Consider the following 72,089-nt stretch of genomic DNA (forward strand, 5'->3'; position numbering starts at 1 on the left):
TTGCATTTTTTTGTTTCTTTTTTCTCAGGACTTTTCCTGATGAAAAGTTTTTACTGGAAAATTCCTATGAAAATAAACATAAACTACCAGAAAAAACTATGCAGCAAAAGTTCATAAAAAAATTACATAAGCTTTTTCTAATAAAGGCCTTGGTATGAGTTATAAGAAAAAGTATAAGAAAACATAGGGGAAAATCCCCGTCATAGAGTTTCTCTAATATAATAAATTAGCCAAAAATGCGCGATACCTGACAAAAGAATAATTTTTATAGAATCAATCATGTGTGAAATTGCCCACCACCACACTCTCGTAAATTACATTCAATGGCATTACCCATTTCTACAAATATCAAAAATTTGTGTACATTGAATACTAAAATGTATAAAGATAAGCTAATTAAGCTCCTGGATCCATACCCCATTGATAAAGGTTTCACCCCTTTTCTTCATAATTATTAATATATTCAAATTATTATTTTTTCCTTTTCAATTTTTGGTGCTCTGATTGCTATTTCTACATATTCTTGATTTGGAATATGGATTGGTTTGGAAATTGATTTTCTTTCAATTATTTCCTTATTGAAATCTCCGCAAAGAATATACCCCCCTGAATCAGAAATAAAATAATTTATCACGCAAAGATTGGTATCTGTAGTTGTTTTGTTTTCAACTTTGATATTAAATAATTTAAATGAATTCATTTTCAGAAATTTCAATTTTTTTCATAAATTTAATATTGAATTCAGCCCTTCTAGTGGAAATTGGAATAGCAGAAATAGCATTTACTCGATTAACTTAGCAAAAATTGAGTCCTATAGTTATTTCAACGTATAATCTGAATACAATTAATTTTTTGTTTTCATTTCTGCTATAGTGAGAGGAATTTTAGGATTAAATCAAATTAGATTACGAAATATTTTATCTTATTCCTCTATTAGTCATATAGCTCAAATATTAGCAAGAATTTTATTTATAAAAATAATTTGATTTTGGTATTTCTGAATTTAATCTCTAATTTTAATAGACATTATTTTTAATATATTTGAAATTCTGCAAATTTTTCATTTAAAACAATTTATGTATTCAATAAATTAGTATAAATAAAGAAAATCATTTTTTATTATAATTTTTTTTATTTGGGATGTTTACCCCCTTTTCTAGGATTTTTACCTAAATGACTGATCACTGATAGTTTAATTGAAAATTGTTTTGTACTAAAACAAAATTTAATTACTTTTACATTAATTCCTATGTTCTTATATATTCTCACCTCCAAATTTGTAATTTAAAATCATTTTTGACTATAAGACTGGCATACATTTTCATTTCGTAAATAAATTTACAATTTATTGCTTATTCTCAGCCATTCCACCGAACAAATGGTTATTCTCGACTTATAAAAATATTGAAACTTTATATTTTATTTTTGGAGTATGAGTATATTAGGTACTTCATTAAGAATTTCAATTCGAGCAGAATTGACAAACCTTGGAACTTCAATCGGTAATGATCAAATTTATAATGTTATCTTAACTGCTTATGCTTTTGTTATAACCTTTTTATAGTTTATCAACTTCAACTTTTCAGACTTCAATACAAATATATGGAAATTCTGATCTGGGAGTCCCGAAGTCACGTTTAATGGGTATTACAGGGTTGCCACGACTTTTGGTCAAATAGGAGTCATTTTAATGCGTGGAGTGAAATGAAAATATACATTATGTATATAACGCTCGCGCTCCCAATCGGATTTATGATGAACTAAAAATGTATATTTACTTTCATTTTTGGCACTAACTTACTTCCATTGAATTGTCTATTACTGACATCTGGTAAGGGGAGAAGGAAAATTATCTCAACCAGAAACAAGCTATGAATATATCCGTTGGAAATCTGTAATATGGTTGGTTTCGGTCGTTTATCTAGAGAGATATTTACGATGACTATTTTGCGTCCGATATACGGACGTAAAATAGTCACGGAAGCAAAATGTAATGTACCGAGCCTATTGATGGACGCAAAATGATGCTAGGGATATAAATATATATATATATATATATATATATATATATATATATATATATGATGTGTTGTTTTTCCGGGTGTTCATCCGTTGTGTACTATTCGATAGTCGACGTTTCGCCATCATCTCAGATGGCATTATCAAGACGAGTTACTGCTTCGCTTCGAGAGGTGTAACTGATGTAAGGTTCTTCTTGTGGTAAGTTGTATGGATTTGTTACCTGTTTTTCCACCTGAGGGTTGTTGATGGATTTTGGTAGTTCTCCTACCTGTTTTTCTACCTGAAGGTTGTTAATGGCTTCTGGCGGTTCTCCTACCTGCGATGGTTCATTATCAATTTGTGGTTGTCTTTGGGGGTTGTTTTTAATTACTGTTTTCCAAATCCTTCGGATGTTTAGTGAGTCATCCCTTTTATTGATGAGGCCTTGCTTTTCGATTTCGATAGCTTCCCTGATTTGTCGAATTCTTGGGTTTTGCACCTGTGCTATCTGTTTTGTGGACTCAAAATTAATCTTGTGACCTGTTTGTAGATGGTGTTGAAAGAGGGCTGAGGAGGTTTGTTTTGTTCTTATCGAGTTTTTGTGCTCCTGGGTTCTGGCAGATATACGTCTGTTGGTCTGACCGATATATTGTTGTCCACAGTCCTCGCATGTGATGCTATATACTCCTTGGTTTTCTAGGGAAATTCTCTCTTTCGGTCTGGGCAGCCAACTGGATATCGTTTTGTGCGGTTTGTAGGTTGTCCGAATGTTTTTACGTCTTAGTATTCTCCCGATTTTGTCGGTCACACCTTTGATATAAGGTAGTGTCACAGATTGTCTGTCGTGTGGAGAGTCTTCTGTCGATCTAGTGGATGTTTTTTTGGTTCTTCTTTGTCTGTCGATGGCCTTTTGAATGATCTTTGGTCCGTAGTCATTTTGTCGCAGAGCCTTGGTTGTCTCCCCCAATTCTGTTGCCCTGTTTGTTGGTTCTGTTAGGCGAAAACTGCGGGATATTAACGTGTTGGCTACGGATTGTAGCTGGGTAGGGTGGTGGTGTGATGCTGCTTGTAGGTAGCGGTTGGTGTGTGTGGGTTTTAGGTAAACTGTATAACCCAAGTTGCCAGTTGGTTTTCGTGTTATGAGTAGGTCTAGGAAAGGTAGCTGCCTGTTCTCCTCTCTTTCGGTAGTGAACTGGATGCGGGATGGATGTTGTTCAGGTAGGTCACAAACCGGTCTAGAATTTTATATATGTAAAAAAATACTGTTGCATGGACAAACTCGAGTGCGTCAGATATTGATAGCATCAATGTCCTACGTATTTTTAATAATGTTCGTATGTTAATCTGATTGTTTGCATGATGCGGGTGGTTATACGTAAGGGTTAATAGTGAAAAGAAAAAAATTTAATCGAGCGATTCAGGTTTTCTAAGGGGGGTGTTAAGTGCAACAAAAAAAAAGTTCTCATTCAATGATCTGATGATTTCGATCTGACGCAAACTCGAGACCATTATTATAATGTGCAAAAACATTCGCCATTTTAAAATACTCAAGCGCGTCAGATTAAGATATATATGGTTCATCTTTATGTTTTAGACGTGCTGTCTCATAATTCGACGATTATCTAGAGGGATTCGCACAATCTGACAAAAACACTATTAAAAAAAAGTTTAATTCATTGAACTTAATTAATTGAAAATCTCAGGAAATGGCATGCAAATACATAAGTGTATGTTTTTAAAGTGGAATACTTGTATTTATAAGAAAATAATTTTAAAAAAATGCTCAAAAAATTAATTTTTATTATCAATTGATTAATTAATGAAGGAAAGAGAATTGAAACTTTCTATGTTTTTTACCACTTTTATTTTTAATTAACGTTACTGTCGTTTCGTTATTCTTGAATCATTTCCTTGAAAATAAAAAAAAATCTACGCTCAAAAATGTCGAAATGACGTTATTTTTTTACAACTTTGCTCCCCTCCCCTTTATTTAGTCACTCTCAAATTGTCAGATTGCTGGAATATATACTTTTTAGCAGGTAATTAAGACACCCTACCTTAATCTGACACGCTCGAGGATTTCTGGTGATCAATTTTTTTACCAATCTGATCCTTTATCCCTCACAGGCGGCCTTATATATGGGGCTCATATTTGGTGGAGGTACTTAATCGAGTTCAAGGTATCCCCCTGTATATTAATCTGCCGCGCTTTAGTAAATCCCGAAATCCTCGCTTGGACTCCCCTATTATTAATTATGATGAACTCAACTACAGAACTTCATTATTCCAAAGATAAATTAATCATTTCATTGTAGTATGGCTCACACATAGGTCGGGTCACATTTTTTTAATCAGTTTTTCTTTATTTATGTCTGCATACGAAAATCCCCCTTTTAATAATTATATTACAGAGGATGAAATGTCTCTGTTGTATTTATGTTCGATTTATTTTATGTTATGATATTCATGTTATGAAATGCTGATGATGCTACTACCTATATGTGAGCGATTCTAGAATGAAATAATAAATCAATTTTCGAAGCATGATTAGTTGTTAAGTTTGTTATAATCAACAAATTTCACCCTCTTGACACTAACACTACGAAGGACTGGATTACGGATGTGATTCGGCCGTTATTCTGCTTGGTGACTCCGATACAGTAGTTGGTAAAGGCGCCTATCTAGAGAACAAAAGAGCCAGATTGGAATACTAGTCGAGACACATTTCAATTCGATTTTTCTAAAATATAGTATCTAATTTCTGTTTGAATTCCACTAGATATATGTCAACATTTTAATAACATTTTTCAATGCTAAGTTGGTCGCCTTGATATATAGTGAATTCGAATCCAGGTTTTTGCTCTCAAACATTCATTAAGGCGAAGGCCAATTGATCTCAAAGAGTTGTTAACTTAACCTACCCAAAAACCAGAGGCTAACACCCCAGTCTTCGATTCCGTAAACTAAACCCCTTGCCAAGATTCCGGATCCGCCTTTGAGTTGGGCACATGAACGTACCTGACCTAATTATCACGATAATATTTGCCTCATTCACGGTCTACAACCAAATGAAATAAAAATATTGAAATGTTGGTTTTTTGACAATAAAAAAACCCCACCCACCAAATGAAACATTTCGCATGGCAACCACAATTTATTCGATTATATGTTTTATCCCTATACATTTACATTCAGAATTTGGGGTGTTTCTCTTTCCGTCAGCGCCACCCAGGATCGAAGTGAGCCCTCCGTAAATTACAGAGCATCAGCCATCCGGGAGTCTGGATGTGAAGTCTGGAACAAAATCTCACGCACACAACACACATTCGTATACAAAAATTTGTAGAGATTCCGCGGGGTGAAACTGACTCTCTGAAAACTCATTATTTTGGAATAGTGAAAGTGTCAATTGACGAGGTGTTCAAAATGTAATTTTGTTTTGTGACAAAATTTGACTCATGGAATATCGCATTTGAAAGGTTAGTGTTTGTTTCTGGGTTTTAGAACAATTGAGTTCAAGCGGATAAGTATTTTGAGATTTGATTGGCAAAATGTAATATGTTTATCCTGTCAAGTGCGTTTATCCAACATTTGAAATGTTTGTTTTTAATTCAGACCAAATTAACTCTGAAGGTATTCGTCGAAAAAATCTTGAATATATCTCAATGAATGTTATTTTTCACACTTGATGAAACCTGTTGATGTAATATCCGTTGTTAATTTATATAGGTAGATAAATTGAAAGGTTAAATTCTAAATCTATTTTTTTGTTAATTAACCATCAAAAATAGAAATGGGTCATTTACAAAAAATAAGCTTTTTTGTTGCTTTTTTGTGTTTGATAACAGTTACAGTAATTCAATTAGTTGAAAAAATGTTTTGAAAACTGGTGGGTATCCTGAGGTTAGACATAAAAGGATGCTGATCCTGTTGATAAAATTGAAAGAAAATATCTATTATTCACTTTCTTGTAAACTTTTCGACTTCAAATTCAATCAGGACCAAACCAATTAGACTTGTTACTGAATTTACGTAACATTTTATTGTTGATATGTGCCGAGCTGACTTTTTTGTTAGATAAAATATTTTGATAATTTTTAAAGTATTATTTTATTATCATTTAGGTGAATTCTATCAAGTATCTAGTGTGAAAAAACCAGTGAAATATTTTGATTGAAATATGCAAGAATATCATATAATATCAAAATGACCAGTTCAAGTCTTTTTATAGAATTTTATTTACACGTAGGTGATCATACAAATGTAAGTTAATAAAAATCACAATATATTGAGTAATAAGAAAATAACGAGTGATAAAATCTGATAATTCCTCTTCCATATTCTCCGTTTCACTATCACTGTCGTCATTTAAATAAATAATGAATTTATTTCCACCATTGATATGGAAAGTGTCCAATCTCCATATAGTATTTTCAACTCAAATTACTTTGTATTTCATCTTTCCTCGAATTTTTATTCGGTACTTTGATGAGCTGTCGCGAATGATAGGAAGCGTTGTCAAGAACTATTACACTATTCGCATTCAAATTTGGGGTCAATGTGTTTTCAAACCATTCCTCAAAAGTATTAGCTTCCATGTTCTTATGATAGTCAACATTGCAATCCTCAAGTTTTTTTCCACCTAATTTCAAAGAATTCGGAACCCATCCTTTACTTCTTCCGCGATGCACAATGATTAGTCGCGATCCTTTGTTTGCAGACATGATAGGCGTACACATTCTCGAACCAGTCGAAACATCAGTCCACCCTTTCGTAACTGTGTCGTGAGTGTCATACCAAGTTTTATTCAAATAGAAAATTTGCCGTTGTTCTTGTCTATATTTAGTTATTTGTTCTAAGTATTTGTTACGCAATTCCACTATTCTTCTGCTTTCCATAACTGCTTCACGTTATGGAAAGAGTCGCAACAGTCGTATATTGTTTTTTTTTAATGATTTTATTAGATAAACATCTAAAGGTTTTGGTAATCAAGCATCAAATCGCGTCTTGCGTTCATAAGGTTTGTTTTTGATTATTTTACGTACAGTTGAGAAAGGAATTTCGGTCAAATTTGATGTTGCTTGTAATAGTTTTTTTCCCTCGAAACCAAACTTGATATGTAGATTCTTATATACATTGTGAAACATACTCTCTGTGTTTCAACATTCCAATGCATCCGAATCTTATTCACTGGTATCTCTTTTTCGCATTGTTCACCAGCGCTATTGGAATCACTACACAGGAAAAAGTATGCGTTGTTATCACACTCGTTATTACTATTAGTACTTGTCCAAGGACGCCACATTTTAAACAAATAACAGAAATTTTAAGTAATTATAACTTATAACACCAATATCAAATTTCATCACTCAAATCGCGATCAGTTCCTGAACTGAACATTGACAACACGACTCTTCTAACCATCCTCACATTCTATTGGTCACCGTGACATGACTTCAAATTTAATTTTATGACTCTTCAGCCAATCATAAAACTCGGTTAGTAAAAATTGTCCAATACGAACCGCCAATTCTTCAGTCCACGTGGACTAATTCGTAGCGGCATTATTCCTTTGTATTGGTTTTTTTGGCCTTTGAGTTCTCCGAAGCTTTAAGAATTACTATATCGGTTACTTCGACTATACCAATACTCTGATAGATATCAAAACTTGTCTGAAGACTATATCAAAGAGAGGTACATACCGCCGGCAGGTATTTACCAGAACCTACGGTTTCCATAATACCGGATGTTTTCTTTGTAATGCTTCTCGCAAGCGGCGTATAACTTCAAGATAATAATCTTTATTGTCCGTACAACCATTTAGCAATAACTCCTGATGCACTACGTCACAGTATTCGAAGAAAACAGTGAGTGATTGAACTTTGCGTGCTTTTTTGGTCTTGGCTTTCCTGGGCTCTTTCATTGGGACGATTTGACTTTGATTTCGATGTCATAACCATATAAGTACTCATGATTCGTCACCAGTTATAACCTTTTTAGGCAAATCTGGATCGCCGTTGACGTCATTCAACAATTACTGAGCGATGGTCATACGACGGTTTTCTGGTCAAAACTCGGCAATTTTGGAATGAACTTCGCTGCCATATGCTTCATGGCCAAAATTTTAGAAAAAATAGTGATTCAATGATTCTCCTTAACAATTTTCTTCGCTTTCTCAACATTTTCATCGGTTGTTGATGTGCTGGGGCGTCTAGGATGAGCGTCGTCATTCACATCTTCTCGACCTTGTGTGAAAAGCTTGTACCACTTGTGAACATGTTTCTGATTCGGAGTACAATCACCGTATGCCACTGTCAACATTTCAAGTTTACACAAAATTTGATGCTAATTCTTTGATACATTTTTTCGATGGCAAAAATCGCCGAACACGCAAAACATTTCCAACATTTATGCCTCTAACCAACAAAACGAACATGCTATACAGCTGAAACCGTGAACATATAAACGAGACGAATGCACCGATATAAAAAATTACAAAAAAAATCGCTAATCGAATGTACGCGAAACATTCATCTTATTTTTTGAACAACTCACTTTTTGAAACGAAAATGACTACTCATTTCGTATTGTTTTCTTGACTTCCCAAGTAATAAGTTTAATGATGCTGCATTTGCTAATTCAGTGACTCGTATCTTTCAATGATTTCGAGATATCAGGTACATTCAGTGCAATTAAATCATTTATTTCCAGAAGTATCCACTAAGAATCAAAGTGTCGTCTTCCTTCTGTTTTGGATACGCAACATGTTATTTAATTCCTCAAACTCCACATCCAGTAGTTTTATCTCACCGCTGAAATTCATTGAGAGATTTTTACTGAATTAATATAAACTGTTTTCTCTGTATGTTTAGTTTTTGGCCAATATTAACAGTTAAATATAATAGATGTGTGCACCTCATTAATTTCAGTCGATATACAGTCCATCGCTCGTCAATTTGATAGTAACAACCAATTTGGTCAGTAGTAGTCAAAATAAATAAACTAGGTACGTCGATACATTTGCCACACAGTTACCAAATCGATTCGAATAATTTTTCTCTGTTAAACTTGATAGATAGAATCTATCTTTGGACCTTTGGCGTAAAATAAATCTATTTAAAATACTTTTCCCACACCGAAACAAAATATTATTAATTTCACTTTTTCAATATTCTCACGTGCACATAAAAATTTACCGCAAATGCTTGATCCCCATTGTAAAAATATCTTTTTATTATCTTTTACTTGATGAAGATCCATAGTAATTTCAAAAACTACACCTCACGATTTGATCTCCACAAAATTTATTTAAAAAATATATCACAACATGTTTCTCTAGCACAGTAGCTTTCTCAAGTGTATGAGAAAGCTACTCTGCTAGCGAAACATGTTGTGATTATATTTTTCAAATAAAGTTTGTGGAGATCAAATCTTGAGTTGTAGTTTTTGAAAAAAAAAATGAAAAATATGAGACCTGTATACATAATTTTTATTCATGGAAGGTGACAATACCCAAAAAAGTCAATAAAAAACTGATTTTCCTCCACGAAAAATGACTTTCGTTCATTAGCTTTTTGTATAAGTACCCAGGATTAAATCTTGTTAGCAGGAGTTCCCGTCTCTTAAAACGGGGGCTGCCGGTCAGAAAGGTCGACATGTTTTATAACATACATGGAAAAATGGGGTTTATTTCAATTGAAACGGGTATATTCGTAGAAGAGATTAGTTTTTGGCAATGTCTATATTATGAAAGTATTTTTCGTTCATGTAACTCAATGTTCATGTGAAAGTAGTTATTGCGGAAGGGCTTTTTCTTCTAGTTCGTATCTGAAAGTCTATGCACGATCTACACATCTTTGTGGAGAGTTAATGAACCTAATTGCTTTCTTCCTTCCTTTGGACATTTCACATCCTATCTTTGTAGGAAGATAGAGAAGTGAAAGCTAAAAACTTTCCCCAGAAACTTATCTTTCCTAAAAATATACCCCCTTCAATCCAAACAAGATTGCCTGTGACTGGGATTAAATCAAATAGGCAAAGTAAGTAAATGTGGGTCATCCGTGACATGAACAAGTGCTTCATCTTGTAATATTATCCAGAACGGTGCTGATGAAGTAAAAGTAATGAGACAAGTGTCTCATTCCCAAACATCGAAGTCCTTCATTTAGCATTAGATAATTCCATGTAAGTTAAATTGCATATCGTAACTCTTTCATATATTATATTATGTAGCATTTCCATGAATGTTTGGAGTACAATCCGAATATGAAAACTGAATTTTCGTTCATATGTTTATTTGAAAGTAGTTGTTCCGAAAGAACTTTTAATTCCAATTTGTTTGTGAAGGTAACCTCTATGCATGATCTTCCCACTATTGTGAAGAGTTAATGTTGAACTTAATTCCATTTGAAATCGGGGTAACTACTAATTTATTCTGCAACTATTTTAATATTTATTTTCCTGTCCTATCTGCTGCTTAACTTGCAGCCATCTGAGTGATATGGTAACAAAGGCACTAAATTTTGGTGACGTTAAAATTTCAATCACACTGGAAAACACTTTTTTCTAGAGAACATAAAAGTAGCAAAAACATTTAATTATTGCAATACATTTACAATTTCTGTACTACGTTTCAGAAAAGTGCCCTACAAAAGTATTCTGCTGCCAAAACAGTATCGATTCCAGTAAAAAATATGTGATTAATCCGCAATCGAAACTGACGATTTTATTGCAGCTATCTAGCAATTTATCAATTTGAAAAAGATGCAGTCACGATCAAAAATATGTTTCATTAACCGATTGCAATTATTAGAAACGTTCTATTTTCGAACATAATAAAAAATCAGTGGAGTACGAATTCTTAACACAGCCTGTGTATCAAATTGAGAGAATAGTTGTGTGAGCTAATAATTTACGAAGCTCTAGAATAGTCTAGAATAAATTCATGATGTACGTTGTCAGGGTGAGAGAAATGGGTAAACGCTCACAGGTAACATGGCACTCATGGCAGGAGAGTGGGTCAAACTCGTCATAAGATCGATATTTATTTTCCGGTCCTGAAGAACACTTCTTGGCTTCCCCCACTGTGACTGTGAGGGAATATACAGTGCATTTCTTTAATGCTCCCCCCCCTTTTATTTTTTGAACGAGTCAACTAAAAACTAGAAATTTGGGATAATGAAATTAATGCTGGAATACTTTATTTTGAAGTGAAATTGCCAGATGAAACTCTCAAGATGGCGACTGAACGCCATCTGGGAAAAAAATAAATAGAAAGGGGGGGTCTTGTGACACACCATTTTGAAGCTCCTGTCGAATACTTCACAACCGTAGAATATGAAGTCAATATTTTCACCTAATACAAAATAACGAAACATTTAATAATTTTTTGGAGACAAACCCATTAATATCGATATTTCTAGAAATATTCCTTTTTGCCATATGGCGGATATATGGCAATTCCAACAACCCGATAAGGTTTGTTAAGTTATTTTTTGTTTATAAAAACGGCAAAAAATGTCAGTTCGACAACGAACATCATTGTTCAGTTATATTCTCATTTAGCGCGTCTGCGTTTGCTGGGACTGCTCTTTATTTAGATATTGCTCACATTTCACAACACAAAATTAAACTAATTGATAATGATATTTCCCTTGTTTCAGTCCTTAAACAGATCCCTTGGTTTTTATCTGATATAAAATTTCTTTTTTATTTACTGTTAATCCTTTTCCTAGAAATGTAGGTATATACCTGATAGTGTGACGTCGACTACATTATAACTTCTTAGGAATGGATAAAATCTATAGAATCTGTATTATTACTCTTTTATGTTTATCTAGGGTGAATATTATACAAAAATATCATTATTTATTATATTATTGAAAAAGTAATTTCCAAATAAGGAGTTTTTATAACAGAAATTCGAAAACTGTCATCAGTGTTGAAACAGACCTAAATATTTAAATTATAATAACAGCTCAAAGAAATAAAAATTAATAATAGGTTCGTTCCAACCAGCGTCAGAAACAGTTTATGACAGTCAGGATTCTGCGCAGTAATGTGATTGCGTTCCAACGTGAGTTTCCAACCATCAGTAAACTATCAGTTTTCTGTTCCATCCAAGATTCAAACCTGTTCGAAATCTATCAGAATGGTTTGAGGATTATCTTCTAACCATCAATCTGACGCATACGTATTCCGTATTACTGTTTCTGTTTTATGTTCATGCAACTTACAAACAACATAACCTGCAAAAATTGTTATAAAATAAATTATGTATTTGCTGGCGCAGGAAAAATTGGGAATTCTTTAAGTGAACCTATAATATGAACATCTTTAATTACACAAATTAATTATTGCGGTGACCTCCCAGTTTCATGTTGATAAGTAAATAGAATAGAGATATAAAATACTGCAACCTTCTTTTACTCTCCAGATATACACTTGATTAGATTTATTTTTAAAGAATTGAAGGGGTTATATTTTTGGGAATGACATTCGTTGTGGAATGTTTGAAATACAAACTGAGTAGAGAAAAGTATCTTCTGTATAATTCAGTGTTCATATAGAAGTATTTGTTTCGAAAGAATTATTTTCTTTCGTGTAATTCAATGTTTATATGAAAGTAGCTGTTTCAGGAGGATATTCTTTCAGTTTGTGTCTGAAAGTTACTTCTTTGCATGATCTACACATTCAAATTGATTACTTCCTTCCTTTCTTTGGAATATTTCCTCATCCCTTTTTTTGTATTAAGATGGAGTAGTAGAAAGCCAAAAACTTTCTTTCCCAAATTATTTTTGAAGGTTATGTTGAAATTCCATGCCAAACTTCAGTTGAACTATCAGCTGTTCCAATCAGAAATTTCAAATTAATCAGAAACCAATATTTACCAGACATGTGCGTTGTCAACGATTTACAAACAGTTGGAAATCTGTTTGTGACTCAAGGTTGGAACGAACCTATTATTTACTCTACTTATTATTCAACTATAATGTTCATGAATGTTAAGCTCTCTCTATCGTACGGCAAATTCAATCTGTCGTTCCACAAAACAGATCTGTGTACGCAACGTTTCCATTTATAAGATTTGGTCGCAGACTATAAATCAATTTTTTTATATTCATTCAATAAACATTGATGCTGTTGAATACATTTCATTAGCAGGAATTTTGACCAATGAATGAAACACGTTGTCCGTTATTTAATGATCATTTAGCTGCGTGTGTATGATTCAAATAGAAGATGATAACATATATAATATCACATCCTGACAACAGTGTTTTCGTGAAAATGAACAATGAACAATAATATTATAATGTATATATAGTTCATAATAATTTTTTTGGTGTAACTCGATATTTTTTGCGGAATATGAATACATTAACCTTAAAATTACCATGAAAATTTCCATTTATTAGGTATAAAATTGAAATCATTGCTCTAAAAATTTTTTACCTTGCCTCTTTAATTTTTTTGAGCTCTTAACAATACAGTCCAACATTTTTTATGAAGATTCATTGGCAGGCTCTGGATTCGGCACTCCACTAATTATGTAATCTATTACTACTACTATTGAAATCATTCTAGTAGAACATTCCAAATACAAAACTTTTGGTCAACACTGGTCATTTTTAAATAGTATGTAACATTGAATTACAAGGTCGTTGTTCTTGCTACAAATTAAAATAGATATAAGCGTAAGAGACGTTCAAAAACTCAACAGAGCTAATATTCATAATGTTCTGATGAAATTTCCGCTGTTTCAGATACTACCTCAAAATATTAAAGTTTGTTTTTTTATAAAAATAGTGTTCATGCTATAGGTACTGATATTTTTCTGCTGATAAATTGGCCTGCTCCATTGAGAAACGTTAATGACACATTCATATTTCAGTAACATCGTAAACTATCTAAATTCATTCTACTGGAAAACTCGATATTGAAATTTTTCATGTAAACTCATCAATATGTTGACTGTTTACAAATTTTATGCTATTTCACAGAAACATTAAATCGCTCTGGAGTAATGAAAAGTACACACAGAAACGATTGAAGAAAAACAATATATTAGAATAAAGTCAACTAGTAAATTTGAAGTTGTTATTCCTGTCTTTCATGTTTTGAGGATCATAAATTCCTTTCCATTTCAAATGTTGTGTTTCGTTTTTTCAATGTTATACAGTAGTGCGAACGTACAATGACACAGTTGTTATGGAAAATCATAATATCTAATTGGAAGTAATACAGGAATATGATAATATAAAATAACAAAAGAATAAAATAATGTAAAATAATGAATATGTATAGTGGATATTAAACTGTTAAGATATCAAAATACCTCTTTTGGCTTGATGTACCAAAAAAAAAACGTTTCGAAGATTTTTTTCAAAAAAAAAATACATTCATACTACAAATCAACAACTATATTGAATAATTTCGGTGCCATTTCTTCAATGCCCCCCCTTTTATTTTTTGAACAGGTCAACTCAAAAAATTGAAATTTGGCTCAGCGAATACTTCACAAACCTAGAATATGAAGTCAATATCTTCACCTACTACAAAATGGCGAAACATTTAATAATTTCCTGAAGACAAACATTATATCGTTACTTATGATGCACTGTTTGGAACCTTTGGTGTAGTAATGAATATTACTGGGATTTTTTCCCAACACCAAATCGTTATTTTTAACACCTCGACACGTGTTTCGATCACCAAGTGATCATCTTCAAAGAGGAAGATTAAAACTAGAAACTAATGCGAGCTAACCCTATTTATGCTATATAGGTAACCCATTCAAATAAACCATCCAGGCGTACCAACCATACAGGTATACCAACCTAAATTAATTGTTCAATTTTGCCTTACTAATATTTTACAATATATGTTTATATAAAACTATTTTCAGCTAAATAAAAATTAATTTCACAATATTACCTATCCAAATTTATTTTTGCAATGTGTCCTTATGTAGTAATCAGTAAACCCAACAACATTATTTTATTTTATTTTAACAAGCTATATAGTATGCTCTTTTGTATAGGTCTGTCATCGTTATCGATAATATTATTGTGTCTACTTATTTCTACACTTTCATAGGCATCTAGTTGACTGTTGTTGTTAACTTGTCTAACTAATCTTAATGAACTGAAAGTCTATGGAATGGTTTTGTTGCAAAATATGATGGGCGACTGCTGATTTTTCAAGTCTTCCATATTTTAAGTGTGCTATGTGTTCCTTATATCTTACTTCAATAGATCTTCTTGTCTGTCCACAATATTTTGCATCGCAGTCCTTACATTCAATTTCGTAAATTGTCTTTTGGACTTCCCAAAAGGCTCTGTAGTGTATGAATTGTTTTAGAAACCACCTTCATACCTAGTTCCTTGAAAATCTTTCCAAAGTTCCTCGTATATTCGTTTAATTAATGTCACGAATGAGTTGGATCTACCAACTGTCATCGATGACAGTTAGCGATGACATTCATTCCTTCATTTGATTCAATCCCAGCCATAGGAATTTTGTAAAATTGGAAGGGCATATTTTTAGAAGAGATTGATTTTAGGGAAAGACAGGTTTTGGCTTTCTACTTCTTCATCATCATCAAAAATTGCTTTCTTTCTTCGGAAGATTTCCACATTTTTTCTGTATAAAGATAGAGAACTTGAAAGCCAAAACCTTTCTTTCTCAAAAATTAATCTCCTGTGAAAATATACCCCTTTCAATTTAAATTTATTTTCTCAATATCACCCAATATATTTTTACCATTTTAGGAACGACTCATTGAACTGGACATGTGATAAATACAAAAAATACTCAAGACCTCAAAATACCTTGATTAGGATCTACCCTAATTACCTATATATTCCAACGTCAAAAAACAAATCAAATGAAGGAAAATTATTGAAAGCTCTATGGTTGTTGAGCAATATTTCCGAATTCTTAAATCTATTGATTTCTAAGCTTTCTAAAAAATGAGTTCAGAACATTTCTCTTTCAAATTCGACTCTAATGAGTCGTAATCACGATTGAACTCGCTCAAAAGATGGTTTGCAAATGTTGAATTGATGTTCACATTCAAAAAAACTGCTTCTATGTTCTTTTATTTTTTTAGAGAAAGTTCTGCCGGTTTGGCCAATATAAATTTTGTGACTATTTCAGTACATTATCTTATCAAACAAAAAATTAATCATTGTACAATTTTCCATTATCATTTTCGAAAGCATAATGATTGAGTTAGATATTTTGAATTACATGTGAAATTAGTGACTTCAATTGATATTTTTATAGAATCGAATTTATATATTGCCCGAAAAGTTTGTCATGGAATTCAATTCCAAAACTGAAAAATATTTAGAGCAGATACTTTTTTTCATACCGAATTTCAAAACTGACGAAATCACAAAACTGTTAATATTTTTTTTCAGGTCACATATAGACTGAAGGCACAAATGAAATAATGAATATGTCGGACAAAGCGGTATCAACGGAAGATCTCTGCATTAAAGAAGGAATCAACAACTCGGTCGTCAAAGTGGCAAGATTAGAAGCAATACTTCATACATTAGTTGAAAGCAAAGTGGAAACCTTGAAAAAGGACAATCGAAAATCATCAAGTGTTCATTCTAGTCCAAAAACAATTCTAAACCGTCTGAGATTAACCTCTTCTTCCAGCCAGAGTACTAAAGATAATGAAGGAGAAGCCGAAAATGAGAACGAGATAAAAAATACCACTGGGCTCAGAAAATCGGAGATTGGACATATGGGGCAATACAGAAAACCAGGTAATCCTCTCTGATTTTTTGCTGAAAATTTAAATTGGGGAGGAGATATTTATCAAATTTTCATCTAAGGATCTAAAAATCGTGAAAATATTTGGGTGGTGAAAAAAATAGAGCGAAGAAAATAGGTTCGGAGACAATCTATTGATTTGAGTATCAAATTTTTTTCAATTTGACAATTATGAATTACAACTTTCTTCGCAAATTTTTCAAAATGTGATTATATGAATATTTGACTGTAGAATTGACTGTATATTGAGAAAATGTTATTCATTCTGTATTAGATCAGTTAAAGTATTTGTTTATCATAGTAGTGTCTGTCACCGAAATGTGTAAACAATGGGTGGTTAACTTAGTAGATGTCAATCAGAATATTTCAATTTGTATTGCTTTCATACTTCTAATAAAGTTACTATAGCGGTCTTTCTGGTTATAATAATAAGTACTTTCTTGAAAATTACACAGCGAATCTTAAAAAAAATCTGCTGATTGCCTTTGCAATAATGTACCTACATCTAGTCAAAATTTGCATTACCTACTGTTGATAAATCTACTGACCTATTTCATAACCTTGAAGTTTGAAATCTGTTTGAAACCTGTTTTTCCGTTAACCAGCTGTCGCACCCCTACGAAGGAAAACCCTCAGAAGTCGAAACTTGTGCGAGCTAAGGATTAACAAGGATTTAGCTTTTAACGTGTGAATCATAACACGTATTTGGATACTTCAAACAATGTGATTGTGTATTTGTGGAGTACTTCATAACTTTGTCATCATATGCAGCAGTGGTTATCCATTGTTAGCCTTATACAGGGTGTTAATTAAGTATGTACCATAAATTTAACAGACGATTCTTTAGGTAATTTTAAGACGAAATGTTAATATAAACATGGGTCCGCAAAGCCTTTGTTCTCAAGATACAGGGAGTTAAAATAAAAATAAAAAAAAGTTATTCGTAAATATCGTAAATATCCTTTACCTAATTTTGTTGTAATTTGGCAATGGTATTTAAAACATTAAGGAGCTAATTTAGCCCGAACGTGATTCAATTTATTAAGTCCAGTGGCGTCTCGAGCTGGATTTGGACGAATATTTTTGACTTAAAAATGTACGCCACAGACTTTTGTGCAAGTTTTATCATTTCATTGGATTGAGCAATTAGAAATACAACTTTTTTGTCTCCTGAATTTTTTTCGTATCTTTCTTAGTTTTTGAGAAAAAAAGTCGACCTAATTGTATATCCCTGGACCTCACAAGGAGTAATATGGGGAATTAAATGTTACTTTTGCAAATTATATAATATCAAACATAATAACAAATATTAAATAATATTAACATCTAGACTAACGAATTGCACTAAATTGAGTGTTGGAAATGGCCTCCTTCGGCTTCAATACAACCGTCTAGCCACCGCATCATTGAATTTCGCACTCTTCTGAAAATACCTGGCGTATTTTTTATTATGTCACATGAATTATTTATTTTATTCCGTAAATCCTCTTCATTTTGAATAGCAGTTTTTTATACCAACGCTTTGAGGTGTCCCCAGCAAAATAATCTGAGGGATTCATTTCTGGCGAGCGAGGTGGCCATGGGTGTGAGCCTGCTCTCACAATCCAGCGATTATGGTAATTTTTCAATCAAAAATTGCCGTGCCACTACACTAAAGTGTGGTGGAGCACCATCGTGCATGTACCACATACGGAATCTTTCCATGACTGGAATTTCTTCTAAAAGACCAGGTAAAACAAATTCTAAAAACCTTCGGTATTCTTCTCCATTAAGTCTGGGTGGAACGAAGTGAGGCCCAATGAGATGGTCACCGACAATTCCAACCCAAATATCAAAAGAAAACTGTTCTTGAAAATTATTTTCTATCAAGGCGTGTGGATTGTTTTCGGCTCAAATGTGATTGTTGTGGAAGTTAATAATTGAAATGCGAGAAAAACAAGCTTACCGCGTAACCAATTAGAAAAGGCTAGTCTTACAGGCAAATATCTGGGCAGAGCTTGCACACGTTACATGTTATAGGGATATAACTGCTGGGCTCTTAAAATCTGCCACACTGTGACATGGGTAATATTCAGTTCTTCAGCTATTTTCCGAGTACTGGTATGAGGATTTACTTCAATCTCATTTAAAACAGCTTCTTCAATTTGAACTGTTTGTATCGTTGCAGGCCTCCCAATGACAACCGTCGGTCTTTTAGAGCTGCCTGTTTCAGAAAGTCGTGCATGGAGACGTACAAAAGTTCTTTTATTAGGCACTACACGCTGAGGAAATCTTTCATGGTAAATGCGTCTTGCAGCATTCGAGTTTCCGTGAGCCATTCCATAACAGAAATGCATATCTGCCATTTCACTGTTAGTAAATCGAATCATGTTTTACAAAAATGGTTCGAAAAATAACCACTAAACACACTTTTTATAACAATTATAAATTAAAAGTTTATAAAGTTGACAACAACTGTCAAGTTGTTTATTAAATGCTGCAATCGTTTTCCAGGCAACCCTTGATTATTATTTATGGTATTTTCAGAAGAGTGCGAAATTCAATGATGCGGCGGCTAGACGGTTGTATTGAAGCCGAAGGAGGCCATTTCCAACACTTAATTTAGTGCAATTCGTTAGTCTAGATGTTAATGTTATTTAATATTTGTTGTTATTGTTACATAATTAGTAATGAAAAATTGTAAAAATAATAATTTCCAAAAGAAACATTTGATTCCCCATATTATTCCTTGTGAGGTCCAGGGATATGCAATTAGGTCGACTTAATAAATTGAATCACGTATCGAAACCCTGTATCTCAAGAACGAAGGATTTGCGGACACATGTTTATATGAACATTTCTTCTTAAAATTACCTAAAGAATCGTCTGTTAAATTGATGGTACATACCTAATTAACACCCTGTATGTTCAATTACCGTATGTTCAATTACTGTATGTTATGGAAAGCTGAAGCCAAGTCATTTCTGACTGGCAAGGGGATAATACTCCAAAACCAGTGCTTTTTGGTGATCACCTCAAGTGGAAGTAATATATATCTACATAATATTCAAATAGTTTAAATATGTAGAAAAACAATCAACAATGTAGAGTTTGATGAGAACCACGTGATTTCAATTGTTATATGAAAGTAATCCCAAACTATCAATCACTCAACTTGGTACAAGAAATTCATGATTCAATCAATGAGAAAAAAGGTGTTGTGGGACTGATCGACTTAAGCAAATCTTTCGATACTTTGAGTATTGAACTAATTTCTGAGAAAATCTCCAACATTGGCATCCGAGGCAATATAAATGAGCTTTCTTGTCTGACCGATATTTCAAGGCGAAACAGAGCAATACAATATCAGATGACTATTCTGTAACGAGAGGAACTCCACAAGGTATTATTCTTGGTCCAGTGAAATTTTTCACTCCACATCCAAATAACATAAGTTATTACAAAATTTACCTCTGTGCCGATGATACGTCTATCATTTTATCGAGCAAAACTTTGTAGTAAATGAATACCCAAGAATTCAGTAGCTGATGTTATGGGAACAAACTCATCAATAATGTAAATAAAACGGTCCTACAGATCGACAACCCCTACACAATTTCTAAGACAATGATTGATTCACTTTTCACATGGCAGGAGCACATAGAGTTCACAACTAAAAAACTGAACCATAAAATCAGTCGAAAGTAAATCAGATACCAAATCTCTAATATTAATATACTACGTAAAATTTTACTCCATTGTATATTGCAATATTGCTGTATAGGGATCAGCATGTGGAATTGATAGAATATACATAAAACAGAAGACACTCCTGAGGTTGATTTTCAACCCAGATTATAGAACGTTTTGTAGAGAAGTTTTTCAAGCAAACAAAATATCAACTGTTGTCAGCATGATCGTCTTTGAATTTTGGAAAGAATAAAAGTCCCCTTGAATTGTGATCTGAAAAACATAATTATTATACTCGGAACAATAATATGCTCACAACTAGAAAATATCCCCATTCAAAATATGAATAGTCTTCTGTAGGTATTTGTTTGAAGAAGTATATACGTGGACTGATAAAAAAATAAGGTGAATGTTCAAATTTCGCGGGCTACGTTGGCGCCTTTTTAATTTTTTTATGTTGGTACACTCGTCTCGAACACATGTTCACAGTTTCAGCTATTTAGCATGATTGTTGGTGAGAGGCATAATAATTAGAAGTGTTTTGCATGTTCGGCGATTTTCTGTTTTCGAAAAAATTGATCAAATAATTTGTATAACATTTTGTGCAGAAGATGTACAGAAACACTTGAAATGTTGACAGTGCCCTACGGTGATTGTGAATTTTGCCAAACAAATTTTATAAGTAGGCAATCTTCTCACAGAAGGTCGAGAAGATGTGAATGACGACACTCGCCCTGGACGTCTCAGTACATAACCAACCGATGGAATTGTTGAAAATTGTTATAGAGAATCTTCGAGTTGGAGAAGTTGACGAGGAAACCAAAATCCAATCATCCCAATGGAAGAGCCCAAGAGAGCCAATACCAAAAAAAAGCACGCCAAGTTCGATCAAATGTCAAGGTTTTGCTCATTGTTTTCTTCGATTACCGTGGCGTAGTGCATCAGTTCTTGCCACATGGTCGTATGATCAATAGGGAGTATTCTCGCTTGCGAGAAGCAATACAAAAAAAACGTTCGGTATTGTGGAAAAACAATTCATGGCTTTTGCAACACTATAATGCTCACAACATCTTAATGATGTCTCAGCCACCGTATTCATCAGATTTTATCCCGTTGGACATATAAACTATATAAATCTGTCTTGTCTGTCTATGTCCCAAGTGAATATTATTAAAAGTACTCAATTCACAGGAAATTCATGAATCTATTCATTTGAAACATAGTTGGCACTCTAGAATAAGAGACTCTACATTGCAAAAAAAGATTCCAAAAAATCCATATTTTCTAATAAAATATTATGATTTCATGAAAACGTGTATGCAATCTTTACCAGTGAAGAAATATCTCTTAAAACTGCTGGATCTGCCGTGCTGAGGAAATACTCAGTGAGTATAAAAATATGAAAATTGAGATTTCAGTTTGATATGAATACTTTGAATACACGGAATATAAATTTACAAGAAACATTATAGTATCTTCAGCCATTATTGAAATATAGGTGTATTCATCAGTCACCGTAGAATTTTTAAATACCAGTTTATTGGTGAAATGCATTGTTTACATTGGTTCAAAAGCAGTATTCACAGGCCAGTTAAAAGTCACACAGTATTTGAAAGAAGTGGAAAAGAAAAAAGTAAAACAAAATTAATTGTCCAACAAATATCGCATTGACTGCAGTGGGTATTATAATTTTCACACATCAAATTTATAAGAGACACTTTTCCAAGGTTGGATCTAGTAGAAGGGGTATAGAAAGTGATCTGTCTACGTGTAGAAGCTTGAGGTAACGTTGAAGTTAATTTGATCTAGTAAGGAGGGTGCATCAATGAAACAATGCAAACTTTTGTGTAACATAACAATACTTGATGAAACTCTAGGTTGCTTCAAGGAAGGCAAACCAAATATTTGAAGTAGTGTGGAGTAGTATGTTCCTCTAGTAGGGTACACGCCATCAGTTCTAAATGCAAGAAACTTCAGACAACGCCTTTGCATATTTTCCAAGGTTTCCTTATGTACATTAAGGTGGCCACAGACTAGCATACATGTGCATCATACATGTGTGTCATACAGGCTTGCGCGTTGATGTTTGCCAGTGTGTGGTGAAAAAATCGCAAACATGTACGTCGCACAAGTTTTCCAATTCGACCGGAATGCATGTATGCACAAGTTTGAGCGTGCAAACAAGATTGTCGGTGTGTGGCCAAGTATGAAGCTTAGTGCGCATACATGTCCAGTTCAGTGTCTCACGGTTTTTTTGGGTTGATCAGTTACTGTAATAAACTCTGTCCAGAAATAATCATGTCATCAGATTTAAGATATTTTTCTAAAGCGTTTATGACTGATTTTATAGAGCCATATAAAAGTTTTCCGTGTTTATGGAAAACGAAGAATCGTGATTATAAAGATAGAAACAAAAAAGATAGCGCTTACATGGTTTTGTTAAAAATAATCCAGGAAATTGAACCGAATGCTACAAAAAAAACTGTAACGGCTAAAATAAATAGCATACGCGGCAGTTTCCGAAGAGAAATGAAGAAAATTGAAGAGTCAAAAAGTAACACACTTATGGTATTACGACTTACTCTTATTTACAAATGATCAAGAAATGCCTCGAGAGTCAGTCAGCAATTTGGATTAAAATCGAGAAAATGAGAGTGGAATCGAGCAAGAAGCTGATGATGATAGTGAGGTGAGGAAAATGCAATTTACAATTATTATAATTCCATTTATTACGTCAAACAAAGTAGAAAAACTGTTACAAAATTATTTGAAATTAATGCACCATTCGTTGCTGCCATTCTACAGCACCTTCGTTATTGAAGTAATGGATGTACAATTCTCTGACTTGTTTTGCATCGTTGTTCACCCTTTGGTTTGTTTGTTGTAGTTGACGAAAATCTGTTGCTTGTAAACCCCAATCAATAGTACCCGTGTCCGTATTTTCCTTGTACAAATTATTATCTGGTGCGTATACAATTCCACGTTTTCTTCTTAAATAGTTATGCAAAACACAGGTTGCCATAACAATTCTGTCAATTGCCTGTAAATTAACAGAAATTGCTGTGTGAAATATTCGAAAACGATTGGACAATATGCCGAAGGCATTTTCAACTTTACTTCTTGCTCGCGACAAACGATAATTGAAAATTTTCTTTTCGTTATTCAAATCTTTCCGACTGAACGGTTTCAAAAAATCTTTCCGAAGGGTGAATGCTTCATCAGCAACAAAAACAAAAGGCAACAATTTTTCGCTATTATTATTTGGTTTTTTTGGCGCTGGTAAATATAATTGTTCATCCTTCAGTTTCTTGTAGAAGTTAGTGTACTCTATAACTCCTCCATCATTTATACCAAAATCGCACATAATAAATTCACAATTAGCATTCACTACAGCCACTAATACTAGGCTATGTGTCCCTTTATAATTGAAGTAATATGACCCACTTCGGGCGGAAGGAATAATGTTGACGTGTTTTCCGTCAACATCTCCCACGCAGTTAGGAAAATTACATTTTTGTTCAAAATCGTTTGCGATTTTTCTCCACTCATCTTCTGACGACGGAAACTGTAAAAAAATAACACAGTATTATAATTCTAGCATACGCAAGGAATGGAACATATAGAAGAAGACGTGGAATTACCGATGAATGCACCTGCAAGATGTCTGTCACATTCGTCTGTACCTCGCGATCTTAACCAAAATATAAGTTCTTCATCAACATCAGCAACTAGTAGTGCAGCTACACGTTAAAGTTCAGAAAGAAAACGCCAAACTAAAGTTGATGAAGCCGACGAAGTATTGACTATGGTGGGAGAAAGGCTACGTAACCAAAAGGCCGATGATGCGTTTAACATTTTTGGGAACAATGTTGCAGCAAAGTTACGAACCTTACCAAGACAAACAAGATTATACACCGAAAAACTGATAAATGATTGATTATTTCAAGCCGAGATGGGCAATTTTGATAGACAAACTAAAATTGTTACGTCGGTCAATACGCCTACTAATTCAAACGATACTAACAACTCCTGCCATACTTATTTGCCGCCAAATGAATATCCTCACCCAGCCACTTATCGTCCAGTACAACATCGAGTATACCTAAGTTCACAAAGACCTACAGATACATAACTTCCAATGACTCCAACACCCAACAACACCTATATCAAAATTTAGAAACTAGTTCACCTATGTCTCAGTATAATTCTAATATTTCAACGTTTTATGGAACTTATCAACCAAGTGAGGACAATAATTAATAGAAATATTTTTTGACTGATGCAGTAGATATTTACATAAATATTTTTTACTTAGTTTTGTATTTGAATAAATAGTATTGATTGAGTTTTATACGTTCTACTTATTTTATTACCAACGTTTGTGCTAACACGACTTCTTATATTTTATTTGAGTAATAAGAACAAAATAAAGACGTTGAATTATCAAAAACTACAATAGATGTTTTCTTACCTTCATATATACGGTCTTTAAAACGTCAAATATAGTTTTGCAGGTCTCTGGTATTATTTTTCCCAACGACTGAGGAGAAATTAGCGTTGAAAACTTTAAATCTTCATAATTCCTTCCAGTGGCTAAATAGCGAAGTGTGGCTGTTAATCGCTATGAGGTGATATAGCAGCCCTCAAGATCGTGTCCTGTTTTTCAATTATTGGTTAATAGTGTGATGTAACTTTCTTCATCCATTCTGAGGTAATTCCGCCAATCATCAGGCTCTAGGCGTAACTCTTCTAGGAGATTAATATGAGTATACTTTGAGCGTTTCAAAAGCCATTCTTTCACCCATTTTGTTCTTTTTGTTGGCTGTTGAACTAGTTTCCTTTTCTTTTTGCTTAATAAAGCAGCGTACGCCGCTGCTAACAGAAAGAAGGTGTCATCACCGCTCATCATGCACTTAATAATAATAATAATAATAATAATAAATGTTTTTATTGCTACACAAAAAGCAGTTACAAAGAACAAGGTTGATTGTTGTTATGTAGCAAATGGCATCGTTCGCTCTTCTATCTTCTGAGAAAGATAGAATAGCGCTCTTCCACGCAACCACAAACTAACATGTTTGATAAACTTGTGTGTAAGTGTATGGATAAACTCTGTTGGCGTTCAAAGTACGTCATAAATGTGTGACATACATGTATGACGCACATGTATGCTAGTCTGTGGCCACCATTATAGAGAGGATTCCAAAGCAAAGTAGCATACTCTAACTTGGAGCGAATGAGATATGCGTAAAGTATGGTAAGATGTGTAAAGATGTGTATGGCGGTAATATTGGTGAATGATTTACAGTTGTGTAGAACAAAGCCAAACATTTTTCTAGCCGATGCCGCGCAGTATTGGTGTTGCCAACAAATGTCAACCTGCTGTCGAAAGTCACCACTAGATCTTTGACAGTTTCTTCGCGAAGAAGTATTTCATCCTCGAAAGTCTAAAAATACTCAAAGATATTGACATTACGTGTAAAGGAGCAAACTTTACACTTTTTAACATTTATTGCCAATTTATTGATTTGACTCCAGTTATCTACCAGGTCTAATTAAGACTGGAGATAAGAGCAGCTCTATAAACTTGTGATACACGAAAAGATCTTCAAGTCGTCTGTAAAAAGTAAGTTGCCACACGAAAGCTCGCAGGTGAGATCATTTATGAAGATGAAGAAAAGCAGGGGGTCCTGAATTGGAGCCTTGTGGCACACCGGATGGTGATAAGTATGGTGCAAACGCAAATCCATTATGAAAAACAACATTGGTTCTCTGATCCAAATAAGAGCGTAGAAGTTGAGATAGTGAGGGATTTCAACCCATTTGAGCTATTTTCTCTAGTAAGATGAAGTGACTTATTTTGTCGAAGGTCTTTGCAAAATATGATATATGTAAGAATATACTGTTTCAACTTACTGTCTGCAGATATTATATTTTGAAGTTCCGACAAGATTCAACAGATTGACATATATACTCTCATTGCGAACTCGCTCTCAAAGTTTATTACCTGGACGTTCATAGGCTTGTATTATAGTATCTAAAAGAGCAGAAACAGGATCCATAAATACTGAAACCATACAAAAAGCAGAACCTCAGAAGCTGAAACTTACTAATTTTTCACATCGACAAGTGTTGTAGTACACAGCTTTTTATTGTTAGTTTCAACTACAAGAACTATTAGATATTTCTTCGTTATAAAGTGCAAAACATCGTTTCAGTCATACCTGTAATATCAAAGTTTTTCAATATTAATCCGGTTTGAATGCCGGAATTTTCAGTATAAACAATGAAAAATAATCGAACTAAACACAACATTCATACATTCTGAATAAATAAACCCTTGCAATTTTTTTGAGTCTGCAGAGTTCTATTGAATTTCGAAATTCAACATGTATTTGAGATAATTTAAATATCATCCTTCTTCCACATTATATGATAAAATTGATTTTTATTCATTTTTTCGTTTTCAGCACTGAAGCAAGTAATTTCAGGGTCCCCTTCAGTAAATCTTCAGCATCACTGTGGAAGTTTTGAGATATCTCTTAACAGTGAAACAGATGAAAGAAATCGTTCAATGAATTATGACAATATTTATATTGATAATAGCTGTCCATCCTTGACAGAGAAACCTTCAAATTGTTGCTGCAATAAAGAGATTAGTGGGTAAGTTTTTGTCCATTCAGTCCTCAATAGTTTTCATTTCAAGTCTTTTAGGTGTTGGGTTGAAATAAGAAATATAATATTTCATTAGAAGAATTAACTTTTCAGCAGGGCTGTTCTGCTAATTTTGTAGATCTGCTACCGCGTGTTTTAATTTTCACCGATTCATTCTCTGTTATTTTTCACTGGTATTTAACCGACAGATTTCATCAAATTTTTGTTGTCGGTGTACATTGATGTATTACATATTACATAGAATCTATGAACCAGGTGAATTGAACTACCTATAATGAAAATAAAACAGCGTTTGTTATTTGTCTTTGTGTGGGGTGTTATTTCCCAAAATATAGGAATTTTGTTGATAGTGACAGCATCCTGGCATTTGTCAACTCCATACATCAAAAATAATTTATCGGATTCATTGTATACTATTTTTTGTACCACTGTCAATAAAAGTAACATTTTTAATAGTTGTCAAGTGTATTAAAAGATGATATTTACAAAGTAGCGGGTTGAAAATATTCTTAACACTAGTGTTAAAAGTATTTTCAACACGATTTTTTTCGACCAAATAGCAATAAACAAAACATACTTATTCAATTTTCAAAGAAGTTTTATCATGAACAATGGATATAGATACAATTGAATTCTATTACAAATGTATTATATACATTAATTACATTATTTTTATTTATGATGAGCATCAATATGAAAAGTACCTACAATTAGAACAACTGCTGATATTAATACTTTGCGATGTTGAAGAGCCTTGTTATATATTTGAACTAGCTGGGGTGACAATTTCATGGGCATTAACATTTAATTCTTGAAGTGAAGAGAACGATGCTGTAACGCTGGAGCTTGCTGTTGGGATTATTCTTTCAGCAATGCTTTTTTTATATGGAATAGATTGATCGATGTAACCCTCAGCTACTGTTGTAGACTGCCATCCTCCGTGCTTCTTGATATCCGTTATATTTGCTCCTGATTCTGCTAGCAAAGAAGCAGAAGACCTTCTAAAACAGTGACCATGTATTCTTTTGGTTCCGGGAGGTTCAGAAACTTAGCAATGGTAGAGGGCATTTTTCCAAACGTATTTATACCAACTGGGTTGGCACTGCATTTATGATTTGAGAATTTCAGACAAAAACGTTGATGATTGATAGCAGAAGGGCGTAGTGCAACGTACTTATTAAAATAGTCATTGTTTTTCTCAACAATGCAAAAAGAACGACCTATTTTCGTTTGTGTATTTGAAATTTGAATAATTAATGATTTATACATAAATTTAATGTCTTCTTTTAATAAATGGCACAGCTCTTCATGCCGGCAGGCTCCATATATTCCGAAAATAGTAGCCTCTTTTATCATCAAATATTTTTCATCTGGCGCCTCATTTATAAACCTCTGGACTTATTCAAACGTAAGAGATTTTGATTTTTTGAGCCTATAACTTTCATTTTTCCGCTTTAAGAATGCTATTACCTTGAAATATTTACTTGTATTAACGCCATCTTTAACGAGCGCACTCGACTTGATCATTGAAAACTTGCTCCACAAAGTTGACGTGTTTCATATTTTTGTTTTCTCTTCTAGACAGGCTGAGAAGACGGTTTCGCTAAAATTTCCTTAAGTTTACACCAGCTAAGTAGAATATGCGATGTCGTACTGCTGAGCCGATTTTTTTTGGAACAATTCAATTGAAGTTTTTTTTTGCAGCCTCTTCAATATCGTCAGGAACACACAATTCCTCACTATTGTTCTTCATTATGCAAGACATCAAACACCAGCAGGAACTTTAAATGCGACTGAGCTGTAAACAATACTGTTTGTTGGTAACCAGGTGATTCGGCGTCACCTGACACGGCCACTTCACATCAAATTCGGTAACATGGAAATAGTCAACTGACAAGAGATATCAAAATGTGTTTTCATAGAAATATTAAATGTATCTATTTTATAATGAAAACAGGACAGTTGTACAAAAAACTTTGTATGATATTTGTGTTGAAAGTAAGTTTTATTTTGTTCGTGAAATTGCTCATCTCACTACGCTCATTTCGCAAACTTTTTCACTGATAAAACAAAACCTTACTTTTACCACTCATATCACAAATAGCTATCATTTGACAGTTTTTATGATTAATAGGTGAAATTCATCTAATGAAAACATTAACATGTATCTAGTAGCCATCATTTGGACTAGCTAGAAGTTAGAATGGTAATACCACAACTACCAAAAGTCCCCAAAATAAAAATATGGGACTTTACGAATTTTCAAATCGACGGCTGGCCAGACTGATAAAATTTATTGATATATACCAAATTCTAGACCAAGAAAACCACCAACATGACAATGGTGGATTTGTATCTGAATTTCGGTGAAGGGGGTTATTTCTGAGTTTCCGGGAAGCGGGTAATTTTCAGGAAATCTAGTTCATATATTAGGTTGTTTCAAAGGTTTTATCCGCATTCATGAGTCTTATTTAAACTGTAATATCTCAGTGAATGCTTCTTCAATTTAATCAAAATAAGCGCCATTTCAATCAGTGCACTTTTGCCAACGTTACACAAGTCGATTAATTCCATCAGCATAAAAATTCATGTGATGGGGATTTCAAGAAGTCGACGAGGCTCGTATTTGTCTGGTCCTGATTGGGAAAGATTGAAAAGTTCCTAGTCGATTAGCGACAGATCTGGGAAGTGAGGTGGATGAGGCATAACTTCGACGCTCATTTCGTTTAATTTTTGGACGGTGATTTGTGAAACGTGTGGACGGGCGTTGTCGTGGAGCAATATCAGATTGTTTCTGTTGAACAGTACCGGCTGCTGCTGACTTAATTTTTCGGTACCCACTTTTCGAGCTTTTTGTCCTTCCCAATACGTTTTAAACTACCAAAAGCTGCTTGGGAGCTAACGCCCAGTTCTTCCGCCATTCCACTCACTGTTTGTGATGGGTCATTCTCCACCAACTGAAGTATTCAATTGCAGTGGCTAGTGTATAGTTAAATCAGATATTTCATATCATTTTATATTATTTTATTAGCGTATATTGCTGCTAAAGTTGAGAACCTGTTTTTTTTTGTTTCATTTAATAAATTTTAAAATTTGGCTGCATGTCTGTCTTTGTAATAGGATAAGTTAGGATGAAGATACCTTTAGGATATTTTTTCATTTTGTCAGATTTATACAGTGCGGTCCATATGTATGGAATAAATTCATTTTTCGCGTTATTATGTACTATGTGAAAAAAACCTGAAACAGGTCGATTTTTATTCTGAAATTGACAGTTTACAGTATGAAAATATTATCCCCCTCCAGCACCCCTTCTGAATCACAAGAACCCTTTCAAAAATTTTAAATAGCAAAGGGGGTCGTGTGGCACCTTGTTGGAAAGGGATTGTAGTCCTCTGTTCAGCAATATTTACCTTTACTATTTAAAATTTTCGAGGGGATGCTTATAATTCAGAAGGGGTGCTGGAGGGGGATAATATTTTCATACTGTAAATTGCCAATTTGAGGATAAAAATCGACGTGTTTCAGGTTTTTTCACATAGTACATAGTAACGCTAAAAATGAATTTATTCCATACATATGGACCGCACTGTATGTTCATATGTATGTTATATTTTGTATTTGAAATCTCAGACTGGAATCTTTATTTTCTCTTGGACTGAGAAATAACACCTTCATCTTTTAGTAAGAAAAATTAGGTAAACAAGAAGTACTAAAGTCGTGGCCGATTACTTTGAGGAAAGAATAAACAATGGTAATAGTTGAGGGTAGCAGCTAAGATAACAGTTTAGGTAACAGCTGAGAGGTACTGAAGTGTCTAGAGTTGTAGGGGTCCTGCAACTAATATAAGCGGGTTGAATATTCATTCATTGATCAAAACTGTTAGTAGGTAGAATCTTTATGGAGACATTGCGGCGAGATTGTTCAAATGACGATGATTTATCAATATTCTTCGGAGATCATTTTGGCAGAGAAGAAGTTATACACAGCTGAGTCACGTTTTGCTCATTTGCCAACATCGGTATAAAAAATCTAAAAAGTTACTGTGTTTCCGTTAATCAGCTGTCGCCCCCATACGAACGACAACTCTCAGAAGTTGAGAAACTTGTGCGAACTGAGGGCTAAGAAGGTCTCATCTTTTAGTGTGTGATTCCTAACACGGTTTCAGAATCATCCCAGCTTCAACCAGATAAATTCTCTCGAGAAAAATATCTGGTCGATGCGGAAATCGAACCCACGGCCTTTCGATCGTGAGTCGGGCGCATTACCACCGCGGCCAATTCCACAAGACAATAAAATAATAATATCATCAGAAATTCCAAATATCCCAGGATTGGTAGATCTAGGGATTTGTTTTTATGGAATTATATTTTCGGTGCTAAGTATAGTTGTAGTCACTTCTATAGACTTCTGTAGACTGTAGACTGCAGAATTAGTGAATGGTAGTAAACTGCAAGTGTTGTTTTTTTGTGGTGTTCAACCGACATCCGAAGAATTACTAAAATACCTATAAGAATATTGACAGTATAAAAAATTTTAACAAGCATTTTCACAAATAATCTATGACTTCGCGTTCCTCCACTACTATATTCCAAGATTCAGTTGATTGACTGAATTACTCAATAATGTAATAACTCCACAAGAAGTTCTTTGAAATGTCAGGATTTTCTTTTTCAGGATGCATTTTGACGATGATTACATCTCCTTGAAAATGGACGGCTTTGGCGATGTCGAAACCGACGCTATTATTTCAGAGGATGCTCTTCGTCGAGCAAGAAGGAAAAAGAGACGACGAAGAAAACGGAGAATGAAGAAACGCCTGGCGATGCACCACGCCCATTTGGACTACCCAGTTGATCTTCACGAAACTTACAAAAATTTGACAGAAGAAGAGGTGTCAAGAAGGGCTAAATGGACCATTGTAGCCACTGCTGGACTTTTACTATTCATGTGCCTATTACTGATCGGGATAACGCTCAGGATGGCACCCATCATCGATGAAATAGGTGAAGTTCATGCCATAATTTTTTTTCTCGATAATCTATTTCAGGAAAAAATTGTAATAATCGAATGAAAAATGTTTCATAACTCACTAATTAGCCTAATCCTGTTGGTATTCCATTAATAGTAATAAGAATGCCTTTATTTTCAACAAGGCAAGCAGATATGTTTTTGAGAAGAATACCTATTCATAATAGGTTGAATGTGGAATTATTAAGACTATTTGGTGTATAACTTTTTTATAAAACAAATCATTTAAAAGAACAATTCGTTCAGGCCAGTCTCAACTCCCTACTCAGTAGGTTAATGGACTGACACCTATCAGAAAACAACTACTCCTCTGGCTAATACCACGAAGAGCGATGGATTATATCCGACAGGTGTCAGTGCAGGATTCTTCACTGAAGTTATTCCTACATATGTTATTGGCGATACAACTGCCGCAATAGATTTTCAATTATTGGAACACAGTTGCAGACCGGTTTCGGGCTGTTTGGCCACTCGTCAGTGCAAGGTAGTGTATATCATCAACATAAAGTCGATGATTTCCGATAATTGAAAATCGAATTCCGTCAGAGTATCATTCCTCGAAATAAGCTGAAGCATACAACAAACAATAGGTTTGTCGTCGCCCCATCTGCCGTGAACGAGGTAACCAACTGCATATCCGAAATTTGCCCAATTCCTCACATATAGACATTGGGCATATTTGAAGACTGGCTATAAATCAAATCATCTAAAAGAAGAATTCGTACAGACCAGTCTCAACTGGCCTGTGAAAACCGTTTTCTTGTCACCCATACAGATTTCGAGAATAAAATTGTTGAAACGATCAGACTAACTTTTTAAACCCCCTATAGAAATGGAACCAGATGACGTGCGTGCTTAAAAACCGAACAAGTCTTATAAATCTCAGGTAGATTGATGTAATGATAACATTTATCTTGTCACCCATGAGGATTTCCAGGAAAAAATGTTGAAGCAATCAGACTAACTTTTTAAAACACCTTGTAGAATTGGAACCAGATTATGTGCGTTCATGAAAATCATACAACTATTATAGAATTTCGGTAGTGAAAACCGTTTTCTTGTCACCCATACAGACTTCGAAAAAAAATTGTTGAAACAATCAGACTCATTTTTTGAGATTCCTTGTAGAATTGGAACCAGAAGATGTACGTTCATCAAAATCACACAACTCTTATAGAATCTTGCTAGATAAACATAGTAAAAACTATTTGCAGATTTCCATAAAATAATTGTTGCAACAATCAGACTAACTTTTCAAAACCACTTGTAGAATTGGAACCAGATTATGTGCGTTCATGAAAATCACACAACTCTTATAGAATTTCGGTAGTGAAAACCATTTTCTTGTCACCCATACAGACTTCAAAAAAAATTGTTGAAACAATCAAACTCATTTTTTGAGATTCCTTGTAGAATTGGAACCAGAAGATGTGCGTTCATCAAAATCACACAACTCTTATAGAATCTTGCTAGATAAACATAGTAAAAACCATTTGCAGATTTTCATTAAATAGTTGTTGCAACAATCAGAATAACTTTTCAAAACCTCTTGTAGAATTGGAACCAGATTATGTGCGTTCATGAAAATCACACAACTCTTATAGAATTTCGGCAGTGAAAACCATTTTCTTGTCACCTATACAGACTTCGAAAAAAAATTGTTGAAACAATCAAACTCATTTTTTGAGATTCCTTGTAGAATTGGAACCAGAAGATGTGCGTTCATCAAAATCACACAACTCTTATAGAATCTTGCTAAATAAACATAGTAAAAACCATTTGCAGATTTTCATAAAATAGTTTTTGCAACAATCAGAATAACTGTTCAAAACCTCTTGTAGAATTGGAACCAGACGATGTGCGTGCATGAAAATCGAACAAGTCTTATCGAATGTTGGGTTGATTGACGTGGTGACAACCGTTTTCTTGTCACACATACATATTTTGAGAATAAAATTGTTGAAACAATCAGGCTAATTCTTTTAAAACCCTTGTAGAATTGGAACTAAATGATGTGCGTTCATGAAAATAACACAACTGTCTTAGAATCATGGGTAAATTGACGTAGTGAAAACGGATTTCTTGTCACCCAAACAGATTTCAAGAAAAAAATTGTTGAAACAATCAGAACCAATTTCCGAAACCCTTTGTAGAATTGGAACCAGATTATTTGCGTTCATGAAAATCACAAAACTCTTATAGATTTTCGGGTATATCAACATAGTGAAAACCATTTTCTTGTCACCCATACAGATTTCGAAAAAAAATTTTTGAAAAAATCAGACTAATTTTTTGAGATTCCTTGTAGACTTGGAACCAGATGATGTGCGTTCATCAAATCACACAACTCCTGTAGAATCTTGCTAGATAAACACAGTAAAAACCATTTGCTCGTTACCCATACATATTTTCATAAAAAAAATTGTTGCAACAATCAGACTAACTTTTAAACACCCCTTGTAGAATTAGAACCAGAAGATGTGCGTGCATGAAAATCGAACATGTCTTATGGAATGTTGGGTAGATTGACGTAGTCGGAACCGTTTTCTTGTCACATATACAGATTTTGAGAATTAATTTGTTGAAACAATCAGGCTAACTTTTTAAAACCCCTTGTAGAATTGGAACCAGATGATGTGCGTTCATGAAAATGACATAACTGAATAACTTTAAAAAAAGTCAGTCCGATCGTTTCAACAATTTTATTCTCGAAATCGGTATAGGTGACAAGAAAACGGTTTTCATTATGTTGATCTACCCAAGATTCTATAACAGTTGTGTGATTTTCATGAAGGCACATCTTCTGGTTGGAATTCTACAAGAGGTTTCAAAAAGTTAGTCTGATTGTTGCAACAATTTTTTATGAAAATCTGTATGGGTGACAAGAAAACGGTTTCACTATGTTGATCTACACAAGATTCTATGAGAGTTGTGTGTTTTTCATAAACGCACATCATCTGGTTCCAATTCTACAAGGTGATTCAAAAAGTGAGTCTGATCGTTACAACATTTTTTCTTGGAAATCTTTATGGGTGACAAGATTACTGTTATCACTACGTCAATCTACCCGAAATTCTATAATACTTGTTCGATTTTTATGCACGCACATCATCTGGTTCCAATTCAACAAGGGGTTTAAAAAAGTCAGTCTGATCGCTTCAACAATTTTATTCTCGAAATCTGTATGGGTGACAAGAAAACAGTTTTCACTATGTTGATCTACCCAAGATTCTATAAGAGTTGTGTTATTTTCATGAACGCACATGTCCTGGTTCCAATCCTACAAGGGGTTTCAAAAAGTTAGTCTGATTGTTGCAACAAATTTTTATGGAAATCTGTATGGGTGACAAGAAAACGGTTTTCATTATAGTGATCTACTCAAGATTTTAAAGGAGTTGTGTGATTTCCATGAACGCACATTATCTGGTTCCAATTCTACAAGGTGATTCAAAAAGTGAGTCTGATTGTTACAATATTTTTTCCTGGAAATCTGTATGGGTGACAAGATAACTGCTATCACTATGTTAATCTACCCGAGATTTCAAAAGACTTGTTCGATTTTTATAGACGCACATTATCTGGTTCCAATTCTACAAGGGGTTTCAAAAAGTTAGTCTTATTGTTGCAACGATTTTTTATGGAAATCTGTATGGGTGACAAGAAAACGTTTTTTACTATGTTGATCTATCCAAAATCCTTCAAGAGTTTTGTGATGTACATGAACGCACATCTCCTGGTTACCGGATATAATAATGTCAGGACGAACAATTCCGCTTTCTTCTTCTTCTCAAAACTTGGAACACTGTTCCGAACCAGAAAACTGTACAAACCTCAGCAACTTTCGATGCTTTATAAAGATCAGATCAGACCTTCTTTGGAGTATTGTTCACATGTATGGAGCCCCGCCCTTAAGCATACCTTGAAGATGATAGATTCCATCCAAAAAAGAGTCATCCACCTGATTGGAGACACAAACATCACTTGCAATATTGATAGTCTGGAACATCGAAAAAAGGTTGGAGATTTCACTTTGTCTTATAGACATTTTCACGGGAGGTGTTCAAGTGACCTGGCACATTTGAATACACCAAGAGTGAAATACGCGACGGGCTGTTCATCGTTCTGAGGTTCAACTCAGTACACTTTGAACTTCACTGTTTAGTAACTCTTTCATTTGGAGAACTGCGTTAATGTGAAATGAACTTCCTGAGAACGTTTTTCCAAATGGATTTAATCTTTAGCGATTCAAATCCAATGTGAATCGCTACTTTCGCACAGGCACCGCTCTTAGAGCGCCTTAAGGATTTTCTTGTAGTGCTTGTGTTTAATCCTTAAAAAAACATCAGATAAAGGATAAAAATCCTTAATGTATACAAGTAACACTGTATTGTGAGGTTTTTAAAGAACATGTTTCACGTACACCCAAGTCAACTTGGCAAGTTGACTTGGGTGTCACACCAATAGGTGGTTCCACTTATGTCTCGCTTGCGTTTACGCAGTTATTTCTATTAAGTATTTTTCTTGGTATTTTACATTTTGTCTTCAATCGAGGACCGCCTGCCCGGTACTGACGATGCCCAATAGGCTGAAACAGCTTTCTACCGGTGGCTCTTGAATTGAAATCAATATGGGAATGATCAGAATGATACTTATTTATTTATCTTTTGATTTTCATGGAATTATTTTCCAGCAGCTTCACTGCATTAACCTTTCCCGATTTCATATCATTTCTAGAAACATGTGGATTCGTTTTTTCGATGACATTCTAGGTTAGCTTCCCAAATTTCTGCCACCGCAGTTGTCGGTTGATTGGTTAAACCACCAACACTGACATAAAAACTTGGCAAGTTGACTTGGGTGTCACACCAATAGGTGGTTCCACTTATGTCTGGCTTGCGTTTACGCAGTTATTTCTATGAAGTACTTTTCTTGGTTTTTCACATTTTGTCTTCAATCGAGGACCGCCTGCCCGGTACCGACGATGCGCAATAGGCTGAAATAGCTGTCTACCGGTGGCTCTTAAACTAAAATCAATATGGGAATGATGAGAATGGTACTTATTTACTTACCTTTATATATATATATATATATATATATATATATATATATATATATATAATATATATATATATATATATATATATATATATATATATATATATATATATATATATATATATATATATATATATATATATATATATATATATATATATATATATATATATATATATATATATATATATATATATATATATATATATATATATATTAATATCGGACATAGCACTCATGAAAGTGGCAAACCATAGACACGTGTTTCGGGCTTTTGGCCCATCATCAGTATGGTGCAGCCAAGTGTAAGGATGGGCAACACTTGGTTACCAAAAGATAGAAATACAAATGCACGGAGCCACCAACAGGAGCCAACCGCACATTTGTGGTTTCAGTTGATAGATCTTGTGTTCACGAAAAAACTATCAAAATCACCACGGAGGCAGCTATAGCTACCTGCGTGACATACGGGTCCAAGAAATTATACAAATATGAAAGTTATTGAGTGTCCGATATTAACTTCTGTTTCTATATCAAGACACTCAATAACTTTCATATTTGTATAATTTCCAGGACCCGTATGTCACGCAGGTAGCTATAGCTTGAGAACCTTATAATTATTAAGTTACTCTGGTCCTGTTATATACTTTCCGTTTTACCCCTAATGATATAAACATGATATGTGAGGGATATCATAGGTAAGAATGATTCCAGGTATGATTTCGACATGATCCGTGTTGTATCTTCTTGGCGAATACAGGGTGTCCACAGGCTTGCAATATTTATTCCCTAATGTATCCCTAATAGGTATTGCACATTTTGTGCTAATGAGATCACCAGGACATTTTGAAGATGACCTAGGAAGTCGAAAAATGTAACATTTTTTTGTGCAGTGACGCGATTGGGATACCCACCGACATCTCAAGGAATATTTGATCTGGAAGCAGTGGAGGGAAGACGAGTTTCTTCATGAAAACTGTCATTGCCACCACTGATTATTCCATTCATTTCCAGAAGTCTTCAAATGTTGCATTCACGCTTGGCCAGGCACACTGATAAAATTTATGGAGATCTGAAAGTGCTGTCTAATCTATGATCATGGTTTCAACTTATTTAGGATCACTAGCCTCTTTGGGGTAGTGGTCTATAAAATATGTACTTCATAGAGAGAACAGTGGTTACCTATAATTTTGGAACAAAGTACACCAACATTTAATGAACAGATTTGTTGAATGATGTCTAGGAAATGAAAGATCTACCAATTCAAGTTGACAGAGGTGGATCCTGGCCTAATAGCTTATAAATTCACTATCTTTAACGTTCGTTCATCAATACATATGTTGCGATGAATTTCTTACTACATGAATATGTTGTGAAAGATAATCACATCAATAGACACATTTAGACCTTCGAGCCACATTCAAAGGTATTCTTATTCGTCCACTTTTATATTTCGCTTTATGGTTTTTGATTTAAGATGAAGATATCTTGGAATCCTAGTCATATAATATTCAAAGATCTGATTATAAAACCAACTAACTACATTAATGAATTGTTGGTTGTCCACTTCCAAGTCATTCAAATTTCTACGAGTCGTTCCATTTGATATGCAGGGTTTGAGGGACAGCTCCAGTTTCTGAAGCTGATTCCTAGTCATACTTTATAGGATAAAATATATTAACTGAGTCACCCATTACTATGAAACTTGCTAACTTTGATAGTACTAATACAAGATATCTTTTGGTGTAATTAGATTCGTGATTCCAGCGGCACCACAGAGGGCTACCTAACTGATTTTTAAGACAAAAAATTATTTTCAAGCAATGATTTTTTTTCAAGTTTTATACGTAGGTCTCCACTGCACCACGCGAGGGTTTATTGTGGCTAACTCCTATTCAAACTCGACCAAATAAATTGAGCTTACGAGCCTGAATTTCCTTGTGAACAAAAACCCCCTCCATAGTTTTAGACCATGGTACATTTTTCTCAATCTAATGAGGAATCATCCTAGATTTGATAAAGAGCTGAAGAACCTCATCCTGGATGTGATAAAGAGTTGGAGAACTGAGAAGCTCCAGAACTTGATCCGTCACACGTCAAAGATGGTAGACGTCCATCTTGTTCAAGTTTTTGGATACTTCATGGTAACATATCACCACCTGCGTACACTACTGACAGAGAACGCATTAGGATAGAAAAGGATGAAATCTACCGTGTTACTTGGTGCGCCTATTTGAGTTTTAGAGTGGCCTGAGAATACATTCCTCGCCGCAAATAGCAATAAGGGTTGATGGTTTTTTTAATTGATGGTCAATTATTAGTTCAGTATGATAATGCGATATTAAGGTAATTCAAATTCAAATTCTGAAAATGTAATTTATTTTTGGGTTGAAGATTAAATTTCAAAATAAAAATTTCTTGGGAAATATATTTATTAAGATGAATGAGCCCAAATAAAAAGATAATTAAAGTTATAATAAAGAAATTACGAAGGTTAAACTCCAGGTAGATCGGAATCGCTTGTAGAGTTATCACTATCCTCACTAGTACTATCGTTGTCACTATCACCTTGAACATTCATAATAATTTTGTCTATTACAAAATCAAGAGCAAGTTCCTTTGAAGCATAAAATTCTTCAAAACGTTCGGATCGTGTTCGGAACGTGTTTCCAACTGCTCTTGAGAAAACGAAGTGAAGAATTCGTTAGATAAACTTTCAACTTATTCGAATTTGGAACCCTCATTTTTATCAGCCACATATTGTTTCAGTGATGCCCATAATAATTCTATTGGGTTCAAATCTGGATGATGAGGAGGCAATCTGAGTACATTATGTCCATGATTTTCCATAATCCTATCAATTTCATACAACTTGAATCGTGGATTATGGATTTTAATAACGAAATAGAGATACATTTTTAGCATATCATCTGTGAAATGAATGTTCCGTCATCTTAACTTCTCTCATCTCATCTTATCTCGAGAACATGTTTGCGCACTTTTCATACTGAACATGTGGTATGGGGCATTGTCTATAACCAAAACACTTGGAAATGAACATTTCTTGAAACCAATTTTTGTAATTGTCGTAATTCATTTCGCTATGATAGTCGCCCGATTTTCTGTTGAATTTGAATTTTAGATATGCATTTTTCAAAAATCCATTTTCTCCTCCTGTATTCAAAATTATGAGCCTCTTCCCATTTGAAATTGGTGCAAACAACCCTTCATTCAACTCATCATTCCAACTCTTTTCATGTATATGTGAAGCATGGATATGTGGTTCATCCATATAAATTATAATTATTGTTCGACTTTCTTTACGCTATGTCTTCAAGTCTCTGAGAAAATTTCTTCGCAGCCGCTGAATCGCCGGTTTTTCCGTGAGCAATTTTTCATTTTTTTTTTTCGTTTCCCTCCATCTGAATCCTATTTCTCTCATCACTTTACTCAGAGGCTCATTAAAACCCTTGTCACCATTTTCGTCAACGTATTTTTTATGTGTGCGGCGTAAGGTGGGAATTTTTTCTCAGTAATGTAGTAAATGATTATATATCGAAGAAGAAGGCCCTTGGCGTTGAAAAAAAAGATGACTCACAATTTTTATTTGTTTCCATTTCACGAGCTATTGTTTTAATGCTACACAAACTTACACCCACTGCTTGTGCAAAACACTTTTGAACTTGTTTCAGGCCCATGCTTATGCCATTATCAGCTCCTTGTTGCATGATAAAAAAGCACATTAGCTTCTGTCGCTTGATCACACAAAACTTTTCGTTTCCATTTCGATTCTAATGCCAGTTTTTTAGAGCACAGACTTTTGTCGCGTACCATGCTTTACCGAAGTGGACGCTACAAGATTGGCGTTGATTCTGAGCTCCGATCGTATTTAAGATTTTTCTACCACGCGAATCTTAGGATAGGTGCTAAGCCGAGACTTTGAAGTCGCTTCCTATATTTGACAAGATGTAATCATATATTTTCATTTTCGGAACCAAATCTCAAAGATAAGTAATGAAGAAAAAAAAATTATAAAAAGAAACATTGTTTCACTTCAAACTGTGATCAACAGCAAGGTTATCCAGGTTGTCCCCTTACAAAAACGCCATCAATGGGATCGACATAACACTCAATTTACGAATATCAAAGATAAACACGGATTATTAAGGCGATCTCCCACATTGTCTACTGAACTAGATTCATTCATCCTCTGTCTTTTACTGCAGCTTACACTGTAAGGCAACTAGTTGTAACCTCATCATAGAGACAGAGTATTATTTCCAACACCAGATAGTGCTGTAAGTTGAGTCTTTGGTCTATCCCGTGAGTATAATCTTCATAAGGGAACATATCATCGCCTTTATCACAGATTAACCTTTATTAACTCAGGCTTGTGCTTTGAGGACAGATGCGTCCTGCAATGCATTCTTGATTCAGCACCACAGATGAAACCTTTGGCGGGTTGAAAGAGCGCTTTCTGGTGTTGGGTTACAAATGATTCGTTTTTTTTCTCGATGGTTATAACTAGAAACCTTCCTGCGAAAGTTTCAGAGAATGACAGAGGACCAATCTCGTCGGCGATTCATGTTGAAATTTAGCTTTATAACTGACCGCCTTTGGGAGACTCATTTATCTTTGACATTTATAGATTGAGTTTTCTGATGATCCCATAAACAGGGTCTTCGTAAAATGAGATGTCATCGCCCTCACTTAGCTAGTCCTTAATGGATAGGTGAATCAAGAAATGCAGGTGTGCTTCAGCGTAGCACCGCTGATGAAACAGTGGGTCAAAACCGTGCTATCTGGTGTTGGACCACGAATGTTATGTATTTGGGCTCTGGTTTCAAGTAGTTGTTGTTCCACTAGAAACAATTGAATGAGGTCACGTTTAGATGTTCGGGTGAGTCACTTTATGTTTTCACTTTATGTTGACGTTTGGGACACCCTGTATACTTTTTGTAGAACTTGTTGTGGGTAGTACTCAACGTGTTAATAATTCTCAAATAGTTTGTTCCCTTCGAAAACACTTTCGTGTAAGCACCATGATCTGTTACCTTTCAAAACGTTCATTTAAAAATATACACACGAGTGTTCCAAGATATGAATTTGCCGTATCAAATTCCTTACATACGTTTTTGAAAAAACATGTGTATGAGATTTAGAAAAAAGGGTATTGAATTCGAATATGCAGATATTAACTCTTTCTTTTTTATAATTTTAGCATATATCGTGTATGTAAACTCAACTCATTGACAAAAGAACTCTCGTATCACGAAATTAACTTCATTTCCAATGAACGTCAGAGCAGATTTGTTTATGGCTTAGGTAAACTCTGCCTTATTTTCTATTTATACCTCCTGGTTGGATTCAATAACAATTTACTCCAGTTAAAATTGAACGCTCTCACTGAATCTAATGAACCTATACAGTTCACTTCAGCTATAATGTACCTCGCCGTCGACAAGAAAAGTGATACGTCCATTTTCTTGAAAATCCCCGAAAATGACGGAAACTCCAGTTCACGATCGAGTTCATTTTCCTTCAGGGAAGAGCCGCAGAAACTCAGGAGGACAGTGTCGCTCGAAGACATTCTCTACCGAAGATGCCGGAGGGAGCAGATTTTCGTGAGGAGTGACAAAACAAGGCGAAGCGCCCCCAATCCGAGAAAACATACTCGACGACGGGCAACCAGTCTATCTTCCAGCAGTTTTAAGAAGAAATCTAACTACCACTTCAGGTATGAGAATGATATATTCAGGAGAAGCTCCAGGATAAGCCACAGTAGCTCGAGGAAAAGTTCTCTAAGATCGAGGAGCTATCAGGATGCAAGCTTCGCGAAGGAGGAATTACTGACCAAGGAAGATTTGCTGGAGTATCGAAAAAGAAGGAAAACCATAATAGTTATCGTGGGAACGTTTTGTCTATTAGCGTTCATCAGTATTTTGTTTGTTATCGTCACACTGACTCATAGATCAACAACAATCGTGAGAGGGAGTAACTTCACGCTGAATGTTACGCATTATACATTTTCTGCCGACCCTAATATTTTGTGTAGAGAAGGGCGTTTAGAACTTTGGTAAGTGAAAAAATTATCTGATATATGTTCCTCACTCTTTTTATGGATTCACGACTAATGAATGAGTCTTTTTTTTCTGGATTTATTCATTATCAAATTGTATACAGAGCAAAAAACCTATAAGAATTGGTTGTAAAAATATTGTATTGTAAAATAAAATATAATATATTATAATAATTATATAATATAGTTATAATTTTCTCAAATATTATTTTTATTTTCGACAATAACTATGATATAATATGATTCAAAATAATATAATATAATTGAAACATAATGACTGGGACCAAAGAAAAAAATTTAAAAATTAAAAATTCCAACTTAAAACTCTCCAAAAAGATAATAATGAGGATAACAGAGTTTATTTACAATACACAAGAAAAAACATTGAAATGAAGTCTTTTGTGCATAACCTTTTTGTAAATGTTGACTTTCGTTTATATGTTTCATCGTTTTCCCTCCACTGACAGTATGTCTTAGTGGAACCTTTTTCCTTGTTCGTCACTGACAGCACTCAAATTTTCTGGGAAAAAACTCAAATGGATTTTGAAAGAAATGCGACATCCCATTCTGCAGTAGTTTTCAGGTTGTTCATCTACAAGTGTTTCGTAATTTTCTACTTCCTTGCTCCCTAAAAACTCCGAAACAATCCTTTCGAAAGAACTCCACGCAGCTTATTCAACATTACTTAACTTTTGATCAAACTGTTAATCACTTGGTAGTTTTCTAATTTGTGATCCAACAACTATACCTTCCCTGAGCTTTGCATCACTTAATTTTAGAAAAACGTGTTTAAGATATTTAAACGAATCAGCTTTTTTGTCTAATGCTTTTACAAAATTTTTCATTAACCCCGGTTTAATGTGTAATGGAGGTAACAAAACGTTTTTGGGATTAACGAGAGGTATATTTTTCACGTTAGCTTGACCTGGAATATATTTATCTCTCGGAGGCCATTCTTTTACTTGATAATGGCTCTGTGTTGCCCAAAGGCGAAGAAAACAGCAAAACTTCGTAAATCCGCCCTGAAGACCTAGTAATAGTTCTAAGACTTTAAAGTCACCACATATTTGCCACTTATACGCAATTATAACTTATATTGTATTTAGAATAAGTGATATACTTTCGTGTGTTTCCTTCATGGCAACTGCATGTGCAAGAGGAATAGATGGTCTTTTGTTACCATTATGGAGCAGAACGGCTTTTAAACTTGTTTTAGACGAATCTATAAATAAACGCCATTCAACAGGGTTATGTGCAAATCCTAATTTTTCAATCACACTATTTGGATTTAGACAAACACACATTTTATCTCTTTGGACAAGTGGAAGAAAAGGGAAAAAGCAAATTTAGAATGTCGTGTTCATTAAAATTTTGTGAAAAAAATCATAACACAAAAGTCTTACGTGTTAGAGAATTTTTACCATCATTTTCGCATTTAGGGACCAAAAATTAACAAAGAACTGCCTTTGACATTACTGTCGTAAATTGGCTGAAAACAAGTGAATCAGTGGATTTCTCGAAAATAAAATTTTCTTCCAGAGATTGGAAACAAACATTCATAATGGATTGAGAGTTATCGGATAATACTTTCTGGGGCTATTTTATTCTCTGAATTTCCACCATATAAGCATACCGCTTACATTTGAAATTAATGGCGATTCCTATAGCTAGTTCCGTATTTCGTAATCTAGTGACGTCATAGTTTATGAAACATCGAAGTTATCCATATACTGTTTTTGCCAATGAATTTCCCGATGTGTATAAATTTCATTTTTGGATGAAAAAATAAATATAAGTCTAGTCTAATCTAGTTTCATAACATACCACTATCAAATGATCAATATAAATATACCAGTGAGAGGATTTCTCCATGTATTCCATGAATGGGGCCGATATCGTCAAACCATGTTCGGTTTTTACAAGAAAAAATTGAATCAACTTCACGCAAATAATTGTTTTTTTGTATGTTCTTATGTCCTGAATTATTCCAACAACAGTTTCCTTGATAGGATTCATTGGAGGTACTTGTGTTTTGATTTGGTTAGATAAATTTTCATTTGTCATATTCATCACTCTCCAGCATTACTGATTCGGTATCAATATTGAAGATTTATACGTTTGTACTAATTGGAAATGTTTTTTTTCAGTACGAAAGGAGAATGAAGAGTTCATAAATGCGCTGCAGAAAAGAAAAAATTCTTCGACAGTTCCTCCCGTCCAAAATCTAACGTGAAGTATTCTAGGGAGATAAACAAACACTATTTTATTTATTCAAAGGCTTTTGAAAATGCTTCGTTAATATCTCATTGGATCAAATACTGCTGAGCTCCACATTTTTACTGTATTGCCGCTGTATTGTATTTTGCCTCTTCCTCTTATCGTTCCAGTAGGAAGTTTGATACCATAAACATCAGAACAGTTTTTTTAACGGAAAATTTCAAAGAATACTACTTGTAAACTAGTGTTTCGTTTTTCTTAAATAAGTACTGTGGCTTATTTACATCAGCATATATTGTGAATTCTTTTTGCAAAGTGGATTCACAGTTATTCTCAATTTTCGGATTTGTAAAGAAACTGTTATGACTGGGAAAGAATATTTCATTCGAAGTTTTGTAGGAATTGACGAGTGTGCACCAAAAAACTTATTTATACAAGAAATGTTTTTCACAAATTCAGGTATTTCCCAAGTCACATCAGACACTTCACCTTGAGACAAACATTTTCTGATTTTTTTTTGTGTTGTGAATGAGTGAACAAAGTTTTAATCGAATTTACTTTTTGATGCTAATGTCGGTGTTATTGAGAACTGCAAGAATAATACAATCAAATCAGTAATTAAAAACTGCCTTAAAAGATAATATCATAAAAGTTACTTAAATAATCATACTTCTCTAAAACGGGTAGTTAGGAGTTCTACGTTACTCTAGTTGCGGGATTGTCTACGTACCTATCAATATATTGGAAATGATTTATGACAATCTATAAGCACTTTCAGGATTCTAAAGGCGGATTTCCACCAAACGGACTCGCTTGCGACCAGTTTCGTTTTTAAAAACAGAAAAAAAAACTTTGTTTCAGTTACGAAAACAAACTTGAAACTGGAACTCCACCAATCGGTGGTTCGATACTCAACTAGAGTTTTACCGGCGGTTGCCGACTGCATTCCTTTTGCGGTGATGTCATGTGTTTGTTCGATGGCCGGCATATCGGTCAGGGGCAGCTTCAGATTCGTTACAATATGTTTTTTTTTCGTTAACACTACACGAACATTTTTCATCATACCTTCTCTAAACTGTTTTTATATGGGGCTGCAATTTTTTCATAATCAAATTTTTTGAGCGAGATACTAGATGGGATCATTGTTACGAAAACGAATAGATTATAGGTCATCAAATGTTTGTTTTATCTTTACTGGTGATTGAAGAAACGTGTTGTCTAGTAATCTAAATAGGCGACAGCATTCTATGTTCTGTATAACATTCAATGTCTGGGAAATCCGACAAATCTTGTTCGCCCGGCCCAACATATTTTGCAGTAACACGTTAGCCATCAATTTCCATTGAACTCCATACTTCAGCTAACACATTTCCTGCAAACTCGAACTTGGATATTTTCAGATATTCATCAATTGTCACTCCACGTTCATTCAAATGAGACCCAAAATGGTCATGAGGTAATATCAAACCAGCCAGTTCACGACTAAGAGGAGCCATTTTGCGCTCTACTCTGTTATACGCACTTCTGCCAAGAGTATTGGTAGCTAAAAACATGCATCGAAATCGTGTCGATTAATGTGTTGCATAGCAAACCTTATAAATTTTTGATAACGCGGATTTTCATCTGGCCTTTCAGCAACCGTCATGATCACCACTGGTTTTACCAATCCGTGGTCAGTTTTAGCTAATGCTTCAAAGTTCGAGAAGCGTCTCGAATTCCTGAGCATGATTATTAGCAGTAGATGAACCATGATTTTCACTTCGGATAGCGATGTATGTTGTTCTAGCATACTGGAAGTGATTTTTATACCAGCATAAAATTCTTCTGGTATTAATTTATGCCGCTCAGCAATTACCCAGTCGTGATCAGGCAATTTGATTCTATATTCCATTTGCATTAGAAGAGGTGCTTGCTTATTTACTGCAGTTAGACCAATAGGAACCCTAGCTTTATCATCTTGAGGTATGAAAAAGCCTTGCTCTGGTCCAAGTATGGATGCTATGTTCTTCAAATAAGGGATTGATGTTCCTCTGCAGAATTAGATCTTTTGGGAATTAAACGAAGATATGTCCCACTTCGACTTAAGTTAAATCCTATTCTACGTAATTTTTGTGTGATTTTACTCTCTGAATAGATTCAGTTTGTCTTCTATTCGTAATTGTTTTCAATAGTGAGGTTTGATCGTCTCCAAGGCTAGGATGTTCCGCTGAATGCTTTAGGCATAGAGCAATCTTATTTTTCATAGCTTCCTGAGATGATTTTGCTCTTGAATGTTTATATGTATTTTCTCTGTTTTCTCATTTTTATTGTGATTCTATTTCGGGTTTTATGTCATCTTCTTACTGTTCTTTAGTATTTGAAGCTGGCTGTATAATTTACGTTTTTTTAAAGGCTTACAGATATTCGTTCCCTAAAAATTGAAACAATCTATTAGTACTGCCAAAGATTCTCACATTCAGCTATGAAAATATGAAGGTGTGACCAAAAACGGTCGTTATACACACACTACATTGAGTACATTAATATGTTGACTTTACTTCAACTTTACATGACATGACTTTTAAATTATTGTTTTTTTAAAAAATGTGAAGTGAAAGTTTTTGGTGATTTCTAATATTTCTAATGTAGTTTAATATTTCTAGTATGACGAAAACAGTTGCCGGCGACACAAGGTTGTTTTGTCGAAATCGACACAGTATCTGTTTTGTTCGTTTGGTGGAAATTCCTTTTGAGAATGAGGGCACGGAAATAAAGTTATATCTCAATAGAGTAAACCAAATTTATTAAGTTTTTGAAGTTTCATTACTTCCTCCAATATTTTCAAGTACCATTCTATTGAACAAAATGGGTACACTTTTTCGGCACCAGTTTTATCCAACTCATTCATTGTGTAAAACTACTCAGGATCAAAAACTATACCAGTTTATTTGATGGAATTGACTGATACTTGATAAAAATCCATGACAAATGTATTTATTTAGTTGTAACACACTTTTGCAACATTTTCAGTGCACAAAACCGCAACACAACTAAATGACTAGATATATTCCACATGTAATAAACACGCCATCGTACAGGGTGACTCCCCAGGAACTGCGTCGATAGACATTGCAAAAAGTATAAGTGTATGAAAATTTTACAGTGTAGGATAATGTCTTAACAATTCAGCTAAAATAATTCAATTTTCCTCACACTTCCAATTATACCAGAAGTAGGCCAAACTTCTTAATTTTCAATTGATCATACTATATTTTATTGTGGATTTAGATCCTATATAAAATTCTACATCTGTTTCGTATCTCACACTTTTCTCTATCTTGCAGAGTTTCCGAAATATTTAAAATTTGATATGAAAAATTGAATTTTCAGCACAATTTTCATTTGAATATATTTCTCATTCATTTTGACCAATTTTTGAACGTCAATATTCAATAATTTTGATGGACACCTTGTATAAAAAATGACACAGTCGGACCAATAATTGTTCATTTTGAACCTTTTTTCTAAAAGTCCTATGAGAAAAACCTAGAAATATTTCAGAAATTGAAAATATATTCGAATGAGAAATGTCCTGCAATTGCAATTTTTCTTTTCAAAAACTACACCTCACGATCTAAAAAAATATAATCACCACATGTTTCGCTAGCACAGTAGCTTTCTCAAGTGTATGAATTCATACACTTGAGAAAGCTACTGTGTGGTAGCGAAACATATCGTGATTATATTTTTTCAAATAAAAGTTTATAGAGATCAAATCCTGGGATGTAGTTTTCAAAATTACTATGGATCTTCATCAAGTAACGGCTGAATCAATCACAAAAATGCAATTTTTCTTATTGAAAGTCAAATATTTCGGAATATATGCTAGAAAAAGAAAAAGTAAGTGATTTAAGATAGATCTAGAAGTTCTTAATCTCTAATAAAATGTTCTATTGAAAATGTTCAATTGAAAATAACAATGTTCGAGTCTATTTCGAGTATAATCGAAAGTGTTTGGAACATGAAACTATTTCAGCTGATTTCGTCTCAATATCATTTTCGTACTAACAAAATTTGATGATTTTTCTACCTATACTTTTCGCAATATCTATCGAGGCAGTTCCCGGAGAGTTATCCAGTCTAGTGAAACAAGTTGCATTCACGTAATTTTTTTTAAATCTCACAATGAAGTGTTCAACCCGAAAAACTACTGGGTAGTTATAAACCACTGAAGTCCAAACAGTCAGTAACGACAAGTAACGACAGATTGAAATAATTAATTTTTTATTCAAATAAACATCAACTCAACATGTTACATGTGTTGGAATTGACTGGTATTTGATGAAAAAGCTTAACATGCCTATTCAAGTAGCAATTCATTGTGAGATTTTCACTGAACAGATTACGAAACCTCAACACGTGTTTCACTGTACAATAGCTTTGTGGTTTATCATTTTACCTCACTAATAACTGAAAATTGATGATCACTTGTATCTTCAAATAAATACCAACTCAACTCGTTATGTCATGGAAGGTAGCCAAAGGTTGCAAAGGGATTATTTACCAAGTAATTCTCAATATTAACTTTCACATTTCACCACTAATAAACGTAAATAGTTTCTGATTTCTAATTTGAAAAACTAAAAATATTGTATCAATTTGTAGACACAAGTATAGTTACAATGTTGTGAACGAAAAAGCGTATTCGGGTTCGCAGTTTGAACGATTCTAGTAACACTGATTATTTATTCAGAGTAGACTCGCGTCAACTGTGCGATATTTGACAGTTCAAATAATAGCCCGAATACGGCTAAAGACGTCGAGTCTTGTTATTTTATGAAACCTCCATGATAAGATGTAGAATTACACAAAAGATTCAGAGATTTTTCAGTTGAAAAAAGTCATTATTGATCTTTCAGTGGACTCTAAAATGTCTATATTTTCTTCTATTCTTAATAATACCTAATCACAAATTTTCGCAATACATACTTCATTTCACTACAACACTTGTTTTCTCAGATGGACTGTGTGTTGGAAATAAAGTCTATATTGTGAATATTTGTGATTATTATCATTATTAATACTGTTATTGATTTTCACCAAGTAACAAGTGAAAAGTTTTTCATACACTTGCCCCAAAATTTTATAAAAAGATACATTTGAAATAATATACTTGTATTCAGAACTCCGAACCAACCCGTCTAACAATCGATATTGAGACTTGATATACCATATATTGATGAACTTAGATACTAATATGCATGAATAAATGAAAAGACTATAAGTAATTTTTCAAAAAGAATAATTTTTTATCAAATGTTTTTCATTGAATGAGTTTATAGATATCTTATATAATATGTACCATTTATGTGTATTATTACTCTCATAAACTATTTCTGTATTGAATGGATGCTTGTTGCACTTGTTGAAAAGAACGTTTTTTTAGGAGCAAAGTCAAATCGAACTCCATTTAATATCTGACAACCAACTGAATGTAATCAACATAAAAGTAGTCAGCATTACTCTACAGTACGATGCAAATGTATGACATGAATTCGATATTAAACAAATAGAGCGTCTTTTGGAAAAAATTCAAAAATACGTCAACTTTAATTTTTGACGACCATCTCATGGTATACATATGAGAGACGTTTCGTCACCGGTGTCGGCGTGATGACAATTTTTTCAAATGCAAAGGTGATGTGGCACCTCATTCAGTTCACCGGTATAATATTCCAATATGTATTAACACAGGATCAACCGAAATTATGTATTTAGAAGAATGAAATCACAATAAATACTCATTCGTTGAACTAAATCATGATAAGGAAAACATCGTTGTGTCTTCTATTGTTTTTGTGGATTCGGAAAAAGAAATGAAGTGTATTGTCATAGAAGCGTTCGACATTATTTCTTTAAAAATATTCAAATCACTTATGATCCGGCAATGAGACTTACAGAAAGCGAACGAATCGAAATTTTAATTGGAGATGAAGTAAGGACACAGGTAGAACTTCGTGATTTATTCAATAGTACCTTAATACCCAACCCAAAACCCGTTTCTCAAATTGAAAGTTTCGAGAAACGGGCCATGTTGAAGATCTCCCTAAAAATGATAGAAAATCAATGTTAGACGCCCAAAAACTTGACGTGGTACTCACGTTAAAAGAAAACCCCCATACCAGCTCGAGGCAAGTCGCACTGAATACAAATTTACACCAATCGACTGTTGTTAGAGTGTTAAAAAAAAATGACATCCGTATAAAGTTCATCTGGTCCAAGAACAGTTAGAAGATGAGTTTTCATACAAAATGTAATATTTTCAGATGAAGCTACTTTTATGCTCAATGTTCACGTAAGCCGTCAGATCTATCGATACTGAGCAATAGAAAATCCACATTGGATTGAGGAGCATAGCACACAATATCCACATAAAATGTTTGGGCCGGAATTCGAACAACCAGATAATAGGGCCATACTTTTCTGAGAAAAGCGTAACTGATGCTTGGTATCTACACTTTCTTCGGGGTTATCTGATGCCACAACTGACTCGGCTTACTCCAGCAAAATGGGGCTGCCCCACACTACGCCGTTAATCTACGAACCTACCTGAATACTGTTTTCCGAGGTAAGTGGATATGAAGAAGAGGATCGATCGAGTGGCCACCAAGGTCTCCGGATTTGACCCCGTTAGACTTCTTTATGAGGATACTTGAGAGGCGGAGTTTAACAAAATCGACAAAATGATTCATAAGAGTTAATAGAACGCATCATAATGGAGATTGGACAAATATTCCCGGTGTTCTCAAAGACGTTCGGCATTACTGCCGAAGGTCATCAATTTGAACATTTAGGTATTATAATTTTATTGTATTTTAATGAATAAAAAGTTTCGGTTCACCGAGTATAACTAAATATTGGAATAATTATATCGTGGAATAAACGATTAGTAGACCTTTTGAACGAGGTGCCACACGACCCCTGTTTGCGTTTGAGAAAATTGTCGATGACGTCATCACGCCAAAGCCGGTGACGAAACGTCTCTTATATGTATATAACGAGATGAGCCGTCGATAATTGAAGTTGACATGTTTTTCGATTTCTTTCAAAAAACGCCTATTTTTCAAATATTTAATTTATTCCATACATTTACATCGTACTGTCCTATTATAATTTCATGTCATTCAACTCAGAAAGTTATAAATTGCAATATTCTCTAATGATATTGAGAATGGGAACATAGGACCCATTCTGAGCTTACGATTTGTCTTGTCATTTATTTGTGGTAAGAAAATAACGAGCCTAGAACTGAATCGCAGGGCTCACTGTAATATAAATGTATATATAAATGTTGAACGTTGTTGACATTTGTTATAATATATAATGGATGTGTTTATTTTGGTCATTATACATGTTATCATTAATTATATACGTAAGAATTGTAATATCTGTCTTTCATGTAATTTATGGGTATAACTTTATTGTTGGCCTAAATTTCAATGTATATCAGGGTATAAGCGAAACGATGACTATAAAATATACCAAATGTAAAAAATTACGAATATTTTGGTTTCGATTTTTTTACCAAAACAGAATATTCGTTTTCCTCATTTGAATCGAGTTTTTAGATATTAGTTGGGTATAAAACGCGCACAACTATGTTCAGTCTTGACATCAGTTCTATTGAACTATTATAATGATATAAAACACAAATCATTATCGATGAGGGAACTAGATATTGTTTATTGTCCAATATTTAACATTTTTATTTCATTCTGTTCAGTAAATCAGCTGAGGTATCCCTTACTCATTTGTAGCTGTTAAATCGAAAATTATGGTACGTGATAAGGGAGACCGGATATGGTTGTCTCACGGGTTGGTTGTCACAGCGACCATATTGGAAAATCAAACAAACGAAAGAGTGTATCAAACAAAATCGAAGGATCGCGAAAGCAATATCCCTGACCTAACGTCACTTCAGTTCACTCTTATACTGTGTGAGGGAGATCTGTACATTTGTTTTTTTCGGACGGCTGAAGTAAAATTTTGTTCATTTGTGTCGAGTCTCATAGGTATTATTTTGAAATGTGTTTTAGGGCTGGTTGGCTCAACTTGACGGGGGCTGGATGTGACAACCAACACCATATATGTGTGCTTCATTTTTTTAGGCTTTTTGAGCTTCTACTACATACATTTTGTTTGCTTTAGAAAAAATCATAGAAATGTCATGGCATCGTTTGAGAAAGTCTGATCGACTAGTATTACACGCAGTGATACTGCGTGCTGCAAAATAAGTGATTTTTGGGATTAATTATTATCGCACTCTGACAAGGTTTTGTAAAAGATTCACTGTCGAAGAGATAAGCAACACGGTGTTATCGATACCATCAACAAACATTGTTTATAGGTATAGGCAAATCTTCACCGACAAACAGAAGAAAGAATTAGAAAGATACATACCTACTTATGGCTTCAAGTATTTATTTCGATTCGCCTCCCAAGGATATTCCAAAAACAGCGTTACATTTACGAGGTTACATTTTCCATACCAGGCTACCAGGTGACATTCACTGACTCATTAACGATGAAACAGCAGAGCATATACTTTGTGCCTACCCCGCTGGAGTCCGTATCAGGTTTTTAGAGTTCGGCTGAGCCATATTTTTACCATCTGACCTGAAAGACCACTTACCATACAAACTAATCGGCTTCGTTAAGAAGCTGGGTTTATTTGGTTGATTGTGAATAGATGAGCCATAATAAACCCTTGCGGATTGCGATAGAGGGTCGAATAGACCCACTCACTTTGGACCAAACTTAACCTAACCTAGGTATATTTTGGTTAACTTAAATGGGTACTATAATTCCAAACTGACAAAAAAAATTGTAATTTGATTTTTCCATAAAATATCCTAATAAACTTATCCTAGATATTATTCTACATGCTCTGCTGATCGAATGTAGGTAATTGATTCATTTTTGAATAGAATGAATAACGATGTGAACTAATGTCAAGACATATACTTATATTTATAAAAATATGAACTAATCAAAGACAATCAGATTCGTAGAATTCACCTCCAAGTCTTGTTCAATATTGTCAATTCAATTAAAATACGTTGTTCCTTGTTGACTCCTTTAGTGAATAACTAAGTAATTAGTGGAAATGATGAAATCCAGTTGTCGTTGATGATTATTAGAGTATTTTTTTCCGATTTCCATGCGTATTCAACCATCGAAATATTCAAAAGTGCTCCTTTCCATCAATTGATGAACATAACAAACAATCTATGAATGCTAGTCATTCTTCAAAAATTTCTCTAATGTGATTACTCTAATTACCCTCCATTAAATGATTAACAATCGAAATACCCTTACGTGTTGAATGTTTTAAAAAAAGGTCAATGTTGACTTATATGTATTGTATGTTGTTGTCTGTCGAAAGATAAATGTATATAGATGATGAACGTAATTTGTATTACTACAATATAAAAATTTGTATTCATGTTCCCTACGACGTAATCTGATTTGTGTGATATTTGTGACATAAAATACTTTAAAATAGGGGATATTATGAAGAAAAATGAGAAATGAAATTTCTTTTATTTTTAACCACTTGTATTTGAAACTGACGTTTCTGCAGTTTCGTCCTCTAAGAACATTTTCATATGAATACAATAATGATATTATGGTTTACTGATATATTCAAAATGTACTATCACAATTTGATTTGGAGTCATTAAATAAATATACCAATATCCTCTTTCCACAAATTGTATTGAACTCATATTATTCACAAACAAATATATACAGTGTGTAAAAGCCGAATGGAATAAACTCATTATTTCGGTTACGATACATATTTTAACAAAATCCCCAAGCACTTCGAATTACAATTTGACATAGTTGCTACCCCTACCTTCAACCCCCGTCAAATGACAGGTACAACCCCTAAATTTTTAAATGAGAAGTATAGGCCTGTGATATATCGTTTTAAAGGTCTCTTCATTCTCTATTCAAAAATGTTACTGTTTTCGAATTTATTACAACAATTGAGATAAAATAAATTAAAATCAAGTGGTTAAAAAATTCGATAAAATACACTTAAAACTTATTGCAACATACTCAAAACTTATTTCATGTTGAGGTATTGATAGGGTAATTCCGGGGGAGACGGCTGTACGGGAGAGATGGCCAATAGAAAAAAGTTCAAGTAATAATCAGTAGATGGTACTAGTCATCGTTTAGTTCGGTTTGAATCGGAACGGAAGATGTAGAAAACGCTATGGAAGAAGTACAAGATCGAGGGATGACGATTTATAGGGCCTCTTTTATCTACAAAATACCAAGAAAAACACTTGAAACAAGGTTAAAACTATAAATAGCAACACTGAAGGACATATGGGACCGTCATCTGCCTTCGGTACAGATAATGAAAAAAGACTGAGCAAGTATATAAAAGACATGCAGACAATGTTCATACATACGTAAATGTATTGTCTGAACACGGGTATTTCTCTCTTATCAATAAACCAACGAGGGTTAGTCAGGAATCTAAAAGCATTGTTGACCATATATTTTTAAGGACAAGAATATCAAACATTGAGGCACATCCCATCATTTTTCAATCGGATATCACTGATCATTTCCCAATTTACCTGGGGCTTACCAAAACTGATTGTGTAAACCTTAATCATGAAAAAAAAACAAAACAGCAGAATAAAAAAATTAATTACTTTATTTTAAACAATCAATCGAATGAAAAAAACTGGAGTGGTATTCTAACCAACACTGATACTCAGTTAGCATATAACAATTTTCTACAAAAACTTGAATCGTATATTGAAGTCTCAGCATATAATTGCAATGTAACTAAGAATCGTGACCATAAATTAAAACCTTGGATAACCAACGGCTTAATCACTTCAATCCGGAAAAGAGATTCACTTAAGAAAAAATTATTACATAAGCCATCACTGCAAAGTTGTAATGAATACAAAGCTTATAGAAATAAACTAAACAAATTGATCAAACAAACAAAGAACGATTATTATAACGGAAAACTGAATTCCAGTAAAGAAAACTGCAAAAAAACTTGGGAAATAATAAATGAAATAACAAACAGAAATAGAAATAAATCTTCTCTCTTCAACTATAGTATTAAAAATAAAGACGGTGAACGGATAACTGAGCTAAACAAAAAAATAAATGCAGTCAATGAGTACTTTGTGAACATAGGATCAGAAATGGCTCGACGAATAAAAAAAAATGGAATCGCTACCCCCTACTTTTTTGAAAGATAAATATATACAATCCACCATGTTTCTCAAGCCGGTAACAAAAAACGAACTTATTGAGGTAATATATAAACTTAAATTAAATTGTTCACCTGGATCAGATGGCATCTCCTCGAGTACTATAAAAAAGATACATCTGCATCTGCTAACACCCCTAGTGCATATTATAAAATTAGTATACAAAAATGGCAAACTACCGTCCCAATGGAAAGAATCATTTGTAATTCCTATATTCAAAACCGGTGCACATGACGATCTTGGTAACTACAGGCCCATTTCCATAATAAATAACTTTGCAAAAATATTTGAAATAACTTTGAAAAAACGTGAAAATCAAGTTATTACAGACAGGCAGTTCGGTTTTATCGAAAAATCAAATACTGAATGTGCAGTAATTGATCTAATGAATAAAGTTGTGGGAGCCTTGGATCGATCAGAAAAGTGCTTAACCATTTTCTTCGATCTCGCCAAGGCCTTCAACACTGTATCTCATGCCAAGCTCTTAGACAAATTATATAACTACGGGATTCGTGGTCCAACGTTACTTTTAATAAAAGACTATCTCTCACACAGAATGCAAAAAGTAAAAATTGACAACCATTTGAGCAGCTCTAGAGAAGTCACAATAGGAGTTTCTCAGGGAACAGTATTAGGTCCATTACTTTTCCTTGTATATATTAACAGTATCAGTAAGATCAACAATTTTAACGAACATCTTATCTCGTATGCAGACGATACAGCTATTGTAATTGTAGGCGACTCTTGGGATAATGTGTTCCTTAAATCTGAAAAGGTTCTCCAAGACATACAAACATGGCTTAATTTCAATCTACTGACCTTAAACATAAAAAAGACAAAATATGTAACATTTACTTTATTACATAGAGATCAACCAGTTAATAATACAATCAGTATACATCAAAAGGACTGTAATACGAATGATTGTTCCTGCCCTAATATAGAAAGGACTCAAAATATAAAATACTTAGGTGTGATGGTGGATCAACATTTAAGATGGGAGGTACATGCCAATTACATGATCAAACGACTTAGGATACTGATGATACAATTCTACGCCCTCCGTGATATTCTAGATAAAAAAAATTTATTAATGATTTATAACTCCCTAGCCGAATCGGTATTAAGATATTGTATCACCGTTTGGGGAGGAATGTTTGACAACGCTCTGAGCCGACTTCAAACAACCCAGAATACTGTCCTAAAAATATTATTCAAGAAACCTAAAATTTTCTCAACAGAAAAATTGTATCAAGAAAATGGATTAATGAATACCCGTAGTTTATATATTTATAACTGTCTCCTATGGATGCATTCAAATAAACATAACTTTACTTTCACTAAAATATATAACAATGAAATACAAAGGCAAACCAGATCTGTGGAAAATCTATTCATCAGCATCCCAAAGTTCAATAAAACTCATACACAAAGATGTATTTTTTATTTTGGTGCTAAATTTTTCAATGCGTTACCCATGGAAATCAAGGTTATAGAAAAACCACATCTGTTCAAAAAAGCGGTAAAAAATTGTATACGTGAAAACCCAAATATATTTTGCATTATCTGATCTCCCCACTCAATTCATAAGAAAGACTCCAGTCTCTATTTCCACCGCTCTCTCTCTCTCAACTCCATTTCTTTATGTAATTTTATTATTTTTCTCTATTTTGTTACTTTTTTTTTCTTTTTTTAACATCTCATTGAATAAGTATTAGTTTATTATTGTACTTAGTTGTATACCCTCTATATTAAAATTGATTTTACATGTATTATTTAGGTACTATTAATTTCCCGCTCGGCGAATTATAACTAGTGTGTAGTCCACTTCGAGGTGGGTTGACGAAGCAGCACAAGCATATCACATGCTTAGGTAATGTCGCCCCACTCGAAATGGAAATTTATTGTTTACAAATATTGTACTATATAATTGCACTGTACTCAATCTGAATTTATACATTATACATTATTATTACATTATTATTATAAAGAGGATTTCCTTTGACTATAAATGAGTTAAGGATAATTGCATTCAAGTTTGCTGAGAAATTAATAATTGAACATAGATTCTGTAAAACATCTGAAAAGGCGGGCTATGATTGGATATTTCATTGAGGAAATCAGAAGGGGTGTCATACGCTAGGGGATAAAGAGTCCCTTATAATTTATTCATACAAAAATTTCCGTAAACAATGGTTTTCTTTTTCATCGTTTAATAATTTTTCTTCAGAAATCACGAGACATTTTTCAAAAAGTTTAGAAAGTAATTGGAATTCTAAAAACATATGTAACAAAAAAAATTACTGAAAAAATATTAAAAATTTACTTTTAATTTAATGGTCCCTTTTTGAAGCTTTCGAATGGACTGTCAATAAATAATTATTTGAATACTTGAATGAAAAAAATATAGTGACAGAGTCTCAATTTGGTTTCAAGCTAAACTCGAGCAATAACGATGATATATTTTTTCTGTTAGTACAAATCAATATGATATAGGAGTCGCGATAATATTCTATGGGATTATTTTATGACCCATGCAAGGCCTTCGGTCCGTGGATCAGGACAATCTTCTTATATACCTACAAGCTTATAGTGTCAGTATAAAATATTTCACGAATAATAACATATCTAACATCAAATGATCGTATTACCACAAGGTTCTATTCTGGGGCCAATACTTTCCTTCATCCATGTAACTTTTCTTCAGTTCACTTCCAACCGAACCTTCAAACAGTACAGTAGTAGTAGGTACTAGTTCACCTAAATCTTAACTTTGAAATCAGATGACAACCAACAAGTTCAACCAAACCAGGCATTCTCGTTGCTGAAATTTGAAATGGTCCGTCTATATAGAATGACTTCATGATAACAAACAAACTTATACAACTTCAACATCTGCTCATTACTTTTTATGATTGTTTGATGGTGGTTGACAATGTTTCGTGGTGTATTTCATCAGTTCGGAGTTCCATTGTCTAATATAATATAAATTGATTTGAAATTACTGAAAAAATTAAGCACCTGAAGCACATCAACAACGTAAGTCCTTCCATCACTTTCGCAATGGAGAAGAAAATCCACAACAAATTGCCTTTCTTAGACGTATTGGTGAAGAGGACCGACACTAAATGGGAAACATCTATATATCGAAAACCCACTCACACAGGACAGTATCTGAACCAGAAATTCAACCACCATCAACCGACTAAGAGAGGAGTCATCAAGACTCTACTAGACCGTGCTTTCGGGCTCTGTAATACAAACGAAGGTCTCGAAAAGGAACTGGGCATCATCAAAAATGACCTTCAATGGAATGGTTACTCCAGAGTTATGGTAGAATAGGCTTTAGCTAGAAGACAGCAACAGCTCCACAAGGAAGAGAAGTCGCCACAACCAGTACTTGTACTTCCCTACATCAGGGGATTATCGGAAAGGATGAGAAGGATTGGGTCCAAGTATAACATCAGGACCTGCTTCAGACCTGGGAACACTATCCGTAGCAGCCTCACGAAAACCAGGCCACCAAACGCGGACTGCGATTCCAAGAATTGTATTTACCGGATACCCTGCGAGTGCGGAGAATCATACATCGATGAAACAAAAAGGCCATTGAAAGTTCGCATTGCTGAGCACAAGAAACACACACAGCGAGGAGAAACCAGCAAATCCGGAATAGCAGAGCATGTTTGGACTCATCAACATAATATCAAGTAGGCACAAGCTGAAATCATCCACAAAGAGGAACACTGATTCAGGAGAAAATACAAAGAAGCCGCGTATATGTTGTCCAGCAACTCATTTAGTCAAGCTAGCGTAGAGATACGTAACATATGGAAACCTCTAATCAAGCGAAAAACGACCAACTCCCGCCAAATGGTCATCTCCTGCTAAAATCAATGAAGCGGAGAGAGGGAAGAGGGGATAGGTGAAAGCACTCAAATGACCTATAAATAGTTAGATCTCGGAGGAATAAGTCCAGTTATCACCCGAAGACAATTGTGGATACTAACAAACGAAACGTCGTGACGTTTGGAATCTTTTAATTTTAATTTTTCATTTTTTGTTAATAATATTTTTTTATTTTGAGCTTTCATTAATATTTAAATTTTTTTGGTTATAGCTTGTATGTTATTTCTTTGTAATTTCAGTTTTTTATTTAATAAAATTGTTATTTTCGGTTAATCTTCTTTAATTTCTTCAGGGATTTCAAATCAATTTATATTATAATAGACAATGGAAGTCCGAACTGATGAAATACTTCTCATGATAGTACAACTGAGGATGCTAATATGTAGGGAAACGAATATTGGAAATAAAGTCTATATTGTGAAAATTTGGTAACTTTTGGCATAGATAATGATATTGTTTTTTCACCAAGTGAAGTGTCAGTATATTCGAAATGTCCTTATGAATTCTTAAAAAAATATATATAAATATTCTTTTGTTGTATGTAGTACTGTTCGACGTACATAGAAAAATATATCTGTTGTACATTTCATACAAATATTTTTATACGTCATTAGACTCAACTCGCATGCGAAATGAAAGTATATTTTTTAAACTTATTAGCGTTGTAATGTGGATGTATGTCTGTCTGTATGTCTAGTAGAAACAGTTTTATCGAAAGTAATGACTAGCTAACCATAGAAAACATTTTATTACATAATGTCGGTACAAAAATCAACAAAATGTATATTTTTCAGAAAACACCTGAACATCTATAACGATTATCACCAAAAGAAAATAAGAACGCTTCGAAACATTGAAATAGTATGGAACTATTGTTACATATAATATAACGATTGTAAATACACTTGATACAAGCTTTCAGTAAACCTTGAAAAAACCTTCGTTTATGAAAGTTTTCAGTTAGAAGTACATTTCATAGAACAATTTCAAAACTAAAATATTTTGATAAGTATTCATTTTCTTAATGTCTCTGCTATCAGCATAAAACCGTCAATTCGGAAACCAAAAAATATTATTAATAAAAATTTATAGGAGTTTCAAGTAATTGAACATCCATTCTTCAATACTTATTTATTCTCGAGTGAAAGCCAAGGTGTAATGAAAAAGTTGCCGTAAATGCGAGTATTGGATTGCATTGATATACAATGGTATTATGAGTTCAATAATGAGGGTTTTAACTTGTAAAAGGTAAATATATATGATAATAATTTGAAATAAAAATTTTGGTTGAGTTAGTTAAAAACCAATTTCAATCTATCAAACATCTGAATACTTTCGGCAGGACTCCGAATTGACGCAAAGACAATGGTGTGATTCAAACTATTGAATCGAACTCAATGGAACAGCTGTAGATAAATAGTAAACTGCTCCTGAAAGAGTACTTTCGTTTGATATCAATTGCGCTCTAATACACAAATTACTCAGTCACTATCATCGTCGTTTCGAGCCCTATTCAACGGTCTTCTACTTTCTTCATCAGACCCGTAGATAACATCTTCATCAGAGTCGTTTATCATTGAGAAGGCAGGATTATCTTTGGTGATCCCAAGTTCTGAAAATGAAATCGATTGTTTCAAGTTATTCCATTCCTCTAAGCAAAATATCAGTCATGAGACCTCGACACACAGTAAAATAATCCTCCCAATATCGTTTAAAGATGGAAATACTGTTGAAATAAATTTTTCTCGGGAATATACTTTTAGTTACTCCAAGCATCTTGTGAAATATAATTTAGCCCTAGAGCAAATTTTCTAATGACCACAGCTGATTACTTGCTTATTTTGAATAATAATTGGAGAATTTGAAACGAAGATTTTGAGTTTTTTCAAAACTATACCTCACGATTTGATCTCCACACACTTTGAAAAATATATCACAACATGTTTCGCTAGCACAGTAGCTTTCTCAAGTGATTAAAAAAAAGATTTTGAGTATTTGTCAAAGCTATACGCCAGAAGAAAATAAGATAAAAATACATCCACTTAAAGGCTAGTTGAAAACGTTATGATCCACTTTTAGGTAGATCTAGTGTCCGACCGAAACTGGTTTTTACGACCGAAACCGAAACCGAAAAGGAATTTCGGCAATGGTATTAGTTTCGGCCGAAACCGAAACTTCCTTACAAGGGAAAAATAAAGAAAAAGTTATTTTAATCAGTTAGTCTTTATTTTTTTATCTTTAAATCACAACGTTATGCAGATAATCAACATAAAAAACCCTTATTTAAGAAAAATATTAATTGCACCTTAAAAATACTTAAAATAGGTGAGGTGTTTATTTGAGTAGATGTAGATCCTTCTTTTAAATATTATTGATGGGTTTTCAAAAATATTAAGCATAAAATTACTTATTTGAGTTGTTACCTAATATCTCTTGTATGAAATTTAACCAGCCGAACATGTCCGATCACAGCGCGGGAACTCCCGAATGCAGTTTCGGTTTCGGTCGTAGTTTCGGCAGGTTTGCCGATGAAAAAGAAACTTAACCGAAACCCGTTTTTTTTGCCGAAACTCGACCGAAACCGAACTTTCGGTCGGACACCAGGCAGATCCTACCATTCATCCTACCCCACAAGAAAAACTCTAACGGGATCAAATCCCACGATCTTGATGGCCAGTTCACATCACCTCCACGTGAGATGACTAGGCCCTCAAATCGCTCTTGCTGAATATACAATGTAGCATGAGCTGTGTGGCACGTAGCGCCTTCCTGTTGTAACCACATGTGGTTGGTGTCCAGATCATCCAATTCAGGTGAAAAGAATTTGATAGTGATGGCCTGACAAACATGTTTCTAGAAAAAATATTGACGGATGACGCCGCCAACTCAAAACCCACATTGAACAGTGACTTTTTCGGGATGCATTATACGCTCTTGGATCTCATGTGGATTGGTATCGTCCCAAATTCGGCAATTTTGTTTATTCAAGTACCCATTCATCCAGAAATGGGCCTCATCGCCGAAGATGATTTTTCGGGAGCCCATTCAGCTAATACACGTCGTTGTATGTGGCCTGTTCATTGGTCAGTTGAATTTTGTACGAATGCAGGACCAAGTCACGACGCAAAATTCACCAAGTTGTTGTCTGCGAAAGGCCGAGTTCTTGTGAGCTACACGAAATCGACTGCTTCAGATTCTCCTGCATACTCTCACAGATACCAGCGATGTTTTCGACAGATCTTGTATTTCGTTGACATACGGGTGTTGGTCGATCGTTTAGTGACCCAGTGGACTCAAATTAACCCACCACATTGCAAATAGTCCTCTCGGTATGCGAAGCGCGCGGTACAACAGAACAGAACACCCATTTTGATAAAACAATTTTATTATTTGCACGTCTTATTGGATGCTCTATACGTCCATGGTGATTTGGCAAAACAGATCGAATAAATTACAACTAATTTGAGAGATGCAGCTTCAACAAGATGGCCGTTACCAATTGTGAAAGTTTGGAAGTACTTGCTGGAAGACCCTATATAAAGCTGCAATGTTGAAACTTGAAACTCAGTTTTTTTCTCAAAATTACACTCATACCTTCAATTACAACTATAAACACTACCAAATGAAGGGCAAGAATACCTTATATTTTTTAGTTCATTTCTCAATTGGTAATCTTTATTTGAAAAAATTGCGATGAGATGAACATGAATATTTATTATGGAAAATTATCCATAACCCCCAAAGCAAGGGTAGATATTACTCTTAGAATCTTTCAGAATCTTAAATGGGAAGGGGCACATCATTTTGATTGGCGTTCAATTCTGCTTCTGCGTTCTAAACTTACACATGTAATTAGAATTTGCCCATTTTGGGATGCATTATTGTATTGACTCCTTTCAATAAAAATGGTGATCAATGTATTAGGCGTGGGATTTTTTATTTGTTGGTTATTGTCCTTTTACAAAATAAAATTTAATTCGCGAGAAAGACATTTCAATCATAAAATTTACTTACGAATATCTTATAAACATTTCGAAATGTTCATTTTGCTCTAAACAGTAATAAAGTATGTTTTCAAACTGCCATCGGACATCACGGAAAACTTCACAAGGAATTGACTGGCATGCTGCTGTGATTCGTCTATTAAGTTCTTCAATATCAGAAGGTTGTGTTTTATGAACAACGGATTTAAGATGCCCCCAAAGAAAGAAATCTAAGGATGATCTCGGAGGTCATTCAACTGCTCCCCTTCTGCCAATCCATAATGAAATAATGAGGTAGAGCATCGTACTGCAAAACAGTTCATTACCTTCTGCATACATTTGAGTTTCTAGCTTGAGAGGATCGATAGTGTATTCAAGCATTTCAAGGTACAAATTACCAATCAAGTTTTCTTGCAGAAATAATGGACCAATAATGGCATGTCCTAACTTTTTGTGGGTGTTGTATATGCCCTAACCACAATATGTGGGTTTTCGTCATCCCAATAGAAACAATTTTGTCTATTAACATTGTCATTCAGAAAAAATGAACACTCATCGCTGAAACAGATGTTTAACAGTAGATTAGGGATGGTATTGACTAAATGAGACATGATTTCTCTTTCACAAAACTTTATTCTGATATCACAATCATCCTCGTGGAGCTCTTGAAGAATCTGCATTTTATAAGGATGACATTTGAGCATTTTCGATGCTTTTCTTTTAGTGTCGCATAGCATTCCCTTCTGTTCTGATACTGATCGTAAGGAGCTCGTGGGCTCTGCAGCAAATGTTCTCAAAACTTCAATTTGAGCTGCTTCATTCAGTACTCTGGGGTTATTTCTTTTTTTAATTGTCACTGAACTAGTTTGATAAAATTTATTCACCAAATCAATCACATACCGGTGACATACATTACAATTTGAATGTCTTTTGTTCAAAAGACGTGCACACTTCCCAACTTCTCCATAAATTACAATCATTTCAGTTACATTCTGAAGAATGTAAATTATTTTTACACTTTTATATACTTGTTAAAGTAATTACTAAACAGTTCAACAGGTATATCTGTATGCACAATAGTACCACATCGTTCAAATTTGCGAACCAATTTTTTGCCTGAAAACAGAAACTTCTTACCGCAGAAGTAGCAAAAAAGGATGGCTATCTGTAGACTTTCTTCGATGAGAATTAAAAATTCAGCATTTACTCAACACAGATTTACTATCATCTACGTTTAAAAAAAAGACTGCTTTTGATGTAATTAATGAGCCAATGGGTAATGTTATCCCTGATCAAGGGATAACACCACCTAATATTCTAACCAGTTCTGGTCAAACCATGCATCTCAGTATAGGCATATTTATAATTACTTCTGTTAGTTAAGAACAATACTTTTCGAAAAATGCTTATCAAAAAATAATGTGTCAGATTACCATTGCAAACAGAATTGTACGCCAATCAAAATGATGTGACCCCCCGTCTAATTTAAAATTATAAGCGTAACATCTACCCCTCTTAGGTGGTTCAACTAGAGGGCTACAAATAGTATTCGAAAGTGCCCCCCTTGACAATAAAATTGTACCGTGTTTTTCGATTCCTCATATTGTTTACTGGAAGAAAGATATAAAGGGTGGAAAGTTTTCAAATTGACACCATGATCTGCTTAATAGGGCGAAGGTAAGAGTGTTCGTTTCTCCTTTATGTGTTGGTATAAGTTACAAAACTGAAAAGTTTACAAAACCGCCGTGGTTTTATAAACTGTCCAGTATTGGTGTTACTTGAATGATGTATACTCATCAAGTATCGGCCAATTCAATCACATATAATTTTTCCACCAATTACATAAGAACAACAACCAAAAAAAACAGCGCTGCCCCTCGGCATCTATTAAGTAGCAACGTGTTACAATTCAATTGACAAATTATATGTGAACCCAAAATAATTCTTTGGGTTGTAATTGGTTCAACTTTTGACATTAGGTATTAAAAGAATGTAAATATTCGTTATATGTTACACAAAACAAAAAAAACGAAAGCAAAATCAAGTTATCAGCAAAATTTTCCAATGAAATTCAAATTTATTTACAAGGTTCTTCACTCACCATGTATATTTTTGTTGCCTGGAGAATAAACGTATGTCATCGCATAAAGATAAAAATTCAGCAATCCATAGAAAGACATGAATTGAGATGAGTTGCTATAATGAGTCGAAAGTTGGGCTACGAAGTTATCTTCCAGTACTCCAACTCCAAATCTCAAAACAGTTATAATACAGCTTATTATCAGAACAACCAACATGAGAAGCGTGAGGAACTTTAGTCTGAGACCTGTAAAAACAATAGAATTCTCATTTAGGTCAAGTATAACCTGTTTTCAAATAAGGGGTATTTTCGAGGTAGTTTGAATTTGCACCGTATAGAACCCACTCAATTTGGACTTACCAAAGATAATAATGTATACAGGGTGATTCAAAAGTACTTTGACAAACTTCAGGAGGTGATTCCTCACAATATTCTAATATGAATTGTCCAAATAAATAAATGTCCGGAAACGCTTCCTTTCCAAGATACAGGATGTTGAAGTTTTATTTTTATTTTCGTTTTTTTCAAATAACTTTTGAAATACTGAACTTAAATAAACGAAACTTGGTAATAGGAGGTTTTTGAGGTGTCGAATTCGAACCTAATGTTCTTATTGCTCTTACTCGTAGGGGGCGCCACCTACACGTCTTTTTCTTTTTTTAAAGATTCATAACTTTTTTGGGCGTACTTCTAGCACATTTTTCAGTAAAAAAATCGATTCCTCTATCATATCTACGTAAATAAGCTACCCTTGTTACTAGTCGCTGTAAGCAACCGTTTTCTAAATATTTGGACTTGAAAACTTCAAGTCGATTATTTGATAATCGATGCATGTTGAAGTTATTACAAATATTTTGCATTTTTCACAAGAATGCTTTGGAAATAAATTTAACGTTTGTGAGTAGTTTTGGTAATTACATATTTTGTGACAGTTAGACGTTTTGTTGAAGTTTCCGTAAGTAGAAGTAGAAAACACTTATTTTGAAAAAAAGGATTATTTAAACAATAATGCTCATTTAGCCGATATGCATTTCGTTTATGGCCTTGCGAATGGCAATGCGCGCGAAGCAGGACGTATTTACCAGGAGCGATTTCCTAATCGAGTACTGCCTTCAGCTCCAACATTTGCTAGTCTCCACCGTCGTTTGGCAGAAACAGGTAGCTTTAAGAGGGCAGCTGATATTATTGGAAGACCACGAGCAGTCCGAACCCCAGAATTGGAAGAAGCTGTTTTGAACGCTCTCGAGGAGAATCCAGAAACAAGCACAAGAGTAATTGCTGAAGCTGTCAATTCTACTCAGTCCACAGTTTGGAGAATTATCCACGATCAACAGTTTTATCCATACCATATTCAAAGGGTACAAGCTCCTTTGCCACGAGACTTTCCCCAATGCATTACTATGTGTCAATAGTTTTTGAGAAAATTGGCTGGAAATCCTCAATATTTAAGATATGTTCTCTTCACGGACGAGGCAAACTTCTCCCGAAATGCTATCACAAACTTTCATAACAACCATGTTTGGGCTCTCGAAAATCCGCACGCAGTTAGTGAAAGGCATTATCAGTATCAATTTTCTGTAAATGTATGGGCGGCAATAATTGATAATTACTTGATAGGTCCTTCTTCCGCTCCGACTGAATAGCGCAACTTACAGACACTTTTTAGAAAATGAATTGCCGAGACTACTTCAGAATGTACCATTAGAAATTCGTATCCGCATGTGGTTTATGCATGATGGGGCTCCGGCCCATTTTAGCGTTGTAGCCAGGGAATTCTTTAACACAGTCTATCCAAATTGATGGATCGGTAGGGGTGTAGAAGAACCTAACCAGGCGTGGGCACCAAGGTCCCCAGATCTAAACCCGATAGATTTTTATTTTTGGGGACATTTGAAGTCACTAGTTTATAAGACTCCAGTAGTGAACGAGGAAGATCTAAGAAACCGAATAGTAGACGCCTGTGAAACAATAAGAAACACACCAATAATTTTTGAGCGGGTACGAGATTCAATGACTAGACGACTGACTGCCTGTATCTTCGCTGAAGGTGGACACTTCCAACAATTTATTTGAATACAATTTAGTTTCGTTTATTTTAGTTTATTCTACATATTCAAAATTTCCTGAAATAAAATGTTGACATTTCTTGCAAATTTTATTAAAACAAATACTGATTATGCACCCTTGATACAAAAATAACTATTTCGCTTAAGGATGTCATAAAGGAACGTACCCAAGAGTAATGACCTCTTCAAACGAGTAAAACGTCAAATTCAATTCCAAAGCATTCTTGTGAGAAATGCAAAATATTCGTAATAACTTCAACATGCATCGAATATCAAATAATCGACTTGAAGTTTTCAAGTCGAAAACTTTAGAATATTTAGAATATTTAGAAAACGGTTACTTACAGCGACTAGTAACAAGGGTAGCTTATTTACGTAGAATTGATAGAGGAATCGATTTTTTTACTGAAAAATGTGCTAGAAGTACGCCCAAAAAAGTTATCAGGTTCGAATTCGACACCTCAAAAACCTCCTATTACCAAGTTTCGTTTAATTAAGTTCAGTATTTCAAAAGTTATTTAAAAAAAACGAAAATGAAAATAAAACTTCAACATCCTGTATCTTGGAAACGAAGCGTTTCCGGACATTTATTTAATTGAACAATTCATATTAGAATATTGTGAGGAATCACCTCCTGAAGTTTGTCAAAGTACTTTAGAATCACCCTGTATAGAAAGTCTAACTTAGTCTATATATTTTGTTTTATCGCCTCCTGACGATGCTGATGATAGGCAGTGGAAAAAGTGCATTAGTATGCCTAGATTGAAATATTTCAATAATTTTTTGTTTTTTGATCCACTGAATTCATAAAGAACGTAATTCACTTGCATTTTGATTAATCCAGAGTCGAATCAAGGAAAGTAATTACAATAAATAAAAGTGAAAATGAGTTTTCTTAGATAGTTCTCAATGCTCTGTCAGCAAATTTTTTCTTTCAGCTCTGCAAGAAAATTTTAGTTTTAATAACGTTATTCTTCTTTCAAATGAGCCACCTTGTATATACCTCTCATTTGAACCAATTTTGAATTTCATTACTTATCATATGGTTGAATATTTTTTTCTTCTATTCAGAGTTTTTTAATGAAACTTTTTATATTATACTCTTTAAGTATATGTATAATTTCTTATGAAATGATATATTACTCAACATATTCAACAAAAATTCGATGTGAATGTGTCAGACCACAAACCAATGCTCACTATTTCCAAAGCAAACAATTTCTAAAGCACGTTGCCTTTAACTGCTTTCATCTAATCACAGATTAGAATTAGGCTTTATAAAAAAATGTAATTTCTTCTTTCTGTTTCAACTCACCAAAAAATGGCATGGATCTCAGTTCAGTATAAGCCCTCAATATCAAAATGGATAGATATATCAAATATATAACTCCAAATATGTAGAAAAATGCTTTCACAATCTGAAACAACAGAGACCTATCATTAAAAGTATACCAATAATTTAAATTTCTAACTTACATAAAAATTAGACGTATCTACAGCGTGATTATAAGTGGGATCTTGCAATTCATTTATTCTCTCCCAAGTCGAAAGAATTATTGCTGGAAACCACAGCATGGCAACAACAAATACTTTAGGTAAGTAGAACGTTAGAAAATGCCTTTCATTCTGAAATATCAATAAATTCGATAATTTGTACAAGTAGATAGCTTTTGTTGTTACCTGTCTAAGGCCATGATAAATGCAGAGCCAGAAGAGTAGTAAAGCGCATAAAAACGTCGCTTGAGCAAATGCATCAATCATTCCAGGAATCCAGGAATTTATCAAAAATGACATAGGAAATGCTGGATCTGAAAAATATCAAATCTGAGCCAGAAAAATATCATTGCTTGAACATTCCAACAAAAGGATTAGGTATGGTGTTGGATATAATACAAAGAGGCGAAACGAGTTCAAAGAATAGATAGATTCTAACTTATTTATTGAATAATCATATCTTTGTACCAGTTTTGAATATAAATTCGATTCTTGTATTGAAGCATCATGTCTATTCGTTTCATCTTGTGGACCCGACCGAAATTCAATTTTGAAAAGATTAAGTCTGTTTGTAGATCAGTGTTATTCGAAATACTAGTTACCTGAGGCATAGCAAAAAAATATCAAAGAAGTAATTGACAATGCAATACCTGAATCTATTGAATCAGAGAAGACTAGAAAGGCATAAAAACGACCATAACTGACCAAAACAGCTTTTACGCTCTTCGTTGCTGAGGCCTTAAGGTTTCAAGTTTCCTCCTTCACTGAACACTCCTGATGAACATTTTGTTTGATAAACGTGAAACTGGAACCTCTGGCGTATAATAAATCCAAATCGAGCACTTTTCCCAATCACCAGAAATGCATTACTCTTTGCGTTTCTTCATCTCCTGAAGACTGGATTGGTGAAACGCGTTTCGAGAAGAGTATTGCATTTCTGGTGTTTGGAAGAAGTGTTTGTTTGGATTTTGCTCGATTTTTTTGGAAGAATGGAGCTATAGGCTCTGAAAAACGTTGAACAATGTTCACAGTTGTTGCCAGACTGAGAAGACATCTGCAAACTCCTGCAAAAGTGTCCCCTTCACTTCCTATAATGGTGAGGTTATTCCATTACTGGAGTATCTAGGCCTGAAGCTCTATAGAAAATCGACCGGGAGAAGGAAACACTTAGACGCCTATTAGTTCTCAGATAGATCAAATTGTATTTCTGGTGGAGGTGCATAGAGTCGCAGGACAGAGACCTGCTTAGGAACTTATGCGACTGTATTTCAGTGTAGAAAGATTAGCAAAAACCAACCTCATACATTAATCAAAAAAACATTCCTGAATAGCCAAGCAGTTCTGGAAACACTTGGCCTAACCGAGCAACGTCCAAGTTGGTAGTGAACCGGCAAAAACAACTTTCCTCAATAGGAAACTCAACAAATTGTCACTGGTCTGGATTCCATGCTACACTGGCGCCTGAAAGGTCATGAAGCTGCTGACTATTTTGCAAGGGAGGAAGCTGTAGGTGGTTTCATCAGACCAGAACCTTGGATTATAAGAAGAATTTCAGACTTCTGGCTAAATCCACCAAGATTGGCCCATTCCAGTGCATTCATAAATGCAATGTAACCAAACCAAGGCAGGTTTCAGTGCAGGGTAAAATAGATCCACTAACTTCAAACCTAACCTAGTCTATTTGGGGCTGGAAGCTGGATCTTCCTTTGGTAGGTAAGTACACGTATAATACAAATGAGAAATTAT

The 72,089-nt window shown here is 34.1% G+C and overlaps 3 protein-coding genes across 3 annotated transcripts in view; 1 reads left to right on the forward strand and 2 right to left on the reverse strand.

Moving 5' to 3' along the window:
• Nucleotides 1–5,114: 5,114 nt before the first annotated feature.
• LOC111507925 (uncharacterized) lies at nt 5,115–53,054 on the forward strand. The gene is made up of 5 exons (XM_023163309.2): nt 5,115–5,480; nt 16,428–16,784; nt 26,931–27,123; nt 31,813–32,141; nt 45,448–53,054. The coding sequence occupies exons 2-5, from the start codon at nt 16,460–16,462 to the stop codon at nt 45,531–45,533; spliced, it is 933 nt and encodes a 310-aa protein (XP_023019077.2). The 5' UTR covers nt 5,115–5,480; nt 16,428–16,459; the 3' UTR covers nt 45,534–53,054.
• Nucleotides 23,185–25,389, reverse strand: LOC141481390 (uncharacterized). The gene is made up of 2 exons (XM_074172823.1): nt 24,932–25,389; nt 23,185–24,025 (listed from the first exon to the last, which is right to left on the reverse strand). The coding sequence occupies exons 1-2, from the start codon at nt 24,935–24,937 to the stop codon at nt 23,234–23,236; spliced, it is 798 nt and encodes a 265-aa protein (XP_074028924.1). The 5' UTR covers nt 24,938–25,389; the 3' UTR covers nt 23,185–23,233.
• Nucleotides 53,055–61,159: 8,105 nt separating the features above from the next.
• Nucleotides 61,160–72,089, reverse strand: part of LOC111507919 (transmembrane protein 181) — an 18,563-nt gene continuing 7,633 nt past the window's right edge. Inside the window, exons 9-13 of the mRNA XM_074172824.1 lie at nt 70,530–70,657; nt 70,326–70,475; nt 70,165–70,267; nt 66,805–67,029; nt 61,160–62,332 (exon numbers count right to left, since the gene is read on the reverse strand). Of these exons, the coding sequence (XP_074028925.1) occupies nt 62,202–62,332; nt 66,805–67,029; nt 70,165–70,267; nt 70,326–70,475; nt 70,530–70,657 (737 nt within the window). The 3' untranslated portion in view covers nt 61,160–62,201. The remainder of the gene's footprint in view (nt 62,333–66,804; nt 67,030–70,164; nt 70,268–70,325; nt 70,476–70,529; nt 70,658–72,089) is intronic.

This window comes from Leptinotarsa decemlineata, unplaced genomic scaffold (genome assembly GCF_025532065.1).
Source record: "Leptinotarsa decemlineata unplaced genomic scaffold, Ldec_3_MD MMD2_tig00000199_RagTag_RagTag, whole genome shotgun sequence".
In the NCBI taxonomy this organism is placed as follows: Eukaryota; Metazoa; Arthropoda; class Insecta; order Coleoptera; family Chrysomelidae; genus Leptinotarsa; species Leptinotarsa decemlineata.

Coding starts and splice junctions, on each gene's coding strand:
- LOC111507925 (XM_023163309.2), top strand. CDS start 16,460: ATGAATATGTCGGACAAAGCGGTATCAACGGAAGATCTCTGCATTAAA. Junction 16,785..26,930: donor GGGGCAATACAGAAAACCAG/GTAATCCTCTCT, acceptor TTTCGTTTTCAG/CACTGAAGCAAGTAATTTCA. Junction 27,124..31,812: donor TGCAATAAAGAGATTAGTGG/GTAAGTTTTTGT, acceptor TTTCTTTTTCAG/GATGCATTTTGACGATGATT.